Source organism: Bos indicus x Bos taurus, chromosome 2 (genome assembly GCF_003369695.1).
Source record: "Bos indicus x Bos taurus breed Angus x Brahman F1 hybrid chromosome 2, Bos_hybrid_MaternalHap_v2.0, whole genome shotgun sequence".
Classification (NCBI taxonomy): Eukaryota; Metazoa; Chordata; class Mammalia; order Artiodactyla; family Bovidae; genus Bos; species Bos indicus x Bos taurus.
Window position 1 is genome coordinate 80,114,130 of NC_040077.1, and position 72,089 is coordinate 80,186,218.

General features: G+C 40.2%; 1 protein-coding gene and 1 long non-coding RNA gene across 7 annotated transcripts; both read left to right on the top strand.

Annotated features, from left to right (window-relative positions):
- Positions 1–33,530: 33,530 nt before the first annotated feature.
- On the top strand, positions 33,531–44,878 carry NABP1 (nucleic acid binding protein 1). Of its 6 annotated transcripts, none has more exons than XR_003514693.1 (7): positions 33,735–34,328; positions 34,626–34,764; positions 37,632–37,703; positions 39,377–39,452; positions 40,074–40,146; positions 41,633–42,078; positions 43,979–44,878. XR_003514693.1 is itself a non-coding variant. In XM_027563180.1 (6 exons), exons 1-6 carry the CDS (start codon positions 34,238–34,240, stop codon positions 41,800–41,802), a joined length of 621 nt encoding a protein of 206 aa, XP_027418981.1. In that variant the 5' UTR covers positions 33,735–34,237; the 3' UTR covers positions 41,803–43,450. The 6 variants fall into 6 exon arrangements, 3 of the variants coding, with proteins under 3 accessions (XP_027419002.1, XP_027418981.1, XP_027419012.1); XR_003514695.1 differs by having other exon boundaries at positions 43,984–44,878; XR_003514697.1 differs by having other exon boundaries at positions 44,040–44,878.
- A 6,354-nt stretch (positions 44,879–51,232) lies between these two features.
- On the top strand, positions 51,233–64,942 carry LOC113905648. The gene is made up of 3 exons (XR_003514699.1): positions 51,233–53,345; positions 61,659–61,806; positions 64,740–64,942. It is a non-coding gene; the product is annotated as an uncharacterized LOC113905648 (long non-coding RNA).
- Positions 64,943–72,089: the final 7,147 nt, after the last annotated feature.

Below are 72,089 nucleotides of genomic sequence, written 5' to 3' on the forward strand. Positions count from 1 at the left end.
CAGTATTTGGATGCAATCTCAAAAACAACAGAATTATCTCTGTTGTTTTTGTTTCTAAGGCAATCTCAAAAACAACAGAATTATCTCTGTTGTTTTTGTTTCTAAGGCAAACCATTCAATGTCACAGTAATCCAAGTCTATGCCTCAAAGAGTAATGCAGAAGAAGCTGAAGTTGAACAGTCCTATGAAGACCTAAAAGACCTTCTAGAACTAACACCCAGAAAAGTTCTTTTCATGATAGGGGACTGGAATGCAAAAGTAGGAAGTCCAGAGATACCTGGAGTAACAGACAAATTTGGCCTTAGAGAACAAAACGAAGGAGGTCAAAGGCTAACAGAGTTTTGCAAAGAGAATGCACTGGTCATAGCAAACACCCTCTTCCAACAACACAAGAGAAGACTCTACACATGGACATCACCAGATGGTCAACACCGAAGTCAGATTGATTATATTCTTTGCAGCCAAAGATGGATAAGCTCTATACAATCAGCAAAAACAAGACCAGGAGCTGACTGTGGCTCAGATCATGAACTCCTTATTGCCAAATTCAGACTTAAATTGAAGAAAGTAGGGAAAACCACTAGACCATACAGGTATGACCTAAATCAAATCCCTTATGATTGATTATACAGTGGAGGTGAGAAATAGATTCAAGGTATTAGATCTGATAGACAGAGTGCCTGAAGAACTATGGATGGAGGTTCGTGATATTGTATAGGAGGCAGTGATCAAGACCATCCCCAAGAAAAAGAAATGCAAAAAGGCAAAGTGGTTGTCTGAGGAGGCCTTACAAATAGTTGAGAAAAGAAAAGATGCAAAAGGCAAAGGAGAAAGGAAAGATATACCCATATGAATGCAGAGTTCCAAAGAATAGCAAGGAGAGATAAGAAAGCCTTCCTCAGTGATCAATGCAAAGAAATAGAGGAAAACAATAGAATAAGAAAGACTAGAGATCTCTTCAAGAAAATTAGAGATACCAAGGGAACATTTCATGCAAAGATGGGCTCCATAAAGGACAGAAATGGTATGGACCTAACAGAAGCAGAAGATATTAAGAAGAGGTGGCAAGAATATACAGAACTGTACAAAAAAGATCTTCACGACCCAGATAACCATGATGGTGTGATCACTCACCTAGGGCCCGACATCCTGGAATGTGAAGTCAAGTGGGCCTTAGGAAGCATCACTACGAACAAAGCTAGTGGAGGTGATGGAATTCCAGTGGAGCTACTTCAAATCCTAAAAGATGGTGCTGTTAAAGTGCTTCATTCAATATGCTAGCAAATTTGGAATACTCAACAGTGGCCAGAGGACTGGAAAAGATCAATTTTCATTCCAGTCCCAAAGAAAGGCAATGCCAAAGAATGCTCAAACTACTGCACAATTGCACTTATCTCACATGCTAGCAAAGAAATGCTCAAAATTCTCTAAGCCAGGCTTCAACAGTATGTGAACCGTGAAATTCCAGATGTTCAAGCTGGTTTTAGAAAAGGCAGAGGAACCAGAGGTCAAATTTCCAACATATGATGGATCATGGAAAAAGCAAGAGAGTTCCAGAAAAACATCTACTTCTGCTTTATTGACTATGCGAAAGCCTTTGACTGTGTGGATCACAACAAACTATGGAAAATTCTTAAAGAGATGGAAATACTAAAGTACCTGACCTGCCTCCTGAGAAATCTGTATGCAGGTCAAGAAGCAACAGCTAGAAGTGGAAATGGAACAACAGACTGGTTCCAAATCAGGAAAGGAGTACGTCAAGGCTGTATGTTGTCACCCTGCTTATTTAAATTATATGCAGAGTACATCATGCAAAATACTGGGCTGGATGAAGCACAAGCTGGAATCAAGATTGCTGGGAGAAATATCAATAACCTCAGATATGCAGATGACACCACCCTTATGGCAGAAAGTAAAGAAGAACTAAAGAGCCTCTTGATGAAAGAGAAAGAGGAAAGTGAAAAAGTTGGCTTAAAACTCCACATTTAGAAAACGAAGATCATGGCATCAGGTCCCATCACTTCATGGCATCAGGTCCCATCACTTCATGGCAAATAGATGGGGAAACAATGGAAACAGTGACAGACTTTATTTTGGGGGGCTCCAAAATACTGCAAGTGGTGACTGCAGCCATGAAATTAAAAGATGTTTGCTCCTTAGAAGGAAAGCTATGACCAACCTGCTGCTGCTAAGTCGCTTCAGTCGTGTCTGACTCTGTGCGACCCCATAGATGGCAGCACACCAGGCTTCCCTGTCCCTGGGATTCTCCAGACAAGAACACTGGAGTGGGTTGCCATTTCCTTCTCCAATGCATAAAAGTGAAAAGTGAAAGTGAAGTCACTCAGTCGTGTCCGACTCCTAGCGACCCCAGGGACTGTAGCCCACCAGGCTCCTCCGTCCATGGGGTTTTCCAGGCAAGAGTACTGGAGTGGGTTGTCATTGCCTTCTCCAATGACCAACCTAGACAGCATATTAAAAAGCAAAGACATTACTTTGCCAACAAAGGTCCATCTATCAAAGCTGTGGTTTTTCTAGTAGTCACGTATGGATGCGAGAGTTGGACTGTGAAGAAAGCTGAGTGCCGAAGAATTGATGCTTTTGAACTATGGTGTTGGGGAAGACTCTTGAGAGTCCCTTGGACTGCAAGGCGATCCAACCAGTTCATTCTAAAGGAGATCAGTTCTGAATATTCATTGGAAGGACTGATGCTGAAGCTGAAACTCCAATTCTTTGGCCACCTGATGCAAAGAACTGAGTCATTTGAAAGACCCTGATGCTGGGAAAGATTGAAGGCAGGAGGAGAAGGGGACACAGAGGATGAGATGGTTGGGTGGCATCACTGACTTGATAGACCTGAGTTTGAGTTAGTTCCGGGAGTTGGTGATGGACAGGGTAGCCTGGTGTGCTGCAGGCCATGGGGTCGCAAACAGTCAGATACAACTGAGTGACTGAACTGAACTGAAAAGAACAGAGGATAGTAAATCATAACAAAAATATTAATGTAAATATCCTGCAATCCCAGTTTCCAAGGTGAAGAGCCCACCAACTACCCATAACAATAGGTGAAAAAGAAGCCCACCTGAAAATATCATGATAAATTTTCATTGACATAGGATAGCACCTATAATAGTGTCTAGCACATAGAAGGAACACAATAAATTTGTACTTAGGAATAAACAAAAAATCCAAAACAAGAGGGACAAGGACATCTAACAGAGAATATTAGATGTAATGAAAATCACAGTATGACTGTCTTAAGTCTGTTCAGGCCACCATAACAAAATACCACAGACTAGGTGATGTGTAAATAACAGAAATTTATATCTCACTGTTCTGGAGGCTGGAAAGTCCATGATGAAGGCACTGGGAGATTTGATATCTGGTGAGTGCCCACTTCCTGATTCATAGATGATGCCTTATTGCTCTAACCTTACATGCCAGAAAGGCTTCCCTGATAGCTCAGTTGGTAAAAAATATGCCTGCAATGTAGGAGACCCCAGTTCAATTCCTGGGTTGGGAAGATCTGCTGGAGAAGGGATAGGCCACCCACTCCAGTATTCTTGGGCTTCCCTTGTGGCTCAGCTGGTAAAGAATCTTCCTGCAATGTGGGAGACCTGGGTTCGATCCCTGGGTTGGGAAGATCCCCTGGAGAAGGGAAAGGCTATCCACTCCAATATTCTGGTCTGGAGAATTCCATGGGCTGTATAGTTCATAGGGTGGCAAAGAGACATGACTGAGTGACTTTCACTTTCACTTTACATGGCAGAAGGGGCAAGGGAATCTCTCTGGGATCTCTTTTATAAGGGCACTAATTCCAGTCATGAGGGCTCTACCCTCAAGACCTAACCACCATGGAATGGGCCTAATTCCAAATATTATCACATTGGGCATTAAATTTTAACAAATGAATTTTGGAGAGCCACATTCAGGCCACAGTGGACTACACAGACGGGCAGAGGGGAAGAGAGCTCACGATGGGAGTGGGGATGTGGGAGACAGAGGACTAAATCCTCATTTTCTAGGGTGGAATGACAGTAAAGAACATCTAAAATGTAAAACCCACAAAGTAAGAATTCAAATATGTTATTTAGCAATACGGAGGCAAATTCCTTAAGAATCAGCTGTTTAGGTAGGGAATGACTCTAGACTGTGAGAAATAGGATAGGGAGTTAAGGACCAGGGACTGTTGTTTTCAAATAAATCTCGAAGAACTCTGATTCTTTAAATTATGTGTATGTATAACTTCAGTAAAAATAAAATATGAATTAGACAAATCAAACCCTGGAAGTGCCCAAGGGTCCAATTCCTAACATGTTAATTGCATGGTGTTGGGTAGGTTATTTAATTTCTTTGCCTGTCAGTTTCTTTATATGAAAAATGGGAATAGCAATGGTACCTATTCTATAGGGCAGCTGAGATGATTAAATTGAATAAAGTTTATAAAACTTAATCTAGCACCATGCCTGGTCTATGTTCTGGCATTTGGAGGGTTCCTTTTGCTTTACTTCTTGCCAATCATTTTTTTTTTATTCACTCAGTTTTTCCTTGGATTATCATATTGCCATCACATTTCAGATCAGATTGGCTTCCCAGATGTTAAACGCACTTTATTTTACTTGGAATTCTGAGTGCTATCAAATACATTGAATGATTATACCAGTATCTCGCTAAGTGCCAAAAGCATATACAGTGTGATTACATGTACATGAGAAATTCTTCCACAATATCTGGCATGCATTTACCATGAGTTATGAGCAATCCATATTTTCTCCTTTATTGTCTTTTTTCCCCCCAGTACAATGGACCCATTCCCCCTCTATAAAGTCAGGGGAATAATAGACATTTTAAAAACAACTTTTCTGTCATAAATTTATAATTTCATCTGTCTTTCTCATCTATTATGTGTGAATCTTACTAGTTTGACTCTGTGAGAGCCAAATTATTCCCAAGTTCCTACAGGCACCTCATTGTTCCTACCCACCAAAGCCATATTCACAGCCTGTTTGGGGCATAAATTACTCTAGTGTGTGTTCTCTGGCTTGTTTGAAAATCACCAGAAAGGGGCAGGGTGAACATTCAAGTTCATGTTTTCTCATTCTAAGCTAAGTATTCTTTCTGCCATATGAACTGACTGCCCATCAATAAATGACTTAATCTCTCTGGTCTCAAATTCATGACATGAAGGTATAAAGTAGATAACCTCTAAGTTTCTACTAGCCCTAACATTCCATGAATTACTGGGGTATTTCAGTAGTTTCTGACTCACAAGAGTTAGCCTGTATCATTAACCATGTTTATTTCTTCCATATAGGGACTGTGGTTTCTACCAAGTGCCAAAAATTTGTATGATTGTGAAGTCTAAGTTACTTACGTGCAATTTTCAATCCCTGTCTTATTCATAAATACCAAGGCACAAAATAGCTTTGGGTTTTATTTTCACATTCACAATCACTTGGGAATTTTATCAAGGCTGAGCAAGAGATTTGGAAACTCATAATGCATTTCCCAAGAAGCTGCAAGGCTTGTGAAATTCGCGGTGCTCTAGCCTTCCTGAGAGAGTGGGAGCTGACTGGACAAGACAGCTCATTTACAGTAATGTTCCTGGGTAATTCTCTGGAAATAATGGCAAAGGCAAGGTAATTGCTGCCCAGTTTTCTGCTTTCAGCTAGGGCTTGTAAGCAGTGGAACACCCACAGGCTTTTCTTCTCCCTCTGCCCCAGACTTTCACTCAGCAAGCTCCACTTGGAGCTAGGAGAGGCCATAAATAATACAGCCCAGCCCTGTCCCCTGTGGGAACTCAAAGGTACAAAAACCAAGTTAATGCCATTGATAGTTTCAAACTGGATACAGATCAAAGAGAGTGAGATTGCTTTTTGTTTAACTCTTGGCTAAACTGTGTAATTAACTGTTTGACCCACACTTTTAGGCAGTCCACTTCACTTGCCCACCCCTTACAACAATTACTCAGGGGTCTTCCTTAGTCTGAGTGGTTTTAGGCCTTGATAACTTATACCTCTGTGAGAGATAGCCATCAGTCTATGCTTAAAGACCCACAATCAACTCTTAAGAAGATTCTTTTGAAAAAGGAATTGCTATGAAACTTGTTTTTAGAGCTGATTGGGAATAAAGGCATAGTACTAAACACCCTTCATAAAAATCCATAAGCAACTAAAGATGGTCTGATGCATTGATTAGAAATTACTGATCCTTGAGCATGTCAATAATTAATGAACCACTAAGTAAAGTTAATTATTATAACAATGCAGAGTCAAAAAATCTATCCCGGCCTTTGCTTTTCGGATGCTTTGTAAGGCTGGGGGTGGGGGGTGGGGCGGGGCGGGGGGCGGTGTGTGGGCAGGTTGGGGCATAAAACTGGGACAGGGGTGATGGTGGTGATCATATTCCAGAGACTACTCTGAGGCAAACTGAACTTTTACTGTGTGTCAGTGCTTTCTTGTTGGTGGCAGTCTATCCCCACCTTTACAATGCATCCAAAGGGCTCCCCCATTAAAATGGTGTCCTGTAAAGAATATGATAACATCAAGCAAAATGATTTATAAAACCTGGTTCCATTTACAGTGTTCCCTCTTTCAGAGAGCTTCCCTGGTGGCTCAGATGGTAAAGAATCTGCCTGTAATGAGGAGACCTAGGTTTGATCCCTGGATTAGGAAGATCCCCTGCAGGAGGGAATGGCTACCCAACTCAGTATTTTTTCCTGGGAAATCTCATGGACAGAGTGTGAACAAGCTCTGAGAGTTGGTGATGGACAGAGATGCCTGGCGTGCTGCAGTCCATGGGTTGCAAAGAGTTGGACACTGCTGAGTGACTGAACTGAACTCAAAAACAAGAATGCTGTAAAGCTCTTAGCATAGTGGTAGGCACATAGTGAATGCTCAATAAATGTTTTCATTCAATCACTCAGTCATGTCCAACTCTTTGTAATACCATGTACTGCAGCACGCTAGGCTTCCCTGTCCATCACCAACTCCTGGAGCTTGCTCAAACGTATGTCGATTGAGTCAGTGATGCCATCCAACCATCTCATCATCTGTCATCCCCTTCTCCTCCTGCCTTCAATCTTTCCTGGCATCAGGGTCTTTTCCAATGAGTCAGCTCTTCACATCAGGTGGCCAAAGTATTGGAGTTTCAGCTTCAGCATTAGTCCTTCCAGTGAATATTCAGGACTTATTTCCTTTAGGATAGACTGGTTGGATCTCTTTGAAGTCCAAGGGACTTTCAACAGTCTTCTCCAATATCGCAGTTCAAAAGCATCAATTCTTCAGCACTCAGCCTTCTTTATAGTCCAACTCTCACATCCATACATGACCACTGGTAAGACTATATGGATCTTTGTTGGCAAAGTGATGTCTCTTTTTAATATGCTATCTAGGTTGGTCATAGCTTTTCTTCCAAGGAGCAAGCGTCTTTTAATTTCATGACTGCAGTCATTATCCACAGTGATTTTGGAGCCCACGAAAATAAAGTCTGTCACTGTTTCCATTGTTTCCCCATCTATTTGCCATGAAGTGATGGGACTGGATGCCATGATCTTTCTTTTTTGAATGTTGAGTTTTAAGCCAGCATTTTCACTCTTTCACTTTCATCAAGAGACTCTTTAGTTTCTCTTTGCTTTCTGCTGTAAGGGTAGTGTCACCTGCATATCTGAGGTTATTAATGTTTCTTCTGGAAATCTTGATTCTGGCTTGTGCTTTATCCAGCCTGGCATTTTGCATGATGTACTCTGCATATAAGTTAAATAAATAGGGTGACAGTGTTCAGCCTTGATGTACTCCTTGTCCAATTTGGAACCAGTCTGTTGTTCTATGTCCAGTTCTAACTGTTGCTTCTTGACCTGCATGCATATTTCTTTCTTTTTTTATTTTTATTTTTTAAAAATTTATTTTATTTTTTTTAATTGGTTTTGCCATATATCAAAATGAATCCGCCACAGGTATACATGTGTTCCCCATCCTGCATATTTCTAAGGAGGCAGGTAAGGTGGTGTGGTCTTCCCATCTCTTTAAGAATTTTCCAGTTTTTGTGGAAAATTAGCAAATGTTAGCTAGTATTTTTATTGTAATTTTTGTCATTATGGATCCTATCACTTAGCTCCTGAGGGTACCAACTAAACATTCACTGATAAGAAGGTGATATAATCCACCTTAAATAAACTGCCTGGGGCTTGCACAGAGTCTATTGGCTTTTGGGCTGGTAACTAGAAAGCAATGCATTTAGTTTTCTTGACCCTTGATAATGAGATTCCTTATAATCCAGGGGCTTATAAGTTTACAAACTCTGACAAGAAAAACTTTCAAAGTTTTGGACATATACACACTTCCCCAGAAGGGCCACAAACCAAGAGACTTTGCTGAGATGTCAACTTGAACTGAAAGGAGTTTTCTGAGGCCAGTAAATAAGTTGTTATGCTGATGAACAAGGCCAGAAAACTGCCTGGCATGTGTGTCTCAACTTTCTGGTATTGTTCTCAACTCATTTCACAGGCAGTCAATGGCGTTATTATTTTGTGTGTCTCCCAATTGCTAGCTCTGGCAATGCAAGTGAAGTTCTAAGAAAATGATTGTTCTTAGCTAGGCAGCAGAGTTTGGGTGAAGATGAATATGTAGAATGTATAATTTGGAAGTAATTTCAGTCTATGACAGACATGAATGAGTCTTTTATACCAAACAAACAAGAGATTAAAGTGTTTTAGTGAGTATTCCCAGTGCAAAAATTGTTCATCAGGTGAAAATAAAATTTTGGTGAAATGAAAAGGCAGTAACTTATTCAATAGATATCTTCCCCAAATGACATGTCTCAGCTTACACATTACAGCATTGTTTGTAATATCTAAAAATTGGAAAAAATAACTCAAATATCCATCTGACTCTGCAATCCCATGGACTGTAGCCCACCAGGCTCCTCTGTCCATGAAATTCTCCAGGCAAGAATACTGGAGTGGGTAGCCATTCCCTTCTCCAGGGGATCTTCCTGACCTAGGGATTGAACCTGGGTCTCCTGCATTGCAGGCAAATTTTTTTACCATCTGAGCCACCAGGGAAGCCCATCAAATATCCATCAACATGGGATTAATCAAATAAATTATAGTACATCCATCAATGGAATATTATTAAGACCTATAAAAGAATAAGCAAGCTATGTATCAGATAAAAAGATCACCAAGCCATATTATAAAGGAAAAAAAAGCAAGGGGTAGAATATTGTAAAAAAAAGAGGTGGAGGGAAAAAATATATATACATATTTACTTATAAAGGCACAGGTTATTTCTGTATTGACATAGAAACATTGGTAACTTCGGCGGTAGAGGGGAGTGGGAAACTGGGTGATTGGGGACAGAGATAGGAAAGACATCTCACTAGAGATAATTTACCTTAAAATTTTTTAATCATGTGAGCATGTTATTGTCTCAAAAATAAACTAGATTAAATTTTTTATTAAAGATGGAATTAAAGAAAAGGCAGTAATTTGTAGGATGTGATTTTGTGTATAGAAAATGACATGTCTACCTGAGGAACAGGCAGAAGCCAAAAACATACATGAAATTTTTCTGTTTTTCTCAATTTTGTAAATTTCATAAGTTTTTAGAAATACCCTTTAGAAATGTCAAGCAAATACACTGAACTTGTATGATGAACATTTCTGGTCATTTATGATCAGTTAAATCAAGTAATAATGACAAACCAATACGCTTAATTAGGATTGTTTTTTTTTTTTTTTTGGCTATATCTTAGTAGACCCTCCATTACAAAATCGTGTTTATTATAGTGAATATGGTGATGTCTGTCAACATCCATTTGATTCCACCTTTAAGATTAGTTGTCCTATTGTTGGGTGGCCAGTGGTGGCCAAGATTAGTATAAAACAATCACCAGGGACTTCCTTGATGGTTCAGTGGTTAAGACTATTTGCTCCCAATGCAGGGGGCACAGGTTCAGTCCTAGGTTGAGGAACTAAGATCCTTCCTGACATGGCTGAAAAACAAAACAAAATAAAAAACAATCACAGTAATGTCATCTTCCTTACAGATATTTAATTTGTTCAGGAATGGGCAGCATAAACCAAACCTGAAAAGTTTTTCTGTATGTATTAGTTTTCTATTTCAATTCTACTAATTTATTGGTAAGGTTATATTTTTATAGCAACGATATTATTTAATGTTTTTCTTCGTACATGTTTTCAGCTATCATGTTACGTAGAGAATAGTCTTTGTAATGAAATTCCTTGATGGACAATAGGTCAGGGCAAGAAGAATTGACTCATTTTATAAAATGCTTCCTCCAAGATGGGGAAGAGTCCACAGATTCCCCAGCATCTGCCTAGCAGTACAGCTTTCCAAGTGTCTGTCGGACATTGAACCTCACTCCCTGACACAGCGCGGGATATTGATTGACAAAGGTTCTATTCCAGAGGTTGCTACAGTTTTTCTGTAAAAGGTCAGATAGTAAATATTTTGGGCTCTGAGTAGTCTCTGTCACAACTACTCAACTCTGTCCTTGCTTAGAAGCAGCCTTTGGCAATGAGTATGGCACCATTCCAGTACATCGTCATTTACTAAAACAAGTTTGGGGTCATAGTTTGCTGACCTCTGTTCTATTTTTTTTTTAATTCAATTTCTAAGCAGAAAATTCCATTTGGGGGATGATATCCAGCATAGGCTACATTTAATTAGAGCTATTTATATCTTGTGATCTGATAACCTGGCCTCCTATATTGGGTGGTAGAGACACAAACTCTGGAGTCAGAGAAACTAGGTTGAAATTTCTGCTCTGCAGTGGTTATGTGGCCTGGAGTTTCTCTCTCCTAGCTTTATTTTCCCATCTGTGGAATGTGGATCAGGGTCCTATTTTAGACGGGTATGTAATTATTAAATGAAAGTGTATGTTAATTGACACAAAGAACATGGTCAAAACATTTTAGTTTCCTTTCCACCCCCACAAAAACACATGCAAATTGGGCAATACCCTACCTTATTCACACATATTTTGCAAACCCTCTCTTAGAGGGCTAATGTTGGAAATTAAAAATTAAATCTAATTACCTTTAATTTCAGATTACGCTATTTTTAAAAATCTGTTTTCAGTTTCTGGAATCTATTTTTTTTTTTTTTTTTAGCTCTAACTCCTGCATGTTAACAGCCAGCCAGGACATGTCATCAAAGCATTCAAGCAAAGGCCTTAATTCTGATAATTCTGATTAACTCCTAGGGAAGTAAAGAAAAGCTATAAAAACATACGACTGGATTTTAAAAGTCCAATACTCAAAAGAGTTTTTGAGAAAAGAGTAACAGTTTAGATTCTATTTGATGTTTGCTATGACCATGAATCAGCTTTTTAGAACTGATTTTATTGTAAAACTTCTTAGGGAAATCACTCTCAGTGCTTAATACTACTTTAAAATACCCCCCTTTGATAAGTTTAATTTAAAAATATACATGCATATATGAGGCAGTAGTAATAGGAAGTACTTCCATAGCAGGAGAGCGGTTCTGTGTGTTTATTTACTTGTATAAACATACTGTTACCACAACATTGAGTATATTTATCACATGCTTTTTAAGTTGGGAAATATTTAAGTCCTCCCATAATTAAAAAAAAACAAAAAAAACTTCAAAGCTTCCTCACTAGGGAAATGATGTGAATCTATGTTAAAATGGCTATTTAACATCAATAAAACAATAACATCTTCAAAGAAATAATGTACCACAAAAGCAATATAATTTTGGAAAATAATAAAACATCCCAATAGATATTTATTGTTTCAAGCATGAGAACTGAGAACTGAGTGTCTTGGTCAAGGAGTCTTGTCCATTACTTCTGGAATCAGAACTCTTCAATAAGTGACTCAATGCATCTGTTTCTTAGTTCATTCATTCATTCATTTACCAAATGCACATTTATTTAAAAATTTACCATTTGTGAAGCACTATGCTAGGTTGTGGAGAAGGCAATGGCACCCCACTCCAGTACTCTTGCCTGGAAAATCCCATGGATGGAGGAGCCTAGTAGGCTGCAGTCCATGGGGTCGCTAAGAGTCGGGAACGACTGAGCGACTTCACTTTCACTTTTCACCTTAATTCATTGGAGAGGGAAATGGCAACCCACTCCAGTATTCTTGCCTGGAGAATCCCAGGGACGGTGGAGCCTGATGGGCTGCCGTCTATGGGGTCGCACAGAGTCGGACATGACAAGCGACTTAGCAGCAGCAGCAGCATGCTAGGTTGTTGTCGGTCTCTAAGTTGTGTCCGACTCTGTGCAACCCCATGGACAGAAGCATCCCAGGCTTCCCTGTCCTTCACCATCTCCCAGAGTTTGCTCAAACTCATGTCTATGGAGTCAGTGACACCATTCAACCATCTCATTCTCTGTCGCCTCATTCTCTTCCTGCCCTCAATCTTTCCCAGGATCAGGATCTTTTCCAATAAGTTGGCTCTTCGCATCAGGTGGCCAAAGTACTAGGTACTAGGAACTTAATTCATTTCAGAGATAGATGCATAAAGAGTTAATTATAGGATGTTTTACAAGTGTTACTGCAGAAATATACAGCCGTAGCTAGAAGAGGAGTGCAAAGGGGAGAATTCTTTTAAAAGATGGCAGACAAGAATGTGGGTAGAGAAGTGGTCAGAGACACTTCATAGAGGATATGAACAGCATCCAGGCTACATATTTTCTGAGGATGAAATAAACAGGAATTCTGGACAGTGTGAAGTACATGATCAAAATTTTAAAAGGATAAAAGTGTACTTAGCACCTTTGTAGTTTAATAAAACTGGAACATAGTTTTGTGATGGTGTGGTGTAGTTCATGCTATATTACAAATCTGAGTCCTTCAACCTGTTGGCCAGTGATCCTTGATCACTATATTGATTTTCTCTCTAACATCTATCCTCTGAATGGCTAAAAAAGCAGGTGTATTAGTGAGGCACTTTCAGGTTATGAGGAGCACAGACATGACGCTGGTCTTGGTGACGGGCATTTACTATAGGAGCTTGGCAAGCCATGGTCCATAGCGTCACAGAGAGTCGAACACGGCTAAGTACACACGCATGCACAAGAGGAAACTAGGAAGCAAATATATGGGAGATCATTTTTGATAAAACAATCAGGGCTCATGAAGAGCACTGTTTATCAGCTTGTAATTCCCATTTCCGCAAAGGAATACTGGGGTGGTCGTCATGTAAGGGTGCTTATTCTTCCTGCACAAGATTCCCTGCCATTCATTTGATCTGCCTTCTTTGTTCTCTGGTTCTTCCTCCTGCTGTTGTTTCTGCCTTCTGGCTACTCCACAGTTTATTTATCTCATGGCTTCTGAGCGACTGAACTGAACCAACTCATAGCGTCTGCTTAGTCTCTGTTTAGTTTCCTGGCTCATATTCTGCTTCGCTTCAGAGAGATCTCTCTCTGTGCTTTTATGTAGAAAAGAGTTAATAACAGGTCCAAGACTACTGTTCTTAGAAAGATCTGTTTGCAAGGGTGTCCTTGACTGGCATCTGAGAATTTAGGTTTCTGCAGAGTTCTGACCATTTGCTAAACGATAAGCATGGTTCACTGTGCCTAAACAGTTTGTATAAACAATATGATTTATGCTAGGCATCTGCTTTCCTTCTGGCGGTCAGAAATTGGTATATGCTAGGAAGAGGGTTACCTATGTGACCAATTCTCAATAAAAACTTTGGGCACTGAGTCTTTAATGAGCTCCCTGATAGAGAGCATTTCATACCTGCTTTCACAATCTGTTGCTAGAGGGATTAAAATCTCCTATATGAGTCTACTGGAAGAGGACTCTTGGAAGCTTGCACCTTGCTTCCTCCAATCTTTGCCCTATATGCCTGTTGCCTTTGCTGATTTTTCTCTGTATCTGTCAATATCATAGACTTAAGTATGATTATAAGCTAAGTCCTTAGCTTGTGAGTCCTCCAGGCAAATTGTTGAAACGGGGGAAATTTTGAGGAAATTGGACACAACTTGGCTTTCAGGCTCCTGAATAAAGAATATCTTATTCCCAATCTACTACTTGGTCCTCATTATGATCTGGACTCTGGCTATCTCTTCATCCTCACCCCTTATTCTAGTTATGCCAGATTCCCTGCTGCTTCTCAAACATTCCAGGCATGCTCCTGCTCCAAGGCCTTTGTACTTACTGTTCCTTCTGCCTGTGCCTCTTCTTCCAGCTATCTGCATGGTTGTGTTCATTCATGTCCTACCTACCTAAAATAGCTATCCCCTCCCACTCATATTTCTTAACTGTCTACTCCTTCCTCTAGATCAATTCTTCATAGCAATTATCAATTTTTAACTTTATATTGTTTGTTTATTGCCTGTCTTTCCAAACTAGAGTGTAACTAAATGAAGAGAGCGACTTTGTTTTGTTCACTGCTCTATTTTTAGTAGCTAGAAAGGTGCTTGGTACATAGAAAAGACTCAATAAATACTGTTTGCAGAAGGAATAATTGATACCACATCTCTGTTGGGCACATGTCTCATATCAGGCCACATTATATGCGCATGGACAGTGTACTGATGTCTGCCTTTAGGCTGAGCACTGTGGCAGAGACTGCTGATTATCCATCAATATCTACTCTTTCCTTATTCTGTAATAATGGGGCCCCTAAGTTTTGGCTTGGCACATAGCTATCAGAAATAAAGAGTGTAGTACCCAATCCCCTATGCTGATAGGTGTAGCAGTGTAAGCGCAGGCCAATGGGGTATGAATGGAAGTTGAATGTACAATACCTAGGAAGTATCCTTATAAGAGTGGATTCTATTTTCTCTATCTTTTTTCTTCCTGCTGGGTGAAACAGACTGTAATAGTTGGGGTTTTGGCAGCCATTTGGATCATGAGCAACCTTGGTGATGGAAGGTACAGTCAATGGAGCAAAACAAGAAAGAAGAGACCAAATAATGTGGAATCAAATGCCAATTCTGAAGAACCTACCTCTTTGACAAGAATCAGAAATAAACTTTTATCTTCTTTAAGCCATGAATGGTTTTCTCTCACTTGAAATTGGCTCTAATCCTAATAATACAAGCACAAATCTCCAGTTTGACTTCTTGAAGCCAGGTAGAGAGTTACAAAGTACAGAGCATGGTAACATACACATTGTTCCCTCACTTGTTTAAAGGGAAGTTGTGGGCATGATAGGAAGGCCAGCAAGTGGAATGTTATCCTGTAGGAAATTGCAGCTGTGGGAAAGCATTATACTAATGTCCCCCAGTGATTCACACCTTCCTGAGTCCACATACTATTTTGCAACTTCCATCAAGAAAAGGAGCCTATCTCTCCACCCCCCTTGCACCTGGCTTGGCCTTGTGACTGACTTGGACCAACAGAATGTGGCAAAAGTAACATAATGACTGTTCCAAAGTCTAGTCTTACAAGACCTTGTAACTTCCACTTTTGCCATCTGGAATCCTGAGATCACCAAGCTCTGAAGCCTGGTGTAGCTCATAAGAGGATGTGAAACCCTGTGGATGGGAACAGAAGCACCCCACTGCAGAGCCAGCACCACCTGGCAGACATGTGAATGAGGCCACATAAATGATGGCAGGCCAGGCAATCAGAAGTCACTCTCAGATGGCCAGTCAACAGAATCATGAAAATGAAATGGCTGCTGTTTTAAGTCACTAAATTTTGGCAAGGTTTGTTATTCAGCAATAGGAGCATGAAAATTAATCTAAGTGAATACCTATTTCTTGCTGCAGAAAGATCTTATGACAAAGGCAAATATAAGTGAAAGGTACTTAAGCTTGGTCACTTTTCTCTTTTTTTTGGCTGTACTACATGGCTTGTAGGATCTTAGTTCCCCAAAGAGGATTTGAAACCTGGGCCCCAGTGGTGAAGCTCCGTATCCTAACCAACGGACTGCCAGGGAACTCCCAAGTTTGGCAACTTTTAAAGAGAAATATAAAATCTTCAGCTTACTGACTTTAACATTAAAAATGAGGAACACATCTTTATTTAAAAAATTATAAATTTAAAAAAAGAGTAGCATAAGATAGTAGAAGGAATGTTGGGTGAGAAATTGGTAGAACTGGGTATGATTCTCTTTTCATTAACTAGCTTTATGACCTAGAAAAAACTGCTTAGCCTCTTGGTGCATAATTTGTTTTCAATATGAAGTGTGCTGTAGTCCATGGGGTCGCAAAGAGTAGGCCATGACTGAACAACTAAGCAACAAAATGAAGCCTGCCCCTTGCTCGCTCACTCATTCATTTAAGAAAAATACTTATTATCCTTAACTGTTAGGAGACACTGTAATGAGAGGTGAGATGATAGGAGACTGACTTTTATTTACACATTTCTATATGCTGCTGCTGCTGCTAAGTCACTTCAGTCATGTCCAACTCTGTGCGACCCCATAGATGGTAGCCCACCAGGCTCTGCCGTCCCTGGGATTCTCCAGGCAAGAACACTGCAGTGGGTTGCCATTTCCTTCTCCAATGCATGAAACTGAAAAGTGAAAGTGAAGCCACTCAGTTGTGTCCAACTCTTAGCGACTCCATGAACTGCAGCCCACCAGGCTCCTCTGTCCATGGGATTTTCCAGGCAAGAGTACTGGAGTGGGTTGCCATTACCTTCTCTGATTTCTATATGATTTGACTTAAAAAAAAAGATTACTTTTATAATCAAGAAAGATCATAAACATGTTATGGGCTGAATTTTGCCCCCTAAAATTGGTATGTTGAAATCCTAACCTCCAGTAACTAAGAATGTGACTGTTCTTGAAAATAGGGACTTTAAAGGGACAAGTTAAAATGAGGTCATTAGGGTCCTAATCCAATCTGACTGGTACAAAGAACGATAGTAACCCAGTCTGACCAGTGTCCTTCTAAGAAGAGGAAATTTGGATGCATAGACACCAAGGATCCATGTGCTCAGAGAAAGGACCATGTGAGGACACAGTGAGAAGGTGGCCATCTGGAAGCCAAGGAGAGAGGCCTCAGAAGAAACCAGTCCTGCTGACAACTTGATCAACCCACCCAATCTGTAGTATTTTGTTAGAGCAGCCCTACCAAATACAGATATTTTCATCCTGAAAAAGAACTAGTACCTTCAGTGAGCACATGGTCCTGATTCTTGAGGTGACCATGTTCAAGCTAGAGAGAGACAGTAACTTTTGATACAATGCAACGTGATAAATGCTGTGGTGGGACCATATAAAGAATACTATTGGAGTCCAGAGAAAGGGGACCTGACTGGCTGTGAAGAGGGAGATGATGGCAGGTCCAGAGTGGAGAGTTTAAGAAACCCGTCCTGTGTTGAGATGCTACCTTCGGTATCGAAGGAGAAATAGAGATGATCACACTCCTAAATACTGGCCTTTCTGCTGAACCTCTGTGCTTGGTTGTCATATTGGTCTCAGATAAGGATTTCAATGCTGTGCATATCATTAAAGATATTTTAACATTTTCTCATAATAGTCTCTTACATTGAACACGTTTAGCTCTAAGTTTCTTCCTTGTCCTTGGTTTCTGCACTGCACATGCATTAGTAGCATTAGACGAGCATTTGTTGGCCACCAGGGTTTCGAGGCAACTTTTATTAGTTAGGTTAGGAAAACAATATTTAATTTCTTTATATGGCAGAAACAAGTTTTTCTCCAAAATCCATACTTGGCTTCTTCCATAGAAAGAGATTACACTGGGTACATGGCTACTCAGCTAAAGACTATATACCTCCATCCTCTTTTCACAGTTAGATGTGATTATGTGGCTAAGTTTTGGTTGATGGAATGTAAGTGGAAGTAACATACAAACTGATGTTATATGTAATTTCTGGACCATCTCTATAAGTAACTTACCTTGGAGTTCCTCTTTTCCCTTTCCATAGGCTGGAACCCTGAATGTGCCCACATGAACTTTGACAATGAAGCAATAAATGAAAGGAATCTGGTCCTTGAATGACTCTGTAGAGTAGAGATTCCTTGACAGGCTGGACTGTTCAACTTATTATAACATAAGAAAACAAGTTATTTAAGCCTCTGCATATAGATGTATACTTTTTGGTGTTTCTTTCTTGGGACAGCTTAATCTTTATCCTAATAAGCAAGTCCTGCTTTCTCTTGCTCTTATGGTCATATTTGCCTTCCAACTTCCCCTTCAGAAGCCCCATGCTGCTGCTATGTATCCCACCCACATGAGATGCAAATACTACTAGGTTACCAGAGACAGACATCTGCAGAAGAGTTTCCTACCTAAGTTTGGAATTCCCCCAAAGGAGAAGGCTAGTTACCTCCCTTCCCCTTTTGCATAGTTTCTCCCACACATCTCTACCTTGTTCCTTTGATCTACTTACACTGCAGTGAAGGGAACCTTTCACCTGGTAGTTCAACTGCTTAGCCAATGGACACAGCCCATTGTCAGGACTTTCCATCCTGTCTCTATCACTTCCCTTTTTACCTTCTGAGCGCTGCCTCTTTTACTTTCCACAGAACCAGATAATACACATTCAATACAATACAAATTACAGGACACTTTGAACAAACAGTCATTGAACTGCACTCTATAATGTGTACAATGATGAAACAGGGAAATTGTTTGACTTTTAAGTCTACTTGGAGAAAGTAGACAACTAAGTTGGCAATTATAAATTAAAATGCAAAGTTCTAAAATTGGGTTCAGGATGGGGAACACATGTATACCTGTGGTGGATTCATTTTGATGTTTGGCAAAACTAATACAATTATGTAAAGTTTAAAAATAAAATAAAATTAAAAAAAAAAAAAAAGAAAGAACAAAAGATTCCTGCACCAAGAAGTTTGTAATAACCAGCCACAAGTCTCCCCTTTTAGTATAAAAGAAGTCTGAATTCTAACTTGAGTAAGATGGTTCTTTGGGACACTAGTCCACCCGCTTTTCAGTCTGCTGCCTTTCTGAATAAAGTTGTTGTTCCTTGCCCTAAGGAAAAAAAAAAAATTGGAATAAGTACAGTGTGTCGTGGGAAGACTCAGAAGACGCACCTAACTCAGCATTTGTACAGGAGGGAGTGTGGTCAACAGTGCCAAGTGAAATAAAGGCATAGAAAAGGTCAAGTAAATGGGTACTTTGGCTGCATAAATCTCTACCCTGTTAGTAAGACATCATTTTAAAACTTCAAATAATTTAGAGTATGTGAAATAAAAAGGGAAAATTCTTACTTCTACACATACTAATTTTAATACCCATAGTGATTCGTTAATTTTTAGTTCATGTTCTTCCAGGTGTATAGATAGGAAAATAGATTTATGAATATATATCCATGTAATGAATGTATCCATTTTACTTTTCAAAAAATCTAATCACAGTATACGTATTGTCATGCAGCCTCCTTTTTTCCATATGGACTTATTTCCTTATCATGCATATATACCCTAACTTAAAAATAGTTTATAGACTTATCTACTACAGAGAAGGCAATGGCACCCCACTCCAGTACTCTTGCCTGGAAAATCCCATGGACAGAGGAGCCCGGTAGGCTGCAATCCATGAGGTCGCGAAGAGTCGGACACAACTGAGTGACTTCACTTTCATGCACTGGAGAAGGAAATGGCAACCCACTCCAGTGTTCTTGCCTGGAGAATCCCGGGGACGGGGGAGCTTGGTGGGCTGCCGTCTGTGGGGTCGCACAGAGTCGGACATGACTGGAGTGACTTAGCAGCAGCAGCAGCAGCAGCAGCAGACTTCTCTGCTAAGAATACACTAACTCACTTAATAAATGTCTTCCTTTTACTATGCTGCTGCTAAGTCACTTCAGTCGTGTCCGACTCTGTGCGACCCCATAGACGGCAGCCCACCAGGCTCCCCCGTCCCCGGGATTCTCCAGGCAAGAATACTGGAGTGGGTTGCCATTTCCCTCTCCAATGCATGAAGGTGAAAAGTGAAAGTGAAGTAGCTCAGTCCTGTCCGACTCTGAGCGACCCCAGGGACTGCAGCCTACTGGGTTCCTCCGTCCACGGAATTTTCCAGGCAAGAGTACTGGAGTGGGGTGCCATCTCCTTTTACTATAATTTTATTTAATTTTGGTTGTGCTGGGTCTTTGTTACTGCTTGGACTTTTCTCTAGTTGCAAAGAGTGGGGGCTACTCTTCACTGGGATGCACAGGCTTCTTATTGCAGTGCCTTCTCTTGTTGCTGAGCATGGGCTCTAGGCCCATGGGCTTCAGTATTTGCTCTGCATGGGCTCAGTAGTTTCAGTTCCCCAGCTCTTGAGCACAGGCTCAGTAGTTCTGGCACACGGGCTTAGTTGCTCTATGGCATGTGGGATCTTCCTGGACCAGGGATCAAATCCATATCTCCTGCATTGACAGGTGGATTCTTTACCACTGATCTACCAGGGAAGCCCAAATCTCTTCCCTTTGAACACTTAGGTTGTTTTCCATTTTTTCCCCTTCTAATAGTAGAATTTCAAAGAACATTCTATCCATTGGAGTTAGTGACAAATACTGAGAAAAGGATTACAATCTCAAGATTCTACACTTGCCCAAGATATGATAGGTGGCTCATTGGTAAAGAATCTGCCAGCCAATGCAGGAGATGCAGAAGATGTGGGTTCAATTCCTGAGTTGGGAAGATCCCCTAGAGGAGGAAATGGCAACCCACTCCAGTATTCTTGCTGGGAAAATCCCATGGACAGAGAGGAGCCTGCCAATGGCGTCTGAAAGAGTCAGACATCACTGACCATGCATGCACACAGAAGATATGTGTATGAGAAAAAAATTAGACATTTTTAGATCTGTAAAGTAACAAACACCCTCTTCCAACAACACAAGAGAAGACTCTACACATGGACATCACCAGATGGTCAACACCGAAATCAGATTGATTATATTCTTTGCAGCCAAAGATGGATAAGCTCTATACAGTCAGCAAAAACAAGACCAGGAGCTGACTGTGGCTCAGATCATGAACTCCTTATTGCCTAATTCAGACTTAAATTGAAGAAAGTAGGGAAAACCACTAGACCATACAGGTATGACCTAAATCAAATCCCTTATGATTATACAGTGGAAGTGAGAAATAGATTTAAGGGCCTAGATCTGATAGAGTGCCTGATAAACTATGGAATGAAGTTCGTGCTGAATGCAGAGTTCCAAAGAATAGCAAGAAGAGATAAGAAAGCCTTCCTCAGAGATCAATGCAAAGAAATAGAGGAAAACAACAGAATGGGAAAGACTAGAGATCTCTTCAAGAAAATTAGAGATACCAAGGGAACATTTCATGCAAAGATGGGCTCGATAAAGGACAGAAATGATATGGACCTAACAGAAGCAGAAGATATTAAGAAGAGATGGCAAGAATACACAGAAGAACTGTACAAAAAAGATCTTTGTGACCCAGATAATCACGATGGTGTGATCACTGACCTAGAGTCAGACATCCCAAAATGTGAAGTCAAGTGGGCCTTAGAAAGCATCACTACGAACAAAGCTAGTGGAGGTGATGGAATTCCAGTGGAGCTCTTTCAAATCCTGAAAGATGATGCTGTGAAAGTGCTGCACTCAACATGCCAGCAAATTTGGAAAACTCGGCAGTGGCCATAGGACTGGAAACGGTCAGTTTTCATTCCAATCCCAAAGAAAGGCAATGCCAAAGAATGCTCAAACTACCACACAATTGCACTCATCTGACATGCTAGTAAAGTAATGCTCAAAATTCTCCAAGCCAGGCTTCAGCAATATGTGAACCGTGAACTTCCAGATGTTCAAGCTGGTTTTAGAAAAGGCAGAGGAACCAGAGATCAAATTGCCAACATCCGCTGGATCCTCAAAAAAGCAAGAGAGTTCCAGAAAAACATCTATTTCTGCTTTATTGACTATGCCAAAGCCTTTGACTGTGTGGATCGCAATAAACTGTGGAAAATTCTTCAAGAGATGGGAATACCAGACCACCTGACTTGCCTCTTGAGAAATTTGTATGCAGGTCAGGAAGCAATAGTTAGAAGTGGACATGGAACAACAGACTGGTTCGAAATAGGAAAAGGAGTACGTCAAGGCTGTATATTGTCACCCTGCTTATTTAACTTCTATGCAGAGTACATCATGAGAAATGCTGAACTGGAAGAAACACAAGCTGGAATCAGACTGCCGGGAGAAATATCAATAACCTCAGACATGCAGATGACACCACACTTATGGCAGAAAGTGAAGAGGAACTAAAAAGCCTCTTGATGAAAGTGAAAGAGGAGAGTGAAAAAGTTGGCTTAAAGCTCAACATTCAGAAAATGAAGATCATGGCATCTGGTCCCATCACCTCATGGGAAATAGATGGGGAAACAGTGGAAAGAGTGTCAGACTTTATTTTTTTGAGCTCCAAAATCACTGCAGATGGTGACTGCAGCCATGAAATTAAAAGACGCTTACTCCTTGGAAGGAAAGTTATGACCAAACTAGATAGCATATTGAAAAGCAGAGACATTACTTTGCCAACAAAGGTCCGTCAGTCAAGGCTATGGTTTTTCCAGTTGTCATGTATGGATGTGAGAGTTGGACTGTGAAGAAATTGAGTGCCGAAGAATTGATGCTTTTGAACTGTGGTGTTGGAGAAGACTCTCAAGAGTCCCTTGGACTGCAAGGAGATCCAACCAGTCCATTCTGAAGGAGATCAGCCCTGAGATTTCTTTGGAAGAAATTATGCTAAAACTGAAACTTCAGTACTTTGGCCGCCTCATGCGAAGAGTTGAGTCATTGGCAAAGACTCTAATGCTGGGAGGGATTGGGGGCAGGAGGAAAAGGGGACGACAGAGGATGAGATGGCTGGATGGCATCACTGACTCAATGGACATGAGTCTGAGTGAACTCCGGGAGTTGGTGATGGACAGGGAGGCCTGGCGTGCTGCGATTCATGGGGTCAGAAAGAGTCGGACACGACTGAGCGACTGAACTGAATTGAACTGAAAGTACTGTTTCTCTTTCTGGGGAATTTACTTGAGAAATCATTCTAGCAAAATCAAAAGCAAAACAAAACTATATCTCAGGGGGACTTAAAATGTATAAACTCATGAATGAGTGGTTAATCTGGCAAAATTTAACAGACCAGTGTAGAAGATCATAGCCTGGTTCCTGAATGGGGAACTTGGATATTATAAAGAAATTTATATTTCTCAAACTAATGTTTAAGCTTCTTCCAATTCCAAACAAACCCTGAGAGGGGCCTATTTTTGAATCATGACAAATTTTTCTAGAAAAATAAGTAAATAAGACTGGTTAAAGAATGTTTATCAAAAGGCCACTAGAGGTTGGTATTTACCTTATCAAATGCTGAAGAATTATAAATATATAAGAGTTAAATCATGTTAAGTACTGAGAATAGTCAAATCAGTGACTCAGTAGTGATACTGTGGAATTAGAGTTTATAAAATAGAAAACAATATAAGAACATATTTTAAAGAAATTACAAATCTAAGGGTAAGGAACTGTGTTCTTAATAACTAATGTAGAGAAAAGGGAACATTTTGATGACTACTTTATTAAAATTTTGCATTACAGAATACATATGGATAGATTAAAGAGAAAAATTCAACCGTAAAAAATTAGGGTAGGTATAGAGGTTCATGGGCTTCCCTGGTGACTCAGATGTTATATCATCCCTTTATGAGGAAGGACTCCCTCAAGCCAGAAAGCAATGAAAGAAACCACAGGAACAGATAATAGATTTTACCATATAAAAATATAAAATTTCTGTGGTTCTAAAAATACATAGATAAAAGGAAAAGGCAAATCCCAAACCGGGAAATATTTGTACAACATATACTTTTGCAAAAACCAGGGTTGCCATTGCTTGTCAAAAGAATTGGTTAAATCCAATTCTTAGCCTAGTTTATGCCTAAACCTTTATAGATGAGTGTGCCTGCAGAGAAATACAAAACTGTGTGCACTGGTTTACTGTTAATTGCTTTCAAGGGAGACTTTTGTCCTGTTCTAAAATTGTAATACATTTCCCTAGGTCAATCACTCTGCCATGTTTCCTGACAACTGTTTAGTAGCACCTTCTCATCCAGCATCTTCTCCCCATCTTCACTCTAATTTGATGATCTTGCTTATAGCGGCAATCAGAAGAGGATTTACTACATTTACACCACCATATCATCCCACCGAGTAGCATCTCTCCTGTTGGAGAAGAATCTTCTGTGCTCCCATTAACACCTTCACAAGGGCACTGATTCCCACCCCTCTCAACTATTCATGGACAAGAACCTACCTCCAGAAATTCCCATTTCTCCTTTTCTCTAGTGAAACACTCCCTTCAGCCCCAGCCACATATTTTTTCACATCTTAATAAAAGATCTCTTGTCCCACTTTTCCCTCAAGTTATTGTACCATTTCTCTTTGCTTTGGAACAACCCCTCCAGAAGAAGTTATATACACTTGATTTAACATTTTCAATTCCTTAACTTCTGTTCTCTCTTGAACGTAATCCATTGAGGTTTCCATCCCCACAAACTCCTCTGCAACAGCTCTTGTCCACGTCACTAATGACCTTCATTATTGCTGAACCCAATGATCACCTGAGTTTTCTCTCACGTGATGAGCAGCGCTTGACGCAACAATCACCCCTTCCCAGAAATATGTGATTCATCTGGCATCCAGAACACCACTCTCCTGGCTGTGTTCTTCCTGTCTCCCTGTTTTTCATGTCTAAATGGCTCTCCTGATCTTCCACAACCCCCTAAGCTGTTTCCAGTGTAGTCTTGTCCATTTCAGTGAGTAACAACTCTATCTTTCCAGGTGCTCAGGCCATAAATTTGAAAGTCAAATTTAATTTCTCTCATTTTCTCATATTCCACTTCCAGCCAGACTGAACCTGTTGGCTCTATCTTCAAAATATATCCAGGTGCTGATTATATTTTACCATCATCACTGCTCCCACTCTGGTGCAAGCCAGGGCACATCTCCAGGGATTAACACATAATCTAACTGATTTCCCTGTGTCTACACTCGCTCCTCTTATTCTCCACCCAGCAGTCAGAGTGATGCTGTTAAGTCAGATTAGAATGCCAGGTTTTTGCTGACCACATCCTGAAGTCTTCATGTATGATAACACCCCCTTCTCATCCTCATCTTTTACACTCTCTCCTAGCTCACTCTGCTTCAATCCCAGCAGATGGCTTACTGTTCCTGGAAAAAAGCCAGGCAGCTTGAGCCTTTTCAGTGGCTCCCTTCCCTCCTTTGTATTTTCAAATATCTTCTTCCTCACTCATTCTCCTTAGCCATTTCTGATAAATCCCTACCCCTTTCTTTGTTTCATTTTTCACCTCAGTTCTCATTACTTTCTAATGCACTATATAAACAGAAGCAGGATATATTAAGATGTGGCAAGGATACACAGAAGAACTATACAAAAAAGATCTTAATGACCTGGATAGCCATGGTGATGTGATCACTCATCTAGAGCCAGACATCCTGGAATGGGAAATGGGGCTTAGGAAGCATCACTGTGAACAAAGATAGTGGAGGTGGTGGAATTCCAACTGAGCTGTTTCAAATCTTGAAAGATGATGCTGTGAAAGTGCTGCCAGCAAATTTGGAAAACTCAGCAGTGGCCACAGGACTGGAAAAGTCAGTTTTCATTCCAATCCCAAAGAAGGGCAATGCCAAAGAATGTTCAAACCACCACACAATTGCACTCATTTCACATGCTAGCAAAGTAATGCTCAAAAATCCTCCAAGCTAGGCTTCAATAGTATGTGAACCAAGACCTTCCAGATATTTCAGCTGAATTCAGTAAAGGCAGAGGAACTAGAGATCAAATTACCAACATCTGTTGGATCATAGAAAAAGCAAGAGAATTCCAGAAAAAACATCTATATCTGCTTCACTGACTATGCTAAAGCCTTTGACTGTGTGGATCGCAACAAACTGTGGAAAATTCTTCAAGATATGGGAATACCACACCACCTTACCTGTCTCCTGGGAAACCCGTATGCAGGTCAAGAAGCAACAGTTAGAATTGGACATGGATCAACAGACTGGTTCCAAATTGGGAAAGGAGTACGTCAAGGCTGTATATCGTCCCCCTGCTTATTTAACTTATATGCAGAGTACATCATGAAAAATGGTGGGCTGGATGAAGCAGAAGCTGGAATCAATATTGTTGGGAGAAATATCAATAACCTCAGATATGCAGATGACACCACGCTTATGGCAGAAAGTGAAAAGGAACTAAAGAGCTTCTTAATGAAGGTGAAAGAGGAGAGTGAAAAGGCTAGCTTAAAACTCAACATTCAAAAAACTGAAATCATGACATCCAGTCCATCAGTTCATGGCAAATAGATTGGGAAACAATGGAAAGGTGAGCTACTTTATTTTCTTGGGCTTCAAAACCACTGCAGATGGTGACTGTAGCAATGAGATTAAAAGACACTTGCTCCTTGGAAGAAAAGCTATGACAAACCTAGATAGCATATTACAAAGCAGAGACATCACTTTTCCAAGAAAGGTCCATATAGTCAAAGCTATGGTTTTTTCAGCAGTTATGTATGGATGTGAGAGTTGGACCACAAAGAAGGCTGAGTGCCAGAGAATTGATGCTGTTGAACTGTGATATTGGAGAAGGCTCTTGAGAGTCCCTTGGACTGCAAGGAGATCCAACCAGTCAATCCTAAAGGAAATCAACCCTGAATATTCATTGGAAGGACTGATGCTGAAGGTGAAGCTCCAATACTTTGGCCACCTGATTCAAAGAACTGAATCATTTGAAAAGACCCTGATGCTGGGAAAGACTGAAGGCAGGAGGAGAAGGGGACCACAGAGGATGAGATGGTTGGATGGCATCACCAACTCAATGGACTTGAGTTTGAACAAGCTCTGGGAGTTGGTGAAGGACAGGGAAGCCTAGCTTGCTGCAGTGCATGTGATTGCAGAGTCAGACATGACTGAGAAACTGAACCACAAATAAAATTTTACTGATTTATTTGGTTTGCTGCTGCTGCTCCTAAGTCACTTCAGTTGTGTCCGACTCTGTGCGACCCCATGGATGGCAGCCCACCAGGCTCCTCTGTCCGTGAGATTCTCCAGGCACAAATACTGGAGTGGGTTTCCATTTCCTTCTCCAATGCATGCACGCATAATTTGGTCTATTGCCTGTTATTTACCTTAGAATGTAAGCTCTACAAAGACAGGGATTTTGTTTGTATTAGTTTTACAGATGCAGTCCCACTGCTGGCACATAGTTGTTGTCCTGTTTTTGTTTCTCCTTGGTTTTTCTTCGTTACATAGTATTTTTTTTTTTTTATTCCTTTATTTCTCATGTGTTCAAGCCAATCAACCCACCTACCCAGCACCTTTTTTTCCCTTCCTGTCTTTGTCACATTTGTTGTTGTTCAGTCACTAAGTTGTATTGGACTCTTTGCGACCCTATGGACTGCAGCGCACCAGGCTTCACTGTTCTATATAATCTATGTGCCTCCAAGGTTGGTTGAATCTCTAGATACAGAACCTGCAGATATGGAAGACTAACTATACATATAGTTAGTCTTACTCAGTGAGTAACTTCACTTCTAGAAATTTATCAGTTTATCTTGGATTTTCCAAGCTGATATAAAGAAAATATGTACTGTTCCAGACTTTTAATAGGTATATGAAAAAGAAAGGAAATATTCTGAACAACAGTGACAGAAATCTTTTAACCTGTTTTGGTTTTCAAACTTGGTTTGAGAACATATTAATTATCTGAGGGGTTTGAAATATATTTATGCCTGAATCCCACCTTCAGAGATTCTGATTTAATTGGTTTGGATTAGTTGTCTCTCTTGTTATATATTAGCAGCCTTTGATGATTAGTACTGAGATCCATTAATTCATTAGGGGCTGTGATGGTAATTCTGTTCAAATCTGTGGGCCTGTATTTTTTCACAAACAAAATTAAGGGCTAAGAGTACATTATCTATAGCATCTTTGCAACTGGAATACTCTATGTTTATGCACGAAAATCTCTTATTTAGATTATAGGAATATTTTCCATCTCTTCCTACTGGTTTATTAGTGTGTATGTGCACGTGTGTGAAAGAAGAGCACATGTAGCAAGGTCATAATGCTAGGAAAGAAGAAAACATTTATTTTTATTATAGAGAAACTGAGATAATAAGTCAAAATTTCATAAAGAGTCATCAAGTCTTCCACTCCCAACAGGTGTCAGGCATGATGTTAGGGCAAACTGTTACATGCTTATTGTAGGGCCAGCTAGAGCAAAAAACAGGCCTCTGAAACCAGGAGAGCTGTTTTTTTTTTTTTAATTTTTAAAATAAAATTGTCATTTATTATTTTTTATAAATGTCTTAGTCTGTAGGGGCTGCTATAACAGAATACCATAGACTGGTGGCTTAATTTCTAAAGAATAGTCATTGAGAAATATAAATATTTCACAATTCTGTTGGCTGGAAAGTCCACGATCAAGGTATTGGCAGATTTGGTATCTGGTGAGAAACTGCCTCCTGGCTCACAGACATGTCTTTTTGTTGGACCTTACATAGTGAGAGGAGCAAGGAAGCTCCTTGGTGTCTTTTTTTTAATAGGAGGATTAATTATACCTATAAGGGCTCTGTCTTCTATACCTAAGCATCTTTCAAAGATCTCACCTCCAAATACTAAAACATTGGTGACTAGATTTCACACAAACACTAAGGACACAAACATTAAGTCTACAGCAACATGGGATGCTGAGAAACATTAGCAAACAACAAGTAATTCTTCCTAAAGTGTCTAGGTATATAATATGAAAAGAACTTTTGATTTTACAGAAGCCTTCTTATGCTCGATTTGTATGCATGATTTGTAGCATTTTCTATAACATCCTTTTAAGGATAAGGAGTATGATACATACTCCAGTTAGATAAACCTTCGGAGAAGGCAATGGCACCCCACTCCAGTACTCTTGCCTGGAAAATCCCATGGATGGAGGAGCCTGGTGGTCTACAGTCCATGGGGTCAAGAAGAGTCAGACACGACTGAGTGACTTCACTTTCATTTTTCACTTTCATGCATTGGAGAAGGAAATGGCAACCCACTCCAGTGTTCTTGCCTGGAGAATATCAAGGACGGCGGAGCCTGGTGGGCTGCCGTCTATGGGGTCGCACGGAGTCAGACACGACAGATGTGACTTAGCAGCAGCAGCAGATAAACCTTCTACCAATAAAGAAATAATTGTATTAGTTTTGAGTTCAATCAGTTGCCAAAAATATTTTTTCAGCTGAATAAATAATAAATTCAGGCATACATTTACATGTGTGGTACACTTGAAAGCTTAGAACACAGAAGTGAAAGTCATTCACTCTGTCATTAAAAAGATAATGTAGCTGAGTTGAATTAACTCATTCAGGGATGCATTTCTTCCCAAGGGAAACTACAAAGTTATTCCTCCCAAACTAACCTCACTGCCCCCACACAACTAGACATTAGGGATCAGATAAAATGTCACCACACTTACTGGGCTTCCCAGGTTGTACAGTGGTAAAGAATCTGTCTGCTAATACAGGAGACACAAGAGACAAAGGTTTGGTTCCTGGGTTGATAAGATTCCTTGGAGTAGGAAATGGCAGCCCATTCTAGTATTGTTGCCTGGAAAATCCCATGGACAGAGGAGCCTGGTGGGCCACAATCCATGGGGTCACAAAGAGTCAGACACAGCTGAGCACACAAGGCCTTTTTTTGGACCTTGCCAATCATGCTACAAAGTGGATTATCTCTGTGATGTGTGAGAACACTGTAGTTCTTGTTAGTTTTTTAATCGTTAATTTCACCACACAATATGTCTAGTACCAAACAGGCCTTGGCCAGGTGTTCTCTTGATGTTCTAATAGTTTAAAAGAGATGGATAGTACAAAGAAAGTGAAAATAACCATTGGGGTCCCAGAAACCAGAACCTAGTAGTGAGCATGGGTAGTGGGTCCTGGCCAAACTTATGCACAGGATCTTAATGGATGCACTTCTGTATTGTTCCGGATCTCACTAAGCAATATCTTCTTTATGCAGAGTAGTGGTGTTGAGGTTCTGGGCATAAACTTATCATCATCTCAGAATAAGTCTATGTTTGGGCTATGAAAATGAGAAAACCCTACAGAAAACTAGTCTTAGAAGCAACACCTTGAAGTAATCTTGTAACTATAGTAAAGAATCAGCAATATAGTCCTTATGATCTAAATGGCTGGGCAGAGTGATGAATCTTTATTTATTTCACTGAATGGTAATATTAAGAAAGGTTATCTGGGTGGCAATAGTCACTCTTCCAGATACCTTTTTTTTTTTTAATTAACCACCACCCTTGAGGAGTGATCAATAATTTAAAACTGACCTAGGTTGAAGAATTACTGAAATGCCCACTTCAGTTTATTTCTTAAGACTGCCTTTAGTTTTGGTGAATGAGAAAGCACTTGTTGCCATTTCCTTTCTGAGAACTGCTGAGTTAGTAGAGAAGGAAGTGAGAGATGTTCAATAGAATTCTGTCCTGTGGGGGAAGCACAGGGCTGGGCTGTGCCTCTGAGCACCAGCTTCTGCTTTTGTGGGGCTGGCTTCCCAAGTAGCTGGTTCGTATTTATAAATGTCTGTAAAATTGGTTTGAGGAGTCCTACCTAATCCCCTTTCTGGAAACAAATGACCCCGGGTTTAGGGAGTGGCTAACTTTCTTTGCCCAAACTCAGGACCACAACTCAGCGGAACATTCTTAATTGGTTTCTTATCCATAAATATTTTAAAGATTTGGTCAAACCTTCAGAAAACAAAAAAGAGGGTCTGATTTAAACGTTGCTTCTGTGAGAATTTTTTTTTTTTTTGGTCTGTGTTGAAGAATATAGCTTGAGAAAAACCTAGTTGAAGCATCAAGTCACATCAGATAATAATGACAGAATGAGAGCTTCTGATCCAGACTGGTAGTCTATGGGAGCCCTAATGTTGGATGTAGTTCTAACATTAATTAACATGTTTCATTATTTATTTGATATTGAAATCATGCTTATATTATTTTATACCGTTTTCCAGCATTACATCAGTGTCTTTGGCACATTGGACCTTATTTGTCCATGAACTGAAAGTTTCTTAAGAATGTCTTGACTCTCCTCCTACTGTTGTTATTATTGTTGAAACTCATTTCTTGTGCTGTAATATATCTATGCTGCTTGTTTGTAGATGTTTGGGAAATGGTGTGGTTGAGATAAAAATATTCAGAAAGATTCAAGGAAAAATTAAGTCTTCTGCCAACTAAATTCTCTGATATTCTTAACATATGTTACCATTTCAGATAGTTAGTGATTCTTTAAAGCACTATCTTGCTGCTAATACTTTCATTTCTTTACTCTGCTTTTTGACTCATAATTCCACCATTGCAATTTAACTCTAAAAATTACCTTTAGGCTGGAAGGCTCTGGGGTAAAGATTGCCTAGATTCAAAACTCAGTTTAGCCTTGGGCTTCCCTGGTGGCTCAGAGGGTAAAGCGTCTGTCTGCAATGTGGGAGACCTGGGTTTAATCCCTGGGTTGGGAAGATCCCCTGGAGAAGGAAATGGCAACCCACTCCAGTACTCTTGCCTGGAGAATCCCATGAACAGAGGAGACTGGTAGACTACAGTCCACGGGCTCCCAAAGAGTTGGACATGACTGAGTGACTTCACTTTCTTTCTTTCTTTTTGGCCTTCCCTGGCTATGTGGTCTCAGTTGAATTTCATCATCTGTAAAATGGGGATAAAAATTAACAATCACAGAATTATAGGATAGCCAGGGGGAAAATATTCCTTGAGTATCTACTATTTGTTAGGCACTATTGGACAATTTGGGGCTTCCCAGGTGGCAGAGTGGTGAAGAACTCACCTGTCTATGCAGGAGACATGAGATGGAGGTTTAATCTCTGGATCAGAAGATTACCTGCAGGAGGGCATGATAATCCACGCCAGTATTCTTGCCTGGAGAATCCAATGGACGGAGGAGCCTGGCAGGCTACAGTCCATAGGGTCACAGAGTCAGACACAACTAAAGCGACTTAGCTTGTACACATACACATCAGATAATTTATGAGCCCATGTGATGCTCTGTGAAGTAGGCATCCTTTTATTTTTGGATGATTCAATTATGACCAGAAAGCTTAGTCAATTGTCCTAAAGGTCACACAGCTGGTAACTATTTCAAGCTCAGGTTTGTTTTAAAGCATACATCCCTTTCACTACATAACATAAAGAAAAATTTACTCTTTTCCCTCCCCAGGTTATAATGTTTCAGGGTTTCCCACTGCTATTACACAGTTGTTTTGCATGTAGAAAACAGATGCGTGACTTGATAGGTCATGACATGGAGGAAATTTAAATGTGGAAAAAGTGAAAGAAGAGAATATGAAAAAACTACATACTGTATGATTTCAACTACATGACACACTGGGAAATGAAGACATTTAAATATCAGTAGTTGTCAGGGATTAGGGGAGAGGGAAGGATGAACAGGTGGCACACAATATTTTTAGGGTGGTGAAACTACTCAGTATGATACTATAATGGTGAATACACATTATACATTTATCCAATGTATAATATTATAAATGTATTATACATTTATACAATGCACATCACCAAGAGCTGACCCTAAGGTAAATTATGGACTTTGGGTGACGTATTAATTTAGATTCATCAACTGCAACAAAGGTACCACTCTGGGGGGGAATACTGATAATGGGGAGAGGTTATGCACGTGCAGGTGTAGAGTGTGAGGGAAATCTATGTACCTTCATAACTTTTGCTGTGAACATAAAACTGTGCCAAAAAAAAAAAAAAGTCTACTAAAAAACAAGCATAAAGAAAATGGTGAAACGGTGTAACCTGAGAGAAGAGTAAGGAAAAATAAATCTGCAAAATAATTTATCTGCCTAGCACTATAGAGTGCAAAACACGAAGTCTAAGTCGGACAACTTGTGCTGACGCCCTGCTTGCTCACAAAGTTACTAGGTGACCTTCAGCAACCTACCTCACCTTTCTGGCATGCTCAGTCGCTTCAGTCATGTCTGACTCTTTGCGACCCTATGGACTATAGCCCATCAGATCCCTCTGTCCATGGGATTTTCCAGGCAAGAATAATGGAGTGGGTTGCCATGCCCTCCTCCAGGAGATCTTACCGACCCAGGGATTGAACCGGTCTCTTGCACTGCAGGCGGATTCTTTACCTATGAGACACGGGGAAGCCCTCACCTTTCTGGATCTCCGTTTGAAAATGCTTTAAAATGTGCCGGTTAAAATGATCTCTAACTTCTTTTCCGGCCCTAAAATCACAGCTTTATACCTAAGGATCCATCCCTACTTTCTCTTTCAACCCAGAACCACCACCCTCGCCTAAACCTTGTTCTTACTGAACTGCATACTTTCTGACGTTCCCGCTGGATCTTAAAACACAGCAACTGGTCCCCGTGACGGCGAAACTAAACAGAGGGGGTGGAAGACTGAACTCTGAGGGGGGGGAAAATGTACGTAAGCCCAGAAGTTCCACAGCCACGGGCAGTAATCTGAAGAAGGAAGATACGGATGGGTAAAACTGACGCTACGTAGCGACGGCGGAAGCGGGAGGAGGGTGGGGTGAGGCCGAGAGCCGATTGGATGGCTGAGGAGGCGGGGCCTACGCTCACAGCGCTAGGAAGAACGAGGGAGGAACCAGGGATGCTGCGCGCGCGTCTCTCGCTGGTTTCTGCTCCCTGGCTTCCCTTCCCCGAAGCCTGGAGGGCGGGTCGTCGGGCGTGCCGACGCCGGGTGACGTCACAAGGGGCGGGGCGACCCGAGGGTCCTGCGGGCGCGCGGGCGCGTTCCGTAGTCGGTGTTTGGGACGCTGGGTGTTCGGTGACTCGGTCTCTGCTCCGGGTTCGCTGTTACAGCCCAACCCTCCCCGGAGTCCGGGACGGACAGGGCACGCGCCCGTGTCTGTGTGTCAGCGGGACTCAGGACAGAGGCGTCCTCTCGCTGCCTTTTTTTCTTCCTTTTATCCAAAGAAGGGGGCAGTTCTCACGCTTGCCTTCCTGTCGCCCCGTTGGGAGCGGGGTTGGTGTGCGGAGTGGTTCGTCTTTTTTTCTTTTAAACTTGTGAGCGCTTTTTTTTTTTCCCCCTCCCCCTTTTTTAGGCTCAGTGCCGTCTGGACTGGTTTCCTCGGTCCCTGACTAACCGCTTTCTCCCCCTTCTCTCGCCACCCCCGCCCAAGGTCGCCCCTCCGCCCTCGCCCCTGGCCCGGGGTGGGTGGGAAGCTTTGTCCGGCTCCCTCCCCACCCGAGTCTCCGCAGCGTAGCCGCACCTGCCTCAATATGAACGGGGTCAGGGACCCCCCTCTTTTTATAAAAGATATTAAGCCCGGACTGAAAAACTTAAATGTCGTCTTTATTGTCCTGGAGATAGGTAAGTGAGGTCCGCAGCCCGCCCCGCCGCCCTGTGCGTCCCGGGACAGGAGGGAAGGGCACCGCCGCTGCGAGCCGGGGGCTCCCCTCCCCCTCTCCTCCCTCGCTTCTCCCCTCCCCCATCCACGTGGCCCCGTTGGCCCCCACCGGCTCGGTAGCCCGCCTGCGGCGAGAACCCGGGGCTCTGCCTCTACCCACCACCTTTCAGGTGCATTTTGATCCCGGAGGAGGAGTTAGCTTTTTGGAAGTCCTCATTATCTAATACACCCCTCCCCCTTTGATTTTTAAATTTTTACAGGACGCGTGACCAAAACCAAAGACGGCCATGAAGTGAGATCATGCAAAGTAGCAGATAAAACTGGCAGCATCACTATTTCCGTGTGGGATGAAATCGGAGGTCTTATACAGCCAGGGGATATTATTCGGTTGACCAGAGGGTAGGTGTGCTTAAAAGGGTTGGGGAATGAGTGCGCCTCCAAAGTAGGAGTCTGCAGAATCCGAGTTGGCTGACGCCCGGCTCCTTGGCAAGTTCTGGATAAAGTTTAGTGTTTTCTGTGGGCCACTCCGAGGATTTTTGAGCCCCATTGATATTAACCTGAGATGGTGGACGGCATTGGGATGTAACACCTTTGCCTTTAAAAGTTTCCCAGTTTCAGCTGGGAATCTAGCCACACCTTGTTTACAAATTAGGTAGGTTTTTAAATACCATTCTAGAATTATTCAGTCTTTTTAGTAGACTATTAAAACTGACATAGTTAATATTTCATCTTTTTTCATTAACTATATAATGTAGTTGTCAGTTTATTTCCCCAACCTTTCCCCCTTTTAATAACTTTTGAGGTCTACCCATGTTTTATTTGTATACACATTTAGACCGTGTGTACTTAAATTGAGATTGTAGCTGGAGAATTTAGCCGGTTTTGTAGTGTGTCAAATTTGTACACGGATGTAAAAATTGAAAGGAAGTTTACAATATCTGGAAGGTACATTCTTGAAAATGATTCCTTTTGCCCACTGTTGTAAGGTCAGTGTTGCCCAAAAACCAGAATGTTGTGCAGAAAATGTTTGACAGAAAGATATGATACCTCTGTCCAAAAGAGTTACTTGGCAGATTGGTTTTTAAAAATAATTTAGTACATTCTTTTGGAGGGGTGGTGGGGGAGGTTATAAGTTAGACTGCGTTTACCAAGATTTACCAAGTTTTTAACTTAGATAAAATGCTAGAGAAGGATCTTTAGATTTTGGAAGCTTTTTGGTTTACAGAATTATAATAATTCATTGGTCATAACTGTAGGAAAAGTGGGTGGAGATTGATGTTAGCTTAGTGAATAGAATCTCAGAAAAGTGTTGGATCACCCTGAAAGTAGGAACTTAAGAGCCCTTTAATAGTATCTTAAAGGTCTTACAGCACCTTCAGGAAGTGAGGCAGAGTATCATCAAAGAAGGAAGTGAGAGTCAGGACTTAGACATTTTTTTCTCATACACTGTGACTCATGACACTGGTTAAGTCTTTTAAACTTCCACAGTTTTAACTTGCACAAAAGAGAATTTCTACCAGGGAGGGTAGGGTGAAAATTAGCATCATTAAAGTTTTTTGGCTGCCAAAGTATCTCATCCAGTGATGAGAAGTTATTTTATACACTGTGAACAGCTTCTCATTTCGATTATCGCATATTTGCACATTAAGTACTTAGATGTGTCCATCAGAAAAACTGTGGAAAAACTGTCAGTAGCCAAGTAGTATCTGTAGGATCTTAAGGAGTATAGTTACCGAGGAGTACAGTGTAAAGGGAAGTTCAAACCCAAAGAAATCTACTATTTTCTAACTTCTGTTTAATCTTGAAGTTACTACGTTTTCTCAACTTTTCTGTAAAATGGGAATCCCAGGTGGCGCTAGTGGTAATGAACCTGTCTGCCAGTGCAGGAGACATTAAGAGACATGGGTTCAGTCCCTGGGTTGGGAAGATCCGCTAGAGAAGGATATAGCAACCCACTCCAGTATTCCTGCCCGGAGAATCCTATTAACAGAGGAGCCTGGCAGACTACGACAGTCCGTGGGGTCACGAAGAGTTGGACACAACTAAAGCAACTTAGCACGCATACCTTACTTACTAAAGTAACATATCCAGTGGAGTCTGGCCTATTTGTAAGGCCCTTAAATTCTTGTTAAATCTAACAACAGAAGCTTTGGAAGAAAGGTATACATCTCAATAATAGTAATTTGAATATTGACATGCATATCAGAAAATCCTGCAAACATTGATCTCATTCCTGAAATAAGTGAAAGTTAAATGTTTTAGTGCTGTAATTCATGGGATTGCAAAGAGTCGGACACGACTGAGCGACTGAACTGAACTGTTTTAGTTGCAGTAAGTTCAAATTTTCTCTCAAAGTAGGTGTTAATTTTTACCTTAATAAGGGAAGATATTAGTGCACTGTCTCCTCAGTCAGTTTTTTGTGTAACAAAGTGATGAATGGAATCTTTAATAAATAACATTTACTAAATGAGAAGAAATACATAATGTGAGACTAGAAGAATTTTATTAACTTGTATTAAAAGATAAACCATCACTGTACTTAGTTAAGTAATGCTTGGTTTTAATGTATCTTTCTAAATCATGAAACTTAATAGTAGTTGTACAAAGAAACAAGCCTTGGGCTTATTTTATAATATTAACATTTTTCATAGATTTGTGTATAAGATTATTTTGTCTAATGATACTATTTGAATTCAAAATTGTTTACATGTTCAGCTGTTGTTGCTAAAAATAGGGAATTTGGAAAAACAAATCAGTGTAAGATTATGATCTTAGTTTTTTAGCCCCTTCCTTGATTAAATATACTGAATTTTTAGTAACTTAGGAATAACACATGCTAGCCTGTTTCTGGAGGCAAAAGAAAAACTATTTTACCAATATCTGGTAGACCAATTATGTAAGTGTAAAATTAAACACTGGGATGTAGATTTTATATGTCCTGTGATTGAATAAAGTAATTTCTGATTAAGTCTCTGTAGTTTGAAAGTTCTCCCTATGTTAATTGACTAAAGATGTGATCTTTGGAGTATAATAATGCTTCCTTTGGAAAAAGACTTCTTTTTCTAGGGTTAGTTATTGTTTAATTATATCAAAATTTGGCAGTAGATTTTTCTTCACATTATTATTTAGTAAGTAACAAGTTAATCAATGGCAGAGACAGGGCTTGAGCCCTACCTGCACCCCAGTACAAAAAACACAGTATAAAAATTTATTGAAGTCGAAGGAAACAGATATTTCCATAGAACTGATGTTTCTTTTCTTTCTAGGTATGCATCCATGTGGAAAGGATGTCTGACACTTTATACTGGAAGGGGTGGAGAACTTCAGAAAATTGGGGAGTAAGTATTAAAATATGTTTCATATAATTGAATAAATTACAGATAATATCAACAGAATAACTGGTAGGTATGAAGTATGCACCTCTTTTTTGACTGGTAGACTGAATGCTTCCAGCAGCTTAACTTTCTGTGTATGTGCTAGTTGAACAGCTATCAGTACTGTTTCCTGTGGTTGAGAATGTCAGTTTTTCCTGGCAAAGAGCATTAAGAAGCTGAACTTGAGATGATCCCCCGTGGGACCATTTCTGTCGGCTTTGGGAACGTTTATCTTTGAGGTGTCACAAGTACCATTTGAAGTAAACTCTGTCATCTAGTGAATTTTCAGTTAAGAAGCTGAGTATTAGTTTTAGGCAGTAAGTTTAATTTTTCTCTTTCTCTGTTTATGGGTGAATATGTACCCATATGTAAAGGGACTTGAAGCAGTGACAATTGAAGTCCTGTATTTATCCAGTCTAGGTACTGGACAGGCTGCCACAGTGTGAGCTTCCTAAACTACTACCCTGGTAATCTCCACCTTGACTTGGAGGAACCATCCTCTCTAGGGGTGTAAAGGTAGTTCAGTCTCCACACTGGCCTAGACATTTGGGATGTACTCATGAAGTATGGTGTAGGCAGTGAACCAGACCATTAAGTCCATTCTACTTGGTTTATGCCTAGGACACCTACTTAATATCTATCAAAATAGAGGATATCTAAAGGGAGAAGCCACAAATGGCACCAGAAAACAAAGGAAGAATGTTTTCTATACTGCAGGCATAAGATACTTTGGGAAGAATAAGCAGTCTTTGAGCTTTTTTTTTTTTAAGCTTTTAAAGATAATAAACTGGTAACACTGCTTCCGCTAGGAGGAAAATTAGAGTTCACTTCTGTTCATATTTAGAGTAATGCTAGAGCAATGTGCTATGAGAGGTCTTAGCGTTAGTATTACAGAAAGATGTTGGATTCTGACTCAACCTTCACATACATGTACAGTATTTATAATAATGGAGGTCAGTTACATGAAGAACCACTGGAGGTCACTCAATGCATAGTGACTTTGTGTTGGGGTCAGTATAGGAGTTACCAAAACTGATTTTAATTTGTGGGTTGAGCTAAGAAATGCTTATGTGTAATGTTAATTAATATACACCATAGTCAGTTGATAAGGCTTGGGATAAACTGTTTTCTTGATAGCCAGTTGTCTTTTATTAATGCCTGTAAAATCCACTTTTAACCTTGAATGATTATCTTTGCAGATTCACAGTGATTGGTCAAAGAATGACTATGACTGGATGAGAGTGCGTGAGTGGATCAGTGCAAATCCATCACCACTGCTGGAAAAACCACTCTGGAACCCTATACATGGTTCAGAGGCATCAGTCAGCCTGTGTGGAAAAATAGGACAAAGATGTGTTTCTGTGTCCTTGATCTTTGACATTTAATTTTTGCAGTACAGAATTAGAACTAAAATACAAAATAGAATGTTTTTAACATTGTCGACAATCAAGTATTTGAGGTTTTTTTTCCTAATGAAACAAAGCTTTTAGGAAGTTTTATTGTAAATGAATAGAGTTAGCATGTTGCTGTTTGGTTAATTCATTGACATCTAAGTTCTTTATTCCTGTCAGTTATGCATACTATATAAAGGTTGATTATTTCAGAAATCATTCAAATTATCCTTTATTGTCTTTCAGATTTTGTATGGTTTATTCAGAATTGCCAAATTTCAGTGAACCTAACCCAGATTATCGAGGACAACAGAACAAAGGGGTAATTAATCCAAATGTATTGTCTGTTTTTATGATTAGGCTTTTGACTGTGTAATATAATTCTATGGCTGGGTTTCCAAGCTTTTCATATCCTAAGTATAATGGAGACAGTTTTAAAAAGAATCTTTTAAAGGTCATTTTCATTTTATGTGTTTTGTGAGTCTGTATAGGATCTGAAATGGTGCTGATGAACCTATTTGCAGGGAAGGAATGGAGACAAAAACGTGGAAAATGGACTGATGGACAGAGTGGGGGAAGGAGAGGGTGGGACGAATTGAGCAAGTAGCATTGCGATATATACATTACCGTGTGTAAAACAGTTAATGGGAAGCTGCTGTATGACACAGGGAGCCCAGCCTGGCGCTTAGAGGGTGGGACTGGGTGACTGGTGGGAGGGAGGTTCAAAAGGGAGGGGACACACAGACACACATACAACAGTTATGTCAGATTTGAGTTGTACAGCAGAAATCAATACAACATTGTAAAGAAATTTATCCTCCAATTAAAAATAAAATTTAAAAATTGTTTTAAAAAGCCTTGAAATTAAAAAAAAAGAATGGATGCATGTTATATGTTTATTTTGAAATCTTCATTTGATTAAGTTAAAACTTTTTTTTTATAGGCACACAATGAACAGAAGAATAATTCCATGAATAATAGTAACAATGTGGGTACAGGTACATTTGGACCAATGGGTAAGATTTTTTTTTTTTGGCGTATTTGTAATCAGGTATAAGAATTAAGGGAATCTCTTATGCAAAAAAAATTGTCTTTAGGCAACAATTAGAACTAAAAGGGAAAGTACTGTGAAAGAGGGAATTCTCAAATAACTAATTTTTCTAGAAAAAACTGATACCCTCTTAAGCTAATTTATTGTGCACATTCTGTATTTAAACATTTGGACCAGTTACTGGGAACAGTGATTAAGAAATTAAGTTTTGATGATGCATTATGTTATTTCTTGTTGATTTTTACAGAATTTCTATAGTAATTATTATTATTTTTTTTATAGAAATTCTAGTAATTATTTACCAGGAAGTCCCCTGGTGGCTCAGAGGTTAAAGCATCTGCCTGCAATGCAGGAGACCTGGGTTAGATCCCTGGGTCAGGAAGATCCCCTGGAGAAGGAAATGGCAACCCACTCCAATATTCTTGCCTGGAGAATCCCATGGACGGAGGAGCCTGGTGGGCTACAGTCCTTGGGGTCGCAAAGAGTCGGACACGACGGAGCGACTTCACTTTCTTTCTTTCTTTCTAGTAGTTATTTATAGTAGATTCAGAATAACTGGTTATTTTTGTGTACTGAAAGCAGTTTATCCTCAGATTAATAGCTCACCTTAGTTTTTCATATGCTAATAGCTGGCCTTTACCCCTCAAAAACCCTCAAAGGTCAATGGCTCTTATATCCTTGTTAAAGGTCTTTTGAAGCCTTTATTCTTAAAGACTTAGGGAAAAGTCTGTTGTGATTGGAATTCATTAGGGTGGCTGAGGGCTTCTCTGGCTGCTTAGACTGTAGAGAATCCACCTGCAATGCAGGAGACCTGGGTTCAATCCCTGGGTTGGGAAGATCCCCTGGAGAAAGGGCATAGCAACCTATTCCACTCTTCCTGCCTAGAGAATCCCCATGGACAGAGGAGCCTGGTGGACTGAGGTCTGTAGGGATGCAGAGTTGGACACAGCTGAGCACACAGCACAGTATGGCTGGAATTTACTTGACCTGTTGGCTACATGTTTTGGCACAGCTCTGATGATTGTTATGTTGTGGGAAACTTTGCTGTTTTTTCCTTTAAAAAGTTAGAATTATATAAATATCTCTTAAAATATTACTAACCTTATTTGAACCAAATGCCAATACTTATATACTATTTTTCTTTTACTTTTTCCCTCAATACAGGTAGTACATTATCTATGCTTTTTTCCTACTTTGTTACTATCTCATTCAGTTCCCCAAGTTGTTCTTTTCCCCTACTCCTTATTGATACAAGCATCAGTTAATACATTTGAAGTAAATACACATTTGGAAAAACGTAGAACTCACACTGATTTTTTTTCCAGTAGTTTACAAGTAAAGGTGTTTGTTTTCCATAATATTCTTATAAGCATTAATAGCATGTGTTGGAACTTCAAATAGATGTAATTCTGTCTGAAAATGGTGATTTTTTTTTTTATATTCTTTCTTAGGAAATGGGGTTCAGACTGGCACAGAAGCGAGGGGATGCCAATTTTCATATGCTGGTAGAAGCAATGGCCGGGGACCTATAAATCCACAGCTACCAGGAACAGCTAATAATCAAACAGTCATGACCACAATAAGTAATGGCAGGGACCCTCGGAGAGCCTTTAAAAGATGACCTATGCCAAATACTCACATGTAGTTTTTAAACTACATGCCCTACTTGAACACTTATTGCACTTTTATTTATTGTTAACTGTGAAAACTGTCCTTTATCTGTTTCTTTTTATGTTTTTGGTTTGTTAACAAGAGTGGTTTGTTTTTTATAGAAGAACTATTAAGCTGCTCGAGTCTCCTATTGAAGAATGGGAACACTCTGAAGAATAGGGGCATTTATTTTTAGAGCAAAAAGATCTTTGGATATCCTCTAAAAAAACCTGCACCCATTTCATGGGTGAGTTACTTACGCCATCAGCATTTTAGCCTCTATGAGTCTGTCTTCTATATAAATTTTGTAATATTTAAAATAAGGCTTAGTGGGAGATGTTCTTTTGTCTTAAATACAGATATTGCCAACTGAAGCAATAACCACCAAAAAAACAAAAATCTGGTCAATGTTAACAGCAATTTTTGAGTGTGACTCCAGGGAATGATTGACTTCTTGAGTGACTGCCATTAAGATTTTCCAAGGACTGAATCATCCTAAACTCGTATTTTATTACCAAAAAGCATATTCTTTATCAGAATTATGGAACAGAATGTGATCTGCATTATGAAAAATTTTTAGGAATCTAAATTTATTTTAGGGTAGTCCTATTAATATTTATCAGCTTTGTGCATTACACTGAATGGAAATTTAAACCTGAGGCCTTGAATGTTTATTTTTTGAAACTACCGTGTCAAATATTGAAATTTAATTTGAGGGAGTTATAAAGTGATAGTAAACATTGATCTAACTTTTACAAATTATGGTAGATAAATATTATAGTGAAGGCAATTCAAATTGAATTTATGTAGAAATATTCAGTCTTATATAGGGTCCTGGGTACTTGCAGAAAATCGGCCTGGAGTGAAAATCCTAGGTACTTACTTATTTGAAGGGAGTGTGTGTGTGTGTTTATTGTCAAAATTTCTGAACACAATTCACAAAGCCTTATAAGCAGAAGTTAAGAAATGGCTCTCTCAAAGAAGCAAATACAGCTTTATTTAGAAATATAAAGGTTAAATTTACTCATATGATGTTAAATGGTGTCCAGTTCCACTTTTCACTGTAGGGTGGATAACTGGAAAATTTTTCCTTTGTCAGAATTAAAGTCTTCTTCAAAATTATCTCTTGAATAAAATTTGCATTAATGTTAACAGACCTACCTTATTTTTGCTCTTTTCATGATTTACAGTGGAGAGCCAGTACTTTTTTTTTTAACTGTAACTGAAGTCATGACTTCAGCCTGTGTGTGACTCCTTAGCTCTGTATTTATTACTTTGTCTTTTTTCTCTCACCTCAAATAGCAAAATAGTTTAATTAGGCTTTGTTTCCTGAAAGTGCCATGGCGTTTGAATATAAAAATCTGTGCCAGATATTTATTTGCTTTAATCCAGTTTCTAACAGCGTGCCACGTATCAGGCACTGTGTCGGTAGTGTTAAGGGGTAAATGAAGTAATGAATAAGCTCAAGAAGTTTCTTTATGGTACTTAACTGGGGATTATATGTTATAGAAATGTTTTCACATACTGATTATTATAGTTCATTTGGTTTTGTGGCTAGTATTTTTTCAAGATGTTCACAAAATTACAGATGTTTGAAGTAAAAAAAAAATTGCAAATTAGTTTTTTTTTTTTTTTTTTTTAAATCTTTAAGGGTAGGAGCCCCTAAGACTGAGTTATTTGTGGGAGATTAGTATTAAAGGTGATTTTGAATGAAAGAATTTTAGAGTTTAAAAAAAAATAATCAGGTAATGGCTTGCTGAGATGCTAATCCTGGCCTGATTCTCTTCACCTGTGGTATTGGACAAGCTGTTCACTTAAAACCTCTGTAAGCCTTAGGTTCCATTACTGTAAAAATAAGTAAGTGATATTACCCCTTTAGAGTTATTTAAGATTTTTCCAAGTGAATGATTAGAATGATTTCTAGCTCCTAATAAGCAGTCAAATGTTTGTTGTCTAATCATACCTCAAGAATAGAAAAAAATGCAGGAGTTAGGTGTGGAGTATTGTTACCTTTAATGTGTTGAGATTAAGTAGAGAAAGACCTTACATTTTACTTTTGTGATTGATGTTTGCCTCAATAATTTAACCTTGCTGTTCTGTGGGGTTTTTTTTAAAATCATTTATTAACAAATTTCTTTTTTCTTAAGGGAAGCCTCCAAAACCAAAGCAAAGTGAGTTACAATTTATATTGAATATTTGCCTTCTCAGCCTGCTTGGACAGTACTCATCAAGAAGTTAAGAGGAAGAAAGATTCCCACCTTCCCCCTTCCTGGCGCTTTCAGCTAACAACTTCATAAGTTTAAACATCTACTGAAAACAAAGGCCATTTGGTATAGAAATACACACTACTGGGTTTGGGTCCCACTTTATCTTTCTAAGTCAGTTCTGAAGTGGATTGAAATGAATTGAAGTCTCATTAGGCAGATGGCCCCTTCTCTCTGGGCAGGTTCTTTGGGGGGGTTACTACAATACAGACTTGGAAACATGAAACCCATAAAGCAAGGTGATGTTACATATTAGTGAAGCCTGCAGTATGCTTTCCCATGGACATTTATGCCAACTCATTTTTGCTTGGTTCCTGTAGTTTTAGTAATTGCATTTTAAATTTGAGGACAGTTTAACTTGAGGCTCCCCTAAATAATTGTATCACTGAGAACCGAGTATTTGTCACTTGTAGTTTTATTTTTTAACATTTTAAGAGAATGGTTAATTTGCTGGGTTGAGTAATAATGCCGAGGGAATGATACTAAAAACAAATAGATACGAGGTTAGTAAAATCAGTGATCTATAAAGAACATGTAATCAGAAAGTGGTTAACCAGCCCTAGAAAGTTTTCTCAGAAGGTACGAATTTGAGAGTATTTTACATCAGTCTTAAGACATAGTAGCAATTCTTAGTTTATGTGGATCTGACATTCCAATTTAGTTACTGACATGCCTTCCTTTTTGTTATACCTTAATAATACCATTATCATAATGTACCATAATGATAGATTGCTCCAAGCAATTGTAGGCTGCCGTGACTCTTAATTAAAGAGATTTAATGTATTCACAAAGGTTCTAGAAACAACAAACAAAAAACCACATGAAAAGCAGTTTTAACATAAGACTTTGACACCAAAGTTCGTTTATTCCTCTAGACTTGTTTTTGGAGTAGACTTGTTCTCAGCTATGATGCCTTTTTTTTTTTTAATCTACTTTTCCTTGTGTTAATTTGTTTTGTCCCCTATCCGATGGAAGTGAACATTTCTAGTAGAAGAGAGTCACAGTTGTTCTCTGGTACAGGATTAATGATGAGTAAAAGCAGATATACTTGGCCATAGTGACAATCTGAGTATTGAGGTTCCAGCCAATTATTAAATAGATGTTGGGGTAAACAACCCCACATTTCACAAAGTAGCCATAATGACTAACAGTTGAGATATGCTTTTGAGGAAATCTAATTGTGACCTTGGGAAAACAGCACTATCCTGAATGGTACGTTGTTAGGACCTGAGGGGGAGAAACTAGAAAAACTTTGCAGGTGTGTTCAAGTTTTTTCCAAATCTCTTCAGGTTTACTTCATTAGGGATCCACCAGAATTTGTTCCAGTGCTGTGATCACAGTACTCCAGGTTTCTGAGCTAAAAGTGTATAATGATGTTTCTTAAAGCACAAATCACAGATGAGAAAATCAAGTCCAGGCCATCTGACAAACCATTCATGTAGTATTTCCTCATTAAGAACATTAGGTCCAAAGATATTCCTAAGAGCTGTTTACCAGTGAGATAATAAGTATGATGAAAAGAAAATCAGCATTTTAACAAGTTTTGACTAGTAGACATTCCATTTGTCTTTTTCAGGGCCTTGATAAGTAATACATGTCTTTAAAAATCAGATCTTTAACCATTTTACACCAAAATTTGAGTACATTTTTGTTTCATGCCAACGAAATTTATACTTCTGGACATAGAGAGTCCAGTTTCTTTGTCCACATACTGATACTGAATAAAACTCTCAAAGAATGGTTTATAAACCTATAGGATTTTCCCCAGGAACTTGTTAGGTGTATGGATTATTTCTGTGCTCCACCAGAAGAATGTGTAAGTGTAGGTTGGAGAGAGCTGCACTTGAAACAAAGTCTCTGAAGATTTTTGTCTCCTGCCCTTGATATTAACACAGAAATAACTATCTTGAAATAAATGTACACATGCACATACCAGTTTATTTTTGTGAGGTTAGAATGTATCAAGGTCTAGATTATAAAAAATAGTACTCAGACATATGCACCTCCAAAAGTCAGAATTGATGGGTAAAGCAGGGTAATTCCAAGCAGGATAGAGTTTGAGTACAGCCTGTCAGCACTCTTGAGTTTTGAACTAGGTTCGAATAGAATATCTTAGGGTCAGGTTATCCATAGTGGAATTGCCTGGCTTCCTCTGGACCTATATTGATTAAAGTGAAAATATGCCTTTTCAAACGCTAGTTTTGTGTTAAAAAGAATTAAAATAGATTTTATCTTTATTTCAGCAAGCCTGTTTGCAGCAGCGTCTGCCTTTCTCCTATCTCCCAAAGCATTCCTCAATTCCCTTTATTGTGTAGAGAGGCTGGCCAAATAGAAAAGTAGTGAAGTTGGAGGCCTATATAAACATTGCTGAGAATACCTCCAGAATCTACCCTCATTGACCTCGATCCTGTTCTTCACAGGGGCAGGTATCATAAATATGTTTCATAAATGGGTAATAAGCAAGGCACAGCTTGACTGCCAGGTGGGGCTAGTCTTGATTCAAATAGTTATAACCCTAATAGGAAGCTGAGTAAGACCTCTGACCTAAGACTAAGAAAACTAGTAAAAATGGTCAGTTCAGTTCAGTCGCTCAGTCGTGTCCAACTCTGCAACCCCATGAATTGCAGCACGCCAGGCTTCCCTGTCCATCACCAACTCCCGGAGTTTACTCAAACTCATGTCCATTGAGTCAGTGATGCCATCCAGCCATCTCCTCTGTCGCCCCCTTCTCCTACCCCCAATCCCTCCCAGCATGAGTCTTTCCAATGAGTCAACTCTTCGCGTGAGGTGGCCAAAGTACTGGAGTTTCAGCTTTAGCATCATTCCTTCCAAAGAACACCCAGGACTGATCTCCTTTAGAATGGATTGGTTGGATCTCCTCGCAGTCCAAGGGCCTCTCAAGAGTCTTCTCCAACACCATAGTTCAAAAGCATCAATTCTTCGGCGATCAGCTTTCTTCACAGTCCAACTTTCACATCTATACATGACCACTGGAAAAACCATAGCCTTGAATAGATGGACCTTTGTTGGCAAAGAAATATCTCTGCTTTTGAATATGCTATCTAGGTTGGTCATAACTGTCCTTCCAAGGAGTAAGCGTCTTTTAATTTCATGGCTGCAATCACCATCTGCAGTGATTTTGGAGCCCCCAAAATCCACTGTTTGCCCATCTATTTGCCATGAAGTGATGGGACCAGATGCCATGATCTTTGTTTTCTGAATGTTGAGCTTTAAGCCAACTTTTCATTCTCTTTCACTTTCATCAAGAGGCTCTTTCGTTCCTCTTCACTTTCTGCCATAAGGATGGTGTCATCTGCATATCTGAGGTTATTGATATTTCTCCCGGCAGTCTGATTCCAGCTTGTGCTTCTTCCAGCCCAGCGTTTCTTATGATGTACACTGCATGTAAGTTAAGTAAGCAGGGTGACAATATACAGCCTTGACGACTCCTTTTCCTATTTGGAACTAGTCTGTTGTTCCATGTCCCATTCTAACTGTTGCTTCCTGACCTGCATACAGATTTCTCAAGAGGCAGGTCAGGTGGTCTGGTATGTCCATCTCTTTCAGAATTTTCCAGAGTTTATTGTGATCCACACAGTCAAAGGCTTTGGCATAGTCAATAAAGCAGAAATAGATGTTTTTCTGGAACTCTGCTTTTTCGAGGATCCAGCGGATGTTGGCAATTTGATCTCTGGTTCCTCTGCCTTTTCTAAAACCAGCTTGAACATCTGGAAGTTCACGGTTCATGTATTGCTGAAGCCTGGCTTGGAGAATTTTGAGCATTACTTTACTAGCGTGTGAGATGAGTGCACTTGTGTGGTAATTTGAGCATTCTTTGGCATTGCCTTTCTTTGGGATTGGAATGAAAAGTGACCTTTTCCAGTCCTGTGGACACTGCTGAGTTTTCCAAATTTGCTGGCATATTGAAGTGCAGCACTTTCACAGCATCATCATTCAGGATTTGAAATAGCTTAACTGGAATTCCATCACCTCCACTAGCTTTGTTTGTAGTGATGCTTTCTAAGGCCCACTTGACTTCACATTCCAGGATGTCTGGCTCTAGGTGAGTGATCACACCATCATGATTATCTTGGTCATGAAGATCTTTTTTGTACAGTTCTTCTGTGTATTCTTGCCACCTCTTAATATTTTCTGCTTCTGTTAGGTCCATACCATTTCTGTCCTTTATTGAGCCCATCTCTGCATGAAATGTTCCCTTGGTATCTCTAATTTTCTAGAGATCTCGAGATCTCTAGTCTTTCCCATTCTGTTGCTTTCCTGTATTTCTTTTGCATTGATTGCTGAGGAAGGCTTTCTTATCTCTCCTTGCTATTCTTTGAAACTCTGCATTCAGATGTTTATATCTTTCCTTTTCTCCTTTGCTTTTCGCTTCTCTTTTCACAGCTATTTGTCAGGCCTCCCCAGATAGCCATTTTGCTTGTAGTCAGCATAATTAGTGCCCTCTACTGGATGGTTACGAAATCGTTTAGTAAATTAGGACTGGCTTGATGTGGGGGAAAATTGCCATTATTCCATCAGATGGGATTTTTTTGATGTTTAATCATGTGTGAAAGATCAATAAGGAGCTATATGTTTATAGTTGATGAACAAGCAGCACTGACATTAAAAGTAGATTCCTTTCAGTTAAGCAGCTTTATTAAATAAACCCTGAACAGCTCCTTGAAGGGTCAGAAAATATGGGAATTGTTGCCAAGTTTTGTACTCTTGTTATATATTTCAATAATGCTGGTGGGAAGTGTAAATTGTTAAAAATACCTTTGGGTGGGCGGTGGTTTGGTAAAAACAGTTGGAAGTAGAACGCGAAACTGCTCTTACAAATTTTATTCCTTTACTAGTGGTGTTTTGTCAAATCCTGGCCAAGTGACTGCTGTTCTTGGAGTTATGTTAGCTTTGCAGAACATAACCTATTTTAATTGCCAGAGACAATGTGCTTTGGTGAAAAGAACATGATTTTGAGCTGAGGAGATCTTGGTTTGAGACCTAATTCTATTTATTGGCTCTATGGTCATGATCTTCATTTTAAAAAGAGGAATCGGGGGCTATCTGTATACTGGCAGAGTGATGAGAACTATGTGAGCCAATGTATGCAGAACATCTGTTGCATATCTAGAGCTCAACAAGTGTTGTGTCTTTTTCCCCATGAGCAATGGAAATAAGAGGCAAATACTGGTCATTTCTCCATGCCAGTATTAAGAGACAACCTTTTCTATAAAATCTGGAATATTAAGCAGTTTATATAATTGAAATTAACTTCCTTTTTTTAAAAAAAGCTTTTAGAGTCTTCTGGATGCAGAAAAGTACTATGCTGAGATTTTACCATGACAGTTGTTGGATTGAGTCTTCATCACAAAATCTGTCCAATAGCTGAGTACCTTGCACTGTTTTTTTTTCCATTCATCCTTTCCTAGAGGGTGAAGGCATGACTATGAAAGTGCAGGGGAAGAAGAAGAATGTGTGGGCCAGGGTTTGTGTCAGGGAGAAAGTCAGTGGCCAAGGAGAAAACAGAGGGTACTGGAAGGGATTCTGTATTTCCAGTGACACCCTCAGTGTTGCTGTGTACCCAGAGTTTGCCGGTTTGCTTCTGATAAAGCATTAGGTAACTTTCCCCAAGATTCTATTATGAAAAATTTCAAACGTGTTGAAAGAATTGTAGACACGTGTACTCGCCAGTGAGATATTGCCATTACTATCTGACTCTGCTTGTTTTTATTCCATCCGTCTATTCATCCTGTTCTATTCATTAGTCTTTTTAATACATTTCAACTAAACTGCAGACATCAGTGAACTGAATATTTCACTATTTGGCATACTTGTTCATTAATGGAGTTCAAGTGGGTTTTTAGTGTAAAATTTACAAAGAAATGCACAAAACTCAGGTGTACATTTGTGAGCTTTAATGAATGCCTATGCCACCTGTGTAACCCCAACCCCTGTGGAGATACGGAACATTGTCATCATTCCAGGATGTTCTCTCATGTAGCTTCCCAAGTGAATTCCTCATCCCCACAGACCAGTGGCAGTCACTTTTCTGATATTTTAAAAACCACTCAGCTTAAAGCTAAAAGTTTCCCATGTACCAAGGTCAGCTCTAGATTGCCTCACTGAGTTACATAATTCCAGTTTCCACCATGCCAGAATACAACCAAGCCCAGCACCCTCACACACCTCACAAGTGTAATTCCATGACTTTGGTATTTTTAAGTCTCTCTCCTTGTTTCAGTTTAGCTCTGGCCTTACTAACATCTATTTTTTCCCCCTCAAGATTTACATCTGACACCCTAGACTCCTGGGGCAGAAACTGCTGGAATGAAGACCAGCTGAGCAATAGGAGTTGCAGTCCTACGAATGTGACTGGAAGGAGTTGGTTACCTGGAACACACCACTGCCAAGAGCAGCTCTGAGTCAGGGATTAGAGGGGGAGCCTCTGGCAGGATATGATATGAAGTCCTCTGGGATGGAGTGCCAGGACAAGAAGATACACACGAACTTCAGTGTGTGCAGGTCAAATGCTCAGCTGTTTAGCAGGTCTTGAGTCTAAAACTGATTTCTTAAGGCATGAGCTGACCAGAAGTGTCTTCTACTTCTTATGGTTTTGCCTTTTCTACCCATCAGTTGGCTTCAAAGCTGGCATACTCAAAGAGTGTGAAACTTCCTTGCCAAGCAGAGGCCCGCCACTCTGAATCTATAGGGAAGTATCCCCAAATGAAACACACTGAATAAAACACTATTGTGTGTTCTTTCCCAATTTATGTACACATGTATACACACATATTAATCACTGTCAACAAAGTTGTTTCTGCATTAAGCCCACATTTCTCAGTCTTAGGTACTTGCCTTTTTTTTTATTACTTGGTCTCTCCACTTCTTTAATGGGTACCCATAATTTATTGTGGAGAAGGCAATGGCACCCCACTCCAGTACTCTTGCCTGGAAAATTTCATGGACGGAGCCTGGTGGGCTGCAGTCCATTAAGTCGCTAAGAGTTGGACACGACTGAGCGACTTCACTTTCACTTTTTACTTTCATGCATTGGAGAAGGAAATGGCAACCCACTCCAGTGTTCTTGCCTGGAGAATCACAGGGACAGGGAAGCCTGGTGGGCTGCCATCTATGGGGTTGCACAGAGTCGGACATGAATGAAGCGACTTAGCAGCAGCAGCAGCATAATTTATTGAGCCCTTGATATGGTCCAGCACTGTACTTATGACTTCCCTACATTATCTCATTGATCCTATTAAATGACCCTGTGAAGAAGGTTTTCTTATCCTCACAGATTAATGATAAAAATGACTAAGATTTAGGAGGGTTGAGCAATTTGCCTGAGATCACACAATCAGGAATTTATACTTTCAACTGCCCCAGTAATATGGAAACTGGGAGGCTCCTGCTGACTCACTGGGCGGTGTGGACAGGAGTTAGGGTTTGAGTTAGTTTTAAAAGGGAGTGTAAATTCAGCTATAGATAGAGACAGAGATGGAGAACAAGAATACAGAATTTGACTAAGTCATATTTTCACTTGGAATTAGTCATACTTTAAATGTCAACTGAATACACACCCAATTAGTTAAAGAAATTTAGTTTACACCAAAGGTGGTATCTTGATAGGGAAATGAATAATTAGATCCCCTCCTCTCAACACAAATATAGAACAACATGGGTGAATTCCCTCATTATTTGGAAATGGAGAAAAGTTATTCCAACAAGGGCTCAAAATCCAGAAACATGGATTAAAAAAAAAAAAACAAAAAACCATGAAGACAAATTGGAAATAATATTTGTAATTTATATCACTGATAAAGGGCTAAAAGTCCTAATATATAAAAAGCTTGTAAAAGTAGAGAAGATCAATTTCTATGAAAGAAATGGACAAGAAATATAGGCAGTTCACAAAAAAATTCAAATGGTTCTTAAGCATATGAGGAGAATGCTCAATCTCATTCATATTGGGAGATGTAAATTAAATTGCCACTGAGATCCATCACTAGCTTTTAGATCAACAAAAATATAAGAGTTTGAAAATATACTCTATTGGTGACACTGAGAAACAGGCACTTGCTAGTAGGAGGGAATACAAATAGTCTAATCCCTAGGGTTAGAGGTAGGCAGAATTGGAAGTTTTACATTGGAATTTGCCCTGTGACCCTACATCCTAGTCCCTGGGGATCTATCCTTGTGGTGGATTGTAAATGACTTCTAGAATACCTCTGCCTGTACGCATATCTTTGGGTGGTCACCCTCTTCCCCAAACAGTGGGTTTGTCTGAGTACCCTGGGATGGTGGCAAAGTTAATGCAAGCAGAAAATTGAGAAGTACTTGTGCACTGGGGCTTGCTTTCTCTTGATGTGCGTGGAACCCTGGGATTGGCACAAGAACGCATAAATGAGTGCTAGCTAGCCTCCTGGGTGGTGAGAGGCCACTCATGGCATATTCGTTGACAGCCAACCAACCTGCTAACACATGAATGACTCTACCTTGGATTATCCAGTTCCAACTGAGATGACAGCTGACTTGAGTCACATGAGTGAGAACATGTGACTGAAGTCAGCTGTCAGTCACGTGTTGAACTCTGCCAAAATCGCTGACCTACAGAATGCTGAGCTAATATATGAGGTGGTTGCTGTACACTACCAAGTTTTGAGGTAATGTGCTATAGATAGCAAAAGCTAACTGATACTATTCTAAAGATACTCTGACAAACGAAAAGACATGTTCACTGAAGCATTGCCTGTAATAGAAAAAGACTGGGGACAATTCAGATGTCCACCAGTTCAAGGATGGTTGAATGCAGTACAGTGCGTTCACTCAGGGAATACTAAGCAACTGCAATAGAAGTGTCTCTATGAAGTGACTTTTAGGATATGTTTTTGAGTGGGAAAAAAAGCAAAGTACAAAATAGTCCATATATGTGCTACTTTTTAAAGGAAGGGGAATGTGAATATTTTTGCTTTTAGTTTTTTAAATGGAAGAACTGACAATAAAAAATTGCTTCTTGAAGAAAAAGGAACGGGACACAAATGAGACTTCACTAATATATTTTGTTTTGTGACTATAATTTTAGAATTATGGAAATGTTTTATACGTAATATATACACAGACACATACACATGAAATCATGAGAATATTTGATCTCACAGCTGGGCACCTGTGAGACTCACTGGAGGTTGGCCAGTATGCTGGAAGAACTCATCAGGAAGCCACCCATTCGGGTGCTGCTGAAACTCAATGGGAGGTGAGTGCCCCTGTGAAGCTCCTGAGCTTGGTTGCCCTCTACCACAGACAAGCAGTGGAGAGCACAGTAGAAGCTGGAAGAGATGACCCTTCCTCTTCAGTGTCTCTCTGATGTCCTCTAATGACAAAGCTTAACATCTTGCCAAAAGAGAAATATTTATAGAGTCTAGCTTTAGGATTACACCCTGGAACAAGGAAGGGTGGGTTTGGAGCTGCACAGTGTTAAGTTGATAACTAGCGCACATACTGCAGTATTTATAGATGATATAATAGGATGTCTGCAATTCACTTCAAAATAGTCCTGTAGGTATAGATGAAACATTATCATTCACATGTTGATAATTATTGAAGTTAGGACAAGTATATAAGGGTGCCAGCTTGTGTTTCTTCCAGTCCAGCGTTTCTCATGATGTGCTCTGCATATAAGTTAAACAAACAGGGTGACAATATACAGCCTTAACGAACTCCTTTTCCTATTTAGAACTAGTCTGTTGTTCCATGTCCCATTCTAACTGTTGCTTCCTGACCTGCATACAAATTTCTCAAGAGGCAGGTCAGGTGGTCTGGTATGTCCATCTCTTTCAGAATTTTCCACAGTTTATTGTGATCCACACAGTCAAAGGCTTTGGCATAGTCAATAAAGCAGAAATAGATGTTTTTCTGGAACTCTCTTGCTTTTTCCATGATCCAGCGGATGTTGGCGATTTGATCTCTGGTTCCTCTGCCTTTTCTAAAACCAGCTTGAACATCTGGAAGTTCACGGTTCATGTATTGCTGAAGCCTGGCTTGGAGAATTTTGAGCATTACTTTACTAGCGTGTGAGATGAGTGCACTTGTGTGGTAGTTTGAACATTCTTTGGCATTGTCTTTCTTTGGGATTGGAATGAAAAGTGACCTTTTCCAGTCCTGTGGCCACTGCTGAGTTTTCCAAATTTGCTGGCATATTGAGTGCAGCACTTTCACAGCATCATCTTTCAGGATTTGGAATAGCTTAACTGGAATTCCATCACCTCCACTAGTGCCGGGGACCAGCCCCGGCTGATCCAGGGTATTCGAAGGAGAGACGGCGTAGGCGAAGATCAGGAAACAATTGCTTAATTAAATGTTAATTAAGGATATAAAGAGTAATAGAATGAGGATAGCTCAGTAGGAAAATTCAGTGAAGAAAAGAGGCTGAAATAAGGATAGCTCAGTGAGGAAATTCAGTGGAGAAAAGAGGCTGAATAATTCAGCCAGAAGGTAAGAGAAAGAACGACATGGTGAGACCAAGTTTCAGTGAACAAGGCCCGCACTTTATTTTTCAAAGTAGTTTTTATACCTTAAGTTATGCACAGAGGATAATGGGGGAAGGGGTAGAGTCTTGCAGCAAACCAGGCTTTCTTCCTGCAAACTTATCATATGCAAAAGCTTAGGTGATTTGCATCATCTTCTGGCCCGGAGGCCTGTTAACATTTTAAGACCTTTTCTTCAGAAAACTTATTTTTCTCTAAAGGTGATTGGTCAGGAGCCACCCTCCAAAAACATTAGATAAAGTTGCATTCCTACAGAGCAAAGGTGTGGTGGGCTATAACAAGAAAAAGAATTAACTCAAGGGTCCCAGGTTACAAACATTAAAGCTACTACTTACACCAATTATATTAACCAATACACTGCCAGGGACACAGCAGGTAAGGGATATGGAAACTTAGCAGCAAACATTGGCCCAACAAGTGAAAATCCCTTCACCAATACAATTTCTAATCAATCTTTTAACTATTCAAAAGAATCTGTGTTTAGACAGTTTAGAACATCTCCTGCCTCTCACAGTTGGGAGGCTCTGAACAATCACATGAGTCCGGAAAAACCTATTCAGGCAGGCTAGAGGATTTCCAAAGGAGTTTGTAAGTTAAACACTGTCACACCCAGGAATTATTAACTGGAGCTGTAAGCTAACTCTTTTTTCAGAGAGGTAGTGGGGGACAGCCCCCCGTAAAGTCAGAGGTGTAGGTGAAAGCACAAAGCAGAAAGTAGGCAGACTCTGGTTTTGGGGGTATATGCTCGAGAATTTCCAGGGGGACTCCTGAAGCTCGATCCCGCCTTTGCGTATGCCGAGCCTCCTTCCTCATGACCTTTGTCATGGGCGGAGTTCCTCACGCTGGCTACCGGCAGTGATAGAATTCCAGTTGAGCTATTCCAGATCCTGAAAAGTGCTGCACTCAATATGCAATATGCACTCAATATGCAATATGCCGGCTCCCGGCACACTAGCTTTGTTCATAGTGATGCTTTCTAAAACCCACTTGACTCCACATTCCAGGACGTCTGGCTCTAGGTGAGTGATCACACCATTGTGATTATCTTGGTCATGAAGATCTTTTTTGTACAGTTCTTCTGTGTATTCTTGCCATCTCTTCTTAATATTTTCTGCTTCTGTTAGGTCCATACCATTTCTGTCCTTTATCAAGCCCATCTTTGCATGAAATGTTCCTTTGGTATCTCTGATTTTCTTGAAGAGATCTCTAGTCTTTCCCATTCTGTTGTTTTCCTCTATTTCTTTGCATTGATCTCTGAGGAAGGCTTTCTTATCTCTTCTTGCTATTCTTTGGAACTCTGCATTCAGATGTTTATATCTTTCCTTTTCTCCTTTGTTTTTCACTTCTCTTCTTTTCACAGCTATTTGTAAGGCCTCCCCAGACAGCCATTTTGCTTTTTTGCATTTCTTTTCCTTGGGGATGGTCTTGATCCCTGTCTGTTGCACAATGTCACAAACCTCATTACATAATTCATCAGGCACTCTATCTATCAGATCTAGGCCCTTAAATCTATTTCTCACTTCCACTGTATAATCATAAGGGATTTGATTTAGGTCATACCTGAATGGTCTAGTGGTTTTCCCTACTTTCTTCAATTTAAGTCTGAATTTGGCAATAAGGAGTTCACGGTCTGAGCCACAGTCAGCTCCTGGTCTTGTTTTTGCTGAGTGTATAGAGCTTCTCCATCTTTGGCTGCAAAGGATACAATCAATCTGATTTCGGTATTGACCATCTGGTGATGTCCATGTGTAGAGTCTTCTCTTGTGTTGTTGGAAGAGGGTGTTATGACCACAAGCTGGAATCAAGATTGCCAGGAGAAATATCAATAACCTCAGATATGAAGATGACACCACCCTTATGGCAGAAAGTGAAGAGGAACTAAAAAGCCTCTTGATGAAAGTGAAAGTGGAGAGTGCAAAAGTTGGCTTAAAGCTCAACATTCAGAAAACGAAGATCATGGCATCCGGTCCCATTACTTCATGGGAAAAAGATGGGGAAACAGTGGAAACAGTGTCAGACTTTATTTTTTTGGGCGCCAAAATCACTGCAGATGGTGACTGCAGCCATGAAATTAAAAGACACTTGCTCCTTGGAAGGAAAGTTATGACCAACCTAGATAGCATATTGAAAAGCAGAGACATTACTTTGCCAACAACGATTTGTCTATTCAAGGCTATGGTTTTTCCTGTGGTCATGTATGGATGTGAGAGTTGGACTGTGAAGATGGCTGAGTGCTGAAGAATTGATGCTTTTGAACTGTGGTATTGGAGAAGACTCTTGAGAGTCCCTTGGACTGCAAGGAGATCCAACTAGTCCATTCTGAAGGAGATCAGCCCTGGGATTTCTTTGGAAGGAATGATGGTAAAGCTGAAACTCCAATACTTTGGCCACCTCATGCGATGAGTTGACTCATTGGAAAAGACTCTGATCTTGGAGGGATTGGGGGTAGGTGGAGAAGGGGACGACAGAGGATGAGATGGCTGGATGGCATCACTGACTCAATGGAGTGAGTCTCAGTGAACTCCGGGAGTTAGTGATGGACAGGGAGGCCTGGTGTGCTGCGATTCATGGGGTCGCAAAAAGTCGGACACGACTGAGCGACTGATCTGATCTGATCTGGTCTATATAAGAGTTCATTTTACTTTTTATATCAACTTGGGCAAACTCCCAAGGATGGTAAGGGACAGGGAGGCCTGGCATGCTGCAGCCCATGGGCTCATAAAGAGTCGGACAGGACTGAGCAACTGAACAACAATAATACATTTTATGCATGGTTTTCTGCTTTATATATACACATATATATGAAAAAAAAATTTGTATAAAAAGTCTCTCTACTTTTTATATATGTTTTTTCATATATATGATATATATATATGATACATTTGTTTTCTCATGTATATCTCATGTATATGAGACAGACATATAAATGCAAATACATGTATGTGTGTATGTATAAATGTTCCCTACTCATTTTCATTATCAAAGACATTTAAAAAGGTGAATGTGAACATATGATCTGTCCCTGGGAAGTCTACACTTTATTTTGTAATCTAGCCATCTAGGACTGCTAGTGCTGTTCAGAATTTGGGAGAAGCCAGCTATCAAGCTTATGCAGTCTGGTTGTTCCCTGACTGTGGAGACAGAACTGTCACTCTTGGTGATGACTACAGAGACAGGACTTTCCCTTCTATTGGAAAGTTTACGGTGGGGCTAGGAGGCCACATTACAGGTACCAACATGTTCTTAGCATTGAAAGAGACCAAAATAATTGTTTGAAATGAGTTCATGTGTGTCAAGCACTTAATGCCTAGAGTGTTCTAAGTACTATGTGTGTGTTTGTGTTAATGATTTTCTCATTGATTTTTCTCAATGATTTTCTCATGTTAATGATTTTCTCATCATCAACCAACCTGAAATATGCCCTCTGCTGACAAGGTCCCTCCTTCCTTCCTAAGGTGGTGTCTTTGATTCCTTACAACCCAGGAATTCAGACTTTGAACTCTTGAAGGAGAGAGCTGACTGGTAGCCAAGAATGGTTTTGTTTTCCTCTGTTTCTTGCATTTTGTTGGGAGAGGCAGTCAGCAGAACTGTTACCTCAGCAAATGGAGCAACAGTTGAGACTAGCACAGTGCTGGGGGCCAAAAGGTGATGATGGCCAAAGTGCTGGTCATGGCGAGGGCAGCAGCAACTGTGGCACAGAGCAGGGCCAGGGACCGAGGCAGGCTGCTGGTGGGGCCCCAGAGGAGTGCAGCGCACACAGGGTCATTGTGGGTACCATGTAAGTTTCTCAGGGACTCAAGGAAGTAGATGAGACATCTGGCCACATGGCAAGGGTGGGATGAGGGTTGTAGATGCCAGGGCGTTTGATGACTAGTGGGACAAAGTTGATGAAAACTTGAGATTTTGGATGGAGATGTTTCATAGTCTGCCCCCTCAGTGGTGGCATTATGCCGTGTGTTTGTGTGTATATATGGACATCTTTTTGCATGAAGCAGTGGCAATAGGAGATTTAGTTGCCCAGTAAAAAGGAGTCAAACTTCATATTTCGATTAAATAGGCAAATAAGTAAACCCTACTGGGTAATCAACCTGATATATGTTTTTTCCTCTACAGTGGGGTTGCATTTCATATACATACACATATACATTTAATTTATTGGAATTTATCTAAAAGTGCTTGGCTTAGCAAACCAACAGCCTCAACAACAGTAAAAGATAAAAGTGAGCTGAAGACAAAAGTATTCATTTTAATCGTGCATCCACCATGACACCAACAACTGCTGCTCCCCTGCGCTGTCTTAGCTCTTGTGTGATTCTCAGAGAGCAGCATCTTGCTGCTCTGTGGGATTCTAGCCCTTAAAGACATGGTTTTGTTTTTTGTTTGTTTTTTAATAGAACATGTACTCTAAATGCAAACCAGCTGCCTCATTCAGAACTCAATGAAGAATACCAACTTCTCACTTTTCTTACAAAATCAAACAATATTGGAAATTATGTTTTTCATGTCACTTACGTTAAATGGAATCATTTGGAAGTGATATATATTACCAAGTAGGGCAAGTATACACAACATTATGCATTTGAAATTAAGGGGTTAACAAATTTAGCTGCTACATGGTTTGATTTTACATGCTGAGTTTAGATCCTATCCCTGTATAAAACTTGGCTCCTCTCGATGATTTCTATTACATATATTGAATCACAACAAATGTCTCATTTGTAGGTGCTTTGCACAGAGGGTGTGTCAAAATTTAAAGTTTATCATTTTATTTCATATAAAACAACAGTAGATCCTCAAGAGCAAGTGGGTTCAGCATTGGAAAGTGAAGAGGAAGTTTAAATGTAGCATCTAGGGAAGGAAGGGCCAAGGGATGCTAGAAAACATTTTCATATCTCAAAGAGACTAAACAGTCACGAGTAGAGATGTGGCAGAATTGCCACAAGGCCTTGAACTTGGCTATGTAAATTTCCAAACCCAAGTCTGATTTACCTTGTCATATGTGACAATGTGAATATTACAAACTTCTTATATGTGAGCCATTTGTGCCCACCCCCAGCCCTACATTTTAGCCATACTGTGTAATGGAGTGAAGCACCCATTCAGTTCAGTTCAGTCACTCAGTTGTGTCTGACTCTTTGCGACCCCATGGACTGCAGCACATCAGGTTTCCCTGTCCATCACCAACTCCCAGAGCCTAATCAAACTCATGTCCATTGAGTCGGTGATGTCATCCAACCATCTCATCCTCTTGTCGCCCCCTTCTCCTCCCACCTTCAATTTTTCCCAGCGCCCATTGATCCAAAGCAATCTTGTGGCTGTCTCTCTGTAGGACTGAAAGTGCTCTTGATTCTGCTTCTTACCTTCTCTGTCCTCTTTCTGGACTCTTCCTTGGAACTATCAGTTCTTCTGGGGTTTCAGCTTGCCTGGATTTCTTATTCATTGGAGGCAGAAGAGCCTCCTGGGAAGTAAGCTTAAGCTGGGGCTCAGGAGCATCGGCTCTGGACAAGCTGGTGAGACTGCCTGCCACTTGTGTTGTGAAGGGGAGAGCAAGGTGGTGGGAAAGGGTCAGAAACTTCCTGGGAGGAAAGAATCTGAGCACGTGGAATGTGACCTGGAAGAAAGTCTTAGTCATCGGGGTTAAGGTAGGAAGCTCTGAATACAGTGCCATGATTGTTCTCAGAAGGTGTCCTTCAGTGCTGGCAGATTCCTGGGGAAGGAGAGAGCTGAGGAGATAAGAGGAAGTGCTGCTGCACTAAATTGTTATCACCACCAGGCATTGCTGAGATTCCTCTAGTGAGGGGTCAAACAGATTCCTCTAGCCTGTCCTCAGGCCAAAGGACAGAGAAGTTTTTTATCCTCAGTAGTAATAAATTCAGGGGGCTGCCAACTGGTAGGGTGTTCGTTGATGGGCTCAGGGGTTAGAGGGGGAGCAGGTGCACACCCAGAGAAGTGGTGGCCCCTGGGTTGGGGATGGGGTTTGCTGGAACTCTCAGGTGGGAGCTGGAGTGCCTGCATCAGCCCTCCAGTGTGGGTTAAACTCAATATTAACTCCTTGGGTTTTAAGTTTTTCTAGGACTTCAAATTATCTCTTTACATATAGCATGGAATTATATAGCTTTATAAAGAGGAGTTCCAAATGTATTAATGTGAAATAAGTTTATTATGCTCTAAACTTTAGCTGACTCACTGGGAAAAAAAAAAAAAAACAACAACCCTGATGTTGGGAAAGATTGGAGGCAAAAGGAGAAGGGAGTGGCGGAGGATAAGTTGGTTAGATAGCATCACCAACTCAATGGACATGAATCTGGGAAAACGCCAGAAGATAGTGAAGGGCAGGGGAGCCTGGTGTGCTGCAGTCCATAGGGTCACAGAGTTGGACATGACTTAGTGATTGAACAACAACAAAAACTTGTCTTATCTGTGGATGATTCAAGCCTCTTATTATAGGGCACTAGTATGAGATTTTAACTTTCCTGTTGTATATTCTTTAGACTTTGGAATGTTAATACATAAAGCAACTAAGTTTTGAAAACAAAAAAAATACTTTGGAAGATTTTCAAGAATGGTTTGGGAAGAAAGTTTGTGTTCTCAGTTTGTTTTATGTGACTTTCATACAAACCACCTAAAAGCAAAATCAATATGCAAAAAAATCCTAGAGCAGGTACTCTCAGTTTCTCACTAATAAGTATGTTAGGTTGAGTCCCCTGTCCTGCTCATGTACTCTCTCTATATTCTGTTTTCAGATATGGAAATGCTTTTGGTATGCATTTCCAAATGTGGAAATGTCTTGCTATATAATAATTTCCATCTAGTACCCCTCCTACCTCTTACAATTATTCCCCATGCTTCCAGTAGAAGTTCTGTAAAGTTGCATGAACTTTATAGGAAGGAAGAAGAGAAGGTCAATGTACAAGAATGATTGGCTGCTTTTCCTGATCACAGAGGAGGGAGAGAAAAATTCATCAGCAGGCAACGCTCTATCCTCCGTTGTTTAATTCTTACTGCCATCTTCCCTCTTTCAGATTAGTGTCAGAGTTCACCCCAGTTCCAGAGGAGGCTGGCCTGACCATCAGCTGGGCTACGTGGAGGCCTGGTCCTCTTTCACAGCAAGGGACCTTGGGCCCAACTCTGAATTCAGCCACGCGAACACTGCCTGTGAAGCACTGGCAGGTCAGTCTGCTTCCACTGGCTTCTCTTTTCCTTTCTTCCACAGTCACACACAGAGCCTTGATTCAAGCTTCTAGGAATTAATAAAGGAAGAGACAAACATTAGCCTTACCAAGATTCTAATTAACTTTGATGTGGATTTATGTGTAAAGTTGGATGAGTCACTGATTTTTAATAAATGAGAGAGAAAAATCTTAAAGATTAATGTAATAGCTGGGAACACAGGAGCGAGAACTTTGATGCTTGCTTAATTCTTTTCCCCAACCCACGTCATTTGGAGGAAAAAATATCAAAGAACTTTACAAAGGGTGGAAGCGGGGAGGAAAGGGGATTATGCAAATTAAAAGTTCACAGGACTAAATCATTACTCTTGTGCAAATGAGCTTCTCCTTCATGTGCTTTTCAGGAGTGTTTTAGGGCTGTATTTACCGAGGATATATTCCTGCGGATAATGAGAAATAGAGGCATGGTAAAAAGAAGAGGGGGGATTATAAGCTAATTGATCATCAAAAATTTCTGTGTGTTATGGAGTTCTAAGTATTGAGTTTCCCCCCTCATGCCAGCTAGTCCCGGCAGCTGTCAGAAACCTAGACCAGTATGGCTACGTTTCCAGCCATCCTTAGAGTGGTCTAGTCTCTTTGTGAGCTTCAGGGCCATTGCTGTCCTGCCCTATCTTTTGCTCTGATTTGAGGACTAGGGCAGAGTGAACATTTCTGACTGCTAACAGAAGCTTCTCATTCTTTGGTGCAAGAGATAAAACCAGTAGCTCTGTGGGTTTCCAAGCCACTCACTTTCCCATCTGATGGAATGTTCCAGTGTTGAATGTCATCAAGGTTAAATAATTTAGCCTAAAACTCTCTGTGGCCTGACAGTAGAAAGCTATAATATATAAAGATATATTTTGAGTTGTTGTAGAGATTAAGTATCCAACTTCTTCCTAAACAGTAAACTGACACAGTGATAGATATGAACAATGCACAAGGCCTTATTGTGTTTGATTAACCTTGACTGTGCATGCTTCCATGGCTTAGATAGCTGGTTTGAACAAAATTGTCATTTCACAGCCATCCCCCCTAAAGTCATTAATCTTTTATCATTTTATAAAGTAGAAACTTAGTATATATTTACAGATAATGAGGGGACACATGTAGGTTGATATGATTTATTGAAACTTTATTTCACATTTGAGTTCTGTGGACAAATATTTATAAATAACCTCCTGGGATATATTCATCTTTTCTCACCTGTCATGTTTTTGCTTAGAATAAATTCATGAGACTATATGCCACAGAGACTGCTAAGAAATAACTAATAGTGGTAAAGAATTTGAAGGCAGACTTCTGGCTTTATCTCTTATTAGCTGTGCAACTTTGTGTAAGTCCCTTAACAGCCCAATTTCTTCAGCTCAAAGATAGAGATAATACCACTCCATCTTAGAGTTCTGTATTAATAAATAAAATAACATTTGCAATATACACAGGCCAGTGGAGGGCATGTAGGAAAACACTTCCTAGCATAGTTATTATTCCTAGAAATAGAATTGCCAGGTTAAGGGTATGTATATTAAAAATATTGATGCAAATTGCTAAAGTTAATCTTAAAATTTGATTATAAGGTTGCAGGACTCATTAATGAATATATGATAGCAGTAGATAATAGACATGCCCATGAATGCAAGAATCTATTCCTAGTATTCACCTGTTTGTTTCAGACCTGTTCTCACTTCTTCTGACAACAGCATCTTGATTTTCCTTGGGAGAACCACATTTCTTCCATTTTCAATCCATGTAGTTCAGTGCGGTTGACCCCAGCCTGTGTCTTCAGCAGGAAGCAGGAGTGTGGGAGACAGTCCTGGGTAATCAAGACAATGTATCTGCCTGCCACAGGGCCTGGTTCATTAATGGGCACAGGCTGGCCCGATAAGGATCCACCCTAGTATGTTTACTGACACTATTGGGAAAGTGACACCACCTTTTTTGCTGGGGTTGCTAAGGCTGGAGCTGCTGGTGACTATCTTTCCTTCTATCTGGAAAGGATCTGCTGGGGAATAGAGCATGAAGAAATGCGGAGTTGAGCTGTGTTCATATTTGAATACTTGGGTATAACCTTGCCATGTTTTGAGTTACACGAGTCAAAATATCCCCTTTATTACTCAAATTACTTTGTATTGGGTTCTTATTGAAAGGTGATCAAACCTGACAGATCGTATTATGTCCCTCAACATAATATTCTATTTCACATCTGCATTAGAAATAAGCAGAATTTCTATCATGTAAAATGTCTGAAATAGTTACATTCCAGGATATTTCTGAATGATGGTAGGTCACAAGTCAATACGAGTTAACACAGTTCTTGTTTGAAGTTGTCATTGGATTAAGGCCTACACTGGACAAGTTTAGGTTTCCTTCTAAAGCATGACTGCTGCTGCTGCTGCTAAGTCGCTTCAGTCGTGTCCAACTCTGTGCGACCCCATAGACGGAAGCCCACCAGGCTCCCTGTCCCTGGGATTCTCCAGGCAAGAACACTGGAGTGGGTTGCCATTTCCTTTTCCAACGCATAAAAGTGAAAAGTGAAAGGGAAGTCACTCAGTCGTGTCCGACTCTTAGCGACCCCATGGACTACAGCCTACCAGGCTCCTCCATCCATGGGATTTTCCAGGCAAGAGTACTGGAGTGGGGTGCCATTGCCTTCTCCGAAAAGCATGACTGTAGCTATGGATACTTGTTGATCACCTGGTAACTTGCCATGGTTCTATGAAAGTGTGTATGTGTCTGTGAACGTAAACACAGGAAATATTTTTTAAAAGTTGAATAAGTTGTTAAAATGAAAATCTTCAAACTGTATCTATTGGTGTTTATTTCTAAGACTTCTTTGCTATAGGTTTGCCTTGCAAAACATAAGCACTGTCTATATTTGACTTTTTCATTTGTCCACAGTGAGTGTACAAAGGCTGAAATGGAGACCCTTCTTGAGGGGTTACAGAAAGCAAAGCCAAACAGAACATAAAGACCAAACTTGGAGAACTTTGACCACTAGTCCAGAGCGTTTGCACTTCATTCTTTGTGTCATGCTGCTACTGCTGCTGCTAAATCACTTCAGTCATGTCCGACTCTGTGCAACACCATGGACTGCAGCCTTCCAGGCTCCTCCATCCATGGGATTTTCCAGGCAAGAACATTGGAGTGGGGTGCCACTGCCTTCTCCGATGTTTAGAGGGAAGTATGAAAAGTAACTTTAAGAGCAATAATCTTTATCCATAGCTTGTGACTCTATTAGCTCATCTAAAGAAAGAATGGCTCATTAGGGGGTTATTTGGTAATAAAATAAATAAAATGGTGACCCATGAAGACAAAGTTTGGCAGTGTCCAAAAAGCATTGTTTGGAATGGTCTGAGGCCTAAGGCAGTCTGGTGAGATTGGCAGCTGTGATCCCAGCCTGTTGATGGATGGATGTACCAGCCTATTTTAACCTTATGGCACTTCATAATTTGTTCTAATTTTATGCTCACCAAATCAATTTTCTAAATATATTTTGGCTCCCCATATGGTTTCTATGCCAGGAGAAAAATTCCTTTTGAGTAGCAGATCTTTTTTCATTGTCTGTCATTAAATTGATATTCTGGGCAAGAAGCACACATGTCAATTATGGGTCTCCACAGTGTTGAGTCATCACCCTCATGAACTGTGCAACCCCGAGGCACAGGGAAAACTGGTTTTCCCCATCTGTGAGGCTGAGGGCCAGTCTCTGCCTGGTGGTGAGCTGCTGGGTCAAAGCCTCACAGTGGGGAGGTAGCTGACCTTCCCCTTGGTATGTTTTGACATTTCTATAATCTCTTCTCAAGCGTATATATTCCCTGACCCAGAACACACAAGGCAACAGAAAATCAACAACAAGGCCTGAAATCTACTAGGTGATCTGTCACAGGCTGGAAGAATTAGTAGCTGGGACATTTTTCTACTTGGGGAATTTTAAGGCAACATCCATATCCTATTTACTTTTAGCTTTGCATGTGTATGTGTGTATGGGGTGTGTATGTGGCATGTAAGTGTGTTTGTGTATGTGTGAGAGAGAGAGAGATCATAAAAGTTATGCTTAATCATTATGGAAAAAATGAGGAAACAAAGATGCATAAAACAAATTAATGCCCCTACCCACAGACAACCATGGTTTGCATTCTGGCATAGTTCTACCTAGGCGATTTCTTTTTACTTTAAATTATATGCAATTTAAAAACCTTCCTTATGTGGTTCCCAATTCCACTATAGATTAGAAGCAGCAATTGAAAGAAATGGAGGAGAAAGAAAAGTCGTAAAAAGTAGATACAATTTGTTCAAGTGTGTAGTGCTCTGGATCATTTCATGGACTGTAATGCACAGTTCAGTAATTCCTGGGATCAGTCCCTGTATTGTAATTGGTACAATAATAAATTTTCAACATCATGACCTCAAATCATCATTAAATGGTTAATTTATGTTCAGTATCAGTTCAGTTCAGTTCAGTCGCTTAGTCGTGTCCGACTCTTTGCGACCCCATGAATCGCAGCATGCCAGGCCTCCCTGTCCATCACCATCTCCCGGATGTTCAGTATACTTCTGTTAATAGTAGCAGATATAAAGAATATACTTTTGAACTATGTCATTCAAGTCAGTTAATATGTATAAGGAGTATAGTAAACCTGTAGCTGTCTGGAAACTTGACTATACCCATAGAATTCTTCTTTTACTATGGGTTCCAAATAGACAAGATGTAGCTAAAACTCTTGACTGACTCCCTGGCATCCATTCTACCCTTCTCCCATTGTTGGCAGCCACCTCTCTTGGAGGGACTGACTTACCGCTTGCTCCAGAGAAAGGCTGTGCTTCGCCTAAGCTAATCATAATAATCATTGGAAAAAACCCTGATGCTGGTAAAGATTGAAGGCAGGAGGAGAAGGGGACGACAGAGGATGAGATGGTTGGATGGTATCACTGACTTGATGGACATGAGTTTGAGCAGGCTCCGGGAGTTGGTGATGGACAGGGAAGCCTGGCGTGCTGCAGTCCATGGGGTCACAGAGTCAGACATGATTGAGTGACTTAACTGAACTGAACAGAATCATGATAATCACATCCCTTTGCCCCAGTAACTGATTCAGGAAGGAGCCTGGAGCTATGGCCTAACCAACAGCTCAAAGCATTTCTCTGGCCACAGTGACCATTCAGAGGTAGATGCTGACCCTGTTCATCAGTCAGGATAAAGCTGCTTACTTTTGTTTAGTGCCTGTGGAAGAGAGGTTATCTTCTCCTGTAATCTGAGATGTACACTTGAGTCCTGGGACTGCTGCAACTATTTGTTACCATGAGAAAGTCCACCTGAGGATTTTCCAGCAAGAGGGATGATTTATTGTACATGTGTTACACTCAGCCACAACTGAGAACAGGGCTGGTGCAGAATGTCACAGGACCAAGACAGCCTGTTTTGGTATGAGCAAGGTGGAGCTGTCACTGTGGCTGACAGCAGAATGGCCATGGAAGCTCTAGATGCACTGAAGTAAGATTCAGGTCATATCATGCAGTCTCACAACTTGTGCGAGTTTGCCCAGCCTCCTGTCTTCAATATTTCTACTCAAGTCCCAGTGGGTATACAAGATAGTGATTTACTTGGACCTCTGACTCATCTTCCCCGCCCCCTCTTTGGGCTTCAGCCTGCACATTTGCTTCTTCCACTTGGCTCTCATGGTGTGGAGGTTTCTAAGAAGAGTGTGCTAAGGCCAATAGCCTGTTTGAGTATTAATGTAGCCTGTGGAGCAAGCCAGAATTGAGGCGGAGAGAGAAGAGAAGCCAGAATCCTGAAATTCGCTCTACACCTGGGCTTGAATAAATGATTTTCATTTATATTTAAGTTATTTTGATTTGCATATTCACTACTGTGCCTTGTTGGAGGTGAAGGTAGGCCATCGACACATAAATGTCAAGAAATTCTGTTAAGGGCATGCATCTGATGTTTCAGACATGAGTCAGGGTGAGGCTTGAGTCACAGTGAGGAAGATAGCATGCCACATAGGGACTGCTCAATAACTTAATATTGGTTGAATGTGGTGGAGTAAGTCAGAATGGGTCAGGACTCACCAGGAGTAAAGATAGAGTGGAGGTCAGAAGACTCCAATTCCACTGAGCAGAAAGAGGAAAAACTAGAATTAGTGAAGGAGCCACTGAAGAGCTAGGGAGAGAGACAGCATGTTGTCCTATCATTGTGCTTAATGAGAAAAAAATTTCCATTAAGAGCTGGTGATCTACAATGTCAGATGTTTCAGAGATAGCAAGATAATCAATGGGCAAGGTGACCTTGGTGATTTGGAGGTAATTGGTGACTTGGTGAGATGCACTGAAACAAATAGTAAGTGACTTTGAATTTTATTAGATTTGGGCTAAGTATAGTGCCAACAAAGTTTCCCAGAGACACAGGCCCAACAAAGTATAGAGTCATCATAGGAATAGATACCAAATGGATTTTCTTTGGTTCTACTTCTATTTTCTTTGTAGAAAAATCCAGAGATTTAATTCTTTTTACATTTCTAAGGGACCCCAGGGTGTTTTTTGTGTGTTTATTACAAACCACTGGTTGCTAAATGTTCACCATTTTCTTCTTGTGCTCTTCTGGCTCTCTGAGGGGACAGATGATATTGGCAAATGCACTGGCAGGGAAGAGAAGACACTTCTAGAAGATTAGCCTGCCACCAACCACTTTCCACAGCTTGTGGCATTCACTCTGTGGGTTTCACTACCATCAGGGTGTTGCTACTTCTCAACCCTGGGGCTCAGAAATCTCATTTTGCCAGTACCCCGAGACAGTGCCATTAACCTGGCTCTGAGAATCTTGTCTCCTATGCATGAATTTGTCAAATTTTAGGAAGCATTGTAACTGTCAAGAAATAAAAATGCCTGGATTGGCAGAAGATTGATGAGCAAGGACTGCAAATATTAGAAGTGATTTGATTCAAGAAATGTACCGCAGCTGGAACAGATTGAGGTACACTGGGGATGATGTTGCCAGAAATTCAGAATTGTAGTGTTCAGTCAGAATTCCTTTTCCTCTATGTTTCTTCCTCTGGGATCCTGTCCCCCCCTACCCCCCACTCATGTGGTTGATCAACTTCTATTCATGTGGTTTTCTTTCAAACATGAGCCTGATATACTTGATTAGGATTCTACTTACAATCAAATGCCAATTCTGCCTCCTTGAGACTGTTCTGTCACCTTGACTGGCATTTTAAGTGTTCACAAACATTCCCTTCATACATTTTTAAAGACAGTCTTTGATGTTTATTCCATAGTTGAAAATGTGTATTCAGTGACTTTGATATTTTCTAGTTTGTTCATTCATTCATTTCTCATCCATTTATTCACTCATTCATTCTATAAATGTTCAATGTATGCCTACTATGTGTCAGGTATTGTGTTGGATGTTGGGATAATAATGACTTGTATTACAGGCACTATTTGGCCCTTCTTAGCTTCTGACGAGGAGTTCTACCTAAAACTGCTTTTGCTGAGTCCCATAAGTTTTGATATGTTATGTTTCCATTTTCTTTTGTTTCAAGGTTTTTTAAATTTCCTCTTTGACACCTTGGTTGTTGGAGTATGCTGTTTAATTTCCACATATTTGTGAAATTTTTCAGTATTTCTTTTATTACTGATTTTTAGTTTCATACCATTGTGGTCAGAAAATATACTCAGCATGAGAATAGCCTTTGTAAGTTTGCTAAGGTTTGTTTAGTGTCCTAATATATGATCTGTCCTGGAGAATGTTCAGTGTGTGGTTGAGAAGAGTGTGTATTCTGGTACTAATGGGTGGAAAGTTCTGTACCTGTCTGTTAGGTTCATTTGGTTTAAAGTATAGTTCATGTGCAATATTTTCTTACTGATTTTCTGTGTGGATGATGTATCCATAGTTGAAAATGACGTAGTGGAGTCCCCTACTCTCATTGTATTGTTTTCCATTACTGCCTTTAGATATTTTAGATATTTATTCAATATATTTAGGTAATCTGACATGGACAGGGAGGCCTGGTATGCTGCAATTCATGGGGTCGCAAAGAGTCAGACACAACTGAGTGACTGAACTGACTGAACTGACATTGGTTCCATATATATTTCTATCAGTTCAGTTCAGTTCAGTCACTTAGTCGTGTCCGACTCTTTGCTACCCCATGAATTGCAGCACGCCAGGCCTCCCTGTCCATCACCAACTTCTGGAGTTCACTTAAACTCAAGTCCATCAAGTCGGTTATGCCATCCAACCATCTCATCCTCTGTTGTCCCCTTCTCCTCCTGCCTCCAATCCCTCCCAGCATCAGAGGCTTTTCCAATGAGTCAATTCTTCACATGAGGTGGCCAAAATATTGGGAGTTTCAGCTTTAGCAAGAGTCCTTCCAAAGAACACCCAGGACTGATCTCCTTTAGGATGGACTTGTTGGATCTCCTTGCAGACCAAGAGACTCTAAAGAGTCTTCTCCAACACCACAGTTCAAAAGCATCAATTCTTCGGCCCTGAGCTTTCTTCACAGTCCAACTCTCACATCCATACATGACCACTGGAAAAACCATAGCCTTGATTAGATGGACCTTTGTTGGCAAAGAAATGTCTCTGCTTTTGAATATGCTATCTAGGTTGGTCATAACTTTCCTTCCAAGGAGTAAGTGTCTTTTAATTTCATGGCTGCAGTCACCATCTGCAGTGATTTTGGATCCCCAAAAAATAAAGCCTGAAAACTGTTTCCACTGTTTCCCCATCTGTTTCCCATGAAGTGATGGGACCAAATGCCATGATCTTCATTTTCTGAATGTTGAGCTTTAAGCCAACTTTTTCACTCTCCTCTTTCACTTTCATCAAGAGGCTTTTTAGTTCCTCTTCACTTTCTGCCATAAGGGTGGTGTCCTGAGGTTATTGATATTTCTCCCAGCAATCTTGATTCCAGCTTGTGCTTCTTCCAGCCCAGTGTTTCTCATGATGTACTCTGCATATAAGTTAAATAAGCAGGGTGACAATATACAGCCTTGACGTACTCCTTTTTCTATTTGGAACCAGTCTGTTGTTCCATGTCCCATTCTAACTGTTGCTTCCTGACCTGCATACAAATTTCTCAAGAGGCAAGTCAGGTGGTCTGGTATTCCCATCTCTTTCAGAATTTTCCACAGTTTATTGTGATCCACACAGTCAAAGGCTTTGGCATAGTCAATAAAGCAGAAATAAATGTTTTTCTGGAACTCTCTTGCTTTTTCTATGATCCAGAAGATGTTGGCAATTTGATCTCTGGTTCCTCTGCCTTTTCTAAAACCAGCTTGAACATCTGGAAGTTCATGGTTCACGTATTGCTGAAGCCTGGCTTGGAGAATTTTGAACATTAATTTACTAGCGTGTGAGATGAGTGCAATTATGCGGTAGTTTGAGCATTCTTTGGCATTGTCTTTCTTTGGGATTGGAATGAAAAGTGACCTTTTTCAGTCCTGTGGCCACTGCTGAGTTTTCCAAATTTGCTGGCATATTGAAGTGCAGCACTTTCACAGCATCATCTTTCAGGATTTGAAATAGCTCAACTGGAATTCCATCACCTCCACTAGCTTTGTTCGTAGTGATGCTTTCTAAGGCCCACTTGACTTCACATTCCAGGATCTCTGGCTGTAGGTGAGTGATCATACCATCGTGATTATCTGGGTCGTGAAGATCTTTTTTGTACAGTTCTTCTGTGTATTCTTGCCCCTTCTTCTTAATATGTTCTGCTCTTGTAGGTCCATACCATTTCTATAGTTTATTATAATACATTTTGATGAAATAACCCCTTATCATTATATTATAACTCTCTTTTCTATTGTTACAGTTTTTGACTTAAAGTCTGTTTTATCTAAGTATAGCTTTTGCTATATTCACTCTCTTTTGGTTTCTATTTGCATGGAAAATCTTTTTCCATCCCTTTACTTTGAGCCTGTATGTGTCCTTAATGCTGAAGTGAGCCTCTCGTAGGCAGCAGTTTGTTTTTAATTCATATAGCCACACTATGCCTTTTGATTAGATACTTTAGTTTACTTTTAAATTTTTGATAAGTGAGGAGTTGCTTATGACATCTTGTTAAATTTTTTCTGACCGTTTTTAATTCCTTTGTTCCTTTCTTCCTATCCTTCTGTCTTCCAATGTGAATTGAATATTTTCCAGAGTTGTATACTATGGTTCCCTTCTCTTTATCTTGTTTGTATCAACTATAGGTTTTTGTTTTGTGGTTACTCTGAGGTTTACATCTTACAAGTATAATA

Excerpts from the sequence above, each read along its gene's own strand:
- NABP1 (XM_027563180.1), top strand. The coding sequence starts at position 34,238 with ATGAACGGGGTCAGGGACCCCCCTCTTTTTATAAAAGATATTAAGCCC. Across the intron at positions 37,704-39,376 it reads GAACTTCAGAAAATTGGGGA|ATTTTGTATGGTTTATTCAG; the intron begins GTAAGTATTAAA and ends ATTGTCTTTCAG. Across the intron at positions 40,147-41,632 it reads AGGTACATTTGGACCAATGG|GAAATGGGGTTCAGACTGGC; the intron begins GTAAGATTTTTT and ends ATTCTTTCTTAG.